Raw genomic sequence first — 60,948 nt, 5'->3', positions numbered from 1 at the left:
GACATGACCCCTCCCTGCAGCCATGCAAGTCAGGGGAAGGATCTGGGTGTCCTTAGTCTTTACATGCCATTCTCCCTGCTTCTCTGCTGTTGAGTTTTCTGTGAGCTGTTCTCTTGTCATGTGCAACCACTGCTTTTCATATACATTTTCTCTTGCCTCGTCTTAAAGAGTTATGCTGACAGATTTTACCTGAAACAACTTTCCATATAACCTCTTGAAATTTTTAAATGGAAACAGAGCACACATTCCTACTTTACACAGCACGGTTGCAGTAATGATTCAGGACTTCCCACTGTATTTTGAGATGCTAAATCTGGAAACACATTTCCTATTTATTCCATTTGTGTTTGGGTTTTGTATTTTTTTTAATACTGTATTCCTCCTCGCTGCTGCGTTTCTCTTCGAGTGCCAGGAGTGCTGCCTTTTATATTCACACAAATTTTCTTCCCTTTTTATGAAGATTTGAATTTACCCATGTCTGTCCAGAAGGCCAGACCTCAAGTTTAAACCTCAAACTTTAAACCTCAAGTTTAAACCTTGAGGGAGGTGTAGCAAGCCCGGGTCCGGATGGCTGCGGGGTTTATTCCTGCGCATCGCACCGGCCCGGGGCTGTGTTCGCCAGCCGTCGGCACGGGGCGGGATCGCTGCGGTGCTCCGGCCGGCGGGTCCCGCTGCCCCGCTGTCTCCGGCAGCCCCCGGCCCGGCTGTCACCCGGCGGGGGCGGGCCCGGGGCGGGCTCGGCTCCCGGGATTGGCGGCCCCGGGCGGCCCCGGCCCCTCGGCGGCGGAGCGGGGCGGCCCCGCCGCTCGCACTGCCTCAGTCCCCCACCCACCCTCGCGCACACGGGCACGGCCGTCGCTCCGGGGAGGCACCATGAGCACGGGCATGCGGTACAAGAGCAAGCTGGTCAACCCAGGTGAGGCGGCGGGGACGCGCGGCCGCTCCGCCCCGCGGCTCGGCGCGTCCCTGTCGCCTCACTGTGTCTCCTTTTCTCTCCCCGCTGCCGGTCCCCGCCGCGGGCATCCCGCCCTGGCCGCGCCGCCGCGCAGAGGAGAAGCAGGTAGGTGAGGTGGGCTCCCGCCGGGCACGGCTCTCCGCGGGGATGCGGCAGCTGCCTGGGCACAGCGGCGGCTTGGCTGCATTCATCCGGGAAATAGGCTCCTTGCCTGCCGCATCCCCCCGGGTTTTGGCTTGGGTTTCTTTTTTGTCGCTGCCTTTGGGTGTGTCGAGCGGGTTCGGATGGAGAAAGGCAGCGCAGGGGCTGGCAGAGGCGTTTGGGTATTGGGAGCACGTCTCCCATCCCTCTCCCCTCCGCAGCACAGATGCGCAGACACAGCCCCGGTCCTGCCGCTCCTTGGTGCTGCAGCCGATCGGCACCTCGCAGGCGGCCAGGATTTGGGTGTTAGGGAACATCTGTTTTGCTTTGCAAAGCTAATAGCTATCTGGAGACATGCCTTTGAGTCCTGGAGCGAGAGGAGGGGTGATGCAATCAGATGACATCGACAGGTTTTTTGTTGTCTATTTGGTATTTATAGTGATTTAGGATGTTTGAAAGGAAGAGGAATCCTTCTCTGCAGAGCTTGAATGCTTAGGTAAGGGGTTATCAGGGTCCTGTGTGTCCCTCAGCACCATCATCGTGATACAGGCAATGTCTGCTATAATTGGAAGAGCCTTTCTGTCTCACAAGGCTGGGGATGGAGGTCATGGCTAACACAGTAGAGCAGTGCATGGGAAGAATCTCACCCATTCACAGCCTGACTTATGCTTGCCTTTGTGTCCAGTCTTTCTCTGAGTCTCCAATTCTGTATGAAGCAAACACCTTGCCTGCTAAGACCCTGGTACTGCACAGCCTTTTTGAGGCACAGAAGAGCAAACTAGCATTGTAGCATCTTGGGTATTCACCTGGCCATGGCAAGAGATGGTGTTTCCCTATATAATGCAGACTTGGCACTGTGCATTTTTGTGAGCTGCTGATTGCAGTGATGAGAAGAACAAAGTAAATCCAAGGGTAATAGGATAATGAGATCACCAGACACATTTTTCCCAAGCCACTTGAAGTTTTGCTAGTATTTTGCAGTTATTTGTGAGTATTGCTGTTAACTCATTTTTTTATTTCTGGATGAAAGCAATCCAGAATGTGTTCTGACATCATGGAACATTTCATGTAAGCTGTGAAATGGGGAGAAGCCTTGTGACCCCCCCAGAAACATGCTGTTCTTCAGTTAATTTGTTTTTAAATTAAGAGGGAAGCAGGTTATGTATAAGGCTCCTTTCTGCACATTCCCCAGGGGAAGAAGCGAGGTAGAGATCAGAGCAGTCTGTTGTAGATACTATCATAACTCCTGAAGGCCCTTGTCACGCTGCATAGGCAAGAGTGGGCTGGAGTCTGTAGCCCAAAGAGCCTGTGTGTGCAGGAGAGTGCAGTTCCTGCTGGGGCAGGAGAGGTCTTTCCCCCAGTGTGGAGGGGGTGGTGTGTGTGTATCTGTCCATCTTGCACTGAGTGTAGAGTGGGTCTTGCATGACAGAGCACAGTTCATTAGGGATTTGGACCAGCCCTGTTACTTGTCGATGGAAAGGGGAAACCAAGCTGTGAACACAAAGCTATCTTAAAATTAAAGTGAACATGCAAAAGCATAAGTGATTTTTATTTAGCATTTTTTAAGAGCAGGAGTTTTCTTCTTGTGCTGCTTTTTCCCAATCTTCTTGCATCTGACAGCAGATAACAATTTAAAGGATTTGCTAAATGTGGTTCTTGTCTGAATTTTTCAAAAATTATTATAAAAAACTATTTTTAATGAATATTTGGGAAATGAAGTGGGCTTCTGAGAGGGCAGTACAATAGATTGCATGTAAGTGGGGTTACCTTTGGTAAAGTCTTAATAATATTCATGACTTACTGAGTCCATAGAATAGAACAATTTGGTGTCAGAGAATGTGTCTTCATTCTCCCTCACAGCATGGTCAGGGCTGATGCATTGTCTGGGTTCAGAGTACTCTGATTTGCAGGTTGGGCTCCTAATTGCCACCATTCATCAGGAAAAAATAACGGTAGATTCTCACTGTCTCTGATTTCCAAGGAATGATCTCTTAATTATTGAAGTCAGTGGAGGTTTGCTGCTGGTCTCTGTGTGCAGATCATCCAGCATTCTCAGGGGAAGGGCTGTGGTTTAAGAGCCTGAGCTGGTGTGAAGCTCTATGGCAGGTTGCCTGGTGTCATCAAGCTCCTCAGTTTTGTTATACTTTAGTTCAGCACCTCTTGAAGAGGGATGATTTTTCTCCTAACAATTTATTTAGCACTGGATCACTAAGAGGGATTCTCGTGGTGAAGCTGGGTAGGAAATGAAGCAATGACTAATGTCCCATGTGCAGAAGAGTAGGCCATGTGCAGGGAAACCCAGCAATTTGTCAAGAGTATTGACCTGAGAACCAAACAGGGCAAGTGCAGCGGATGGATGCTTTGCCAAAGCCTGAGGTGTTGCTGTGGGAGTACTAAAGGTGAAACCTCCCAAGTACCTGGTTAAACTGGAGTCTCCTGGCACACTCTTGCACATCGTGCCTCCTAGTTTGTGTTGTTGGCGTGTGTGTGTTTGGGGTGTTACCTCGCCATGTCTCTGAAGCTGGCTCCTGCTCATTCAGGCTCATGTCTCTAATGTTCTTTGAAGTCATTGTTTCTTTTTAAATCAGGAGGATGGGAACCTCTCCTTCCCTAGTTGATCTCTCCCCACCCCATCAACTTGCAAAGTTGTTTGGGTGTGGGAGCAGAGACTATCTGGTGGATCCAGTTCTTTCAGTGCATTTGAAATTACAGGGCTGTGCCTTTTGCATTCAGCTTGATCCTTTTTTTCTACTTGAACATATTTTGAAGTGGTCTGCTTGTCAGTAAAAATATGCATGGGGGGCTGTGTATAGAGAAGATGCTGTGCAAAAGGTAGTTTGATTGGAGGAGTGGTTTCAGTGGAGTCATTGCAAAGCATGGGGAACTGAATTAATTGCCTTTGTGTTTCAGTTTTTGAGAATGTGGTTTTATATGTCAAAAACTTATATGCAGACTCCTCTGGCTTTTTCTTATTAAAAAAAGGAGCAGAGATTTCTAGCATTCCTGGAACAGTAGATATTGCAACAGCAGACATGTCTTGTGTCTAAAATAGCAACTGTGCCAACACAGAGCACCATTTTTAAGGTCAACTTTCAACCCCAACCTTGCCTACCAGAGAAACACTGGCTGGTGGAAATCCCCCAGTTCTCTGTTCATGTGTGCTGAACTGCCTTCTCCTTTTCTCTACTGTGCTTCTGGCGAAATAAGCCCCGGTGGGCTTACAGGAAAGTGTATCCTCTGAAATGTGACACTGCACAGTGCTGAGGCACCTGAGATAGTTGTAGATACTGCCCTTGGCACACTGAGGACAACTCCAGTGCGGGCAGCTGCTGATGACCAAGAGCAGATTAAGAGGAGGGAAAAGTGGTGATTCTTTGTGCCTTGAGCTGGTTGAACACGACCTAATGTGACCCTCAATTTCTGTGTAGATACCTATGTGGGGGAAATAGATTAGCTGAGTTTTGTGAAATGTGTGATGAGAAGTATCATCTGGATGGTAGCTTCTCTTGTACAGTAACTGTACAACAAAGACGACAAGCAGAGCTTAGTCTTTACGGAATCTCCCCAAAGTCTCTGCTGGAGGAGCTTGGAGGATTTGTACCTGCACTGTACCTGTGTGGCATTGCCATCTTTCACTTTAGTGTTTTCCCATACAATAGCAGTTCTTATAGTCTTGTGACTAGGGGAAAGTTATTGCTTGTTCAGAAAAGTATGGAACCTGGAAGGAGAACAGACTACCACTGATTTTTAATCTTCTCAGAATTAAACCAATTATTTTATAATTGTGATTCTTTGAGTCATTGGAGGCAGTGGTATGGATCTGTGTTCCTGCACTGTATCAATTCAGGGTGGTTGTGGTGAGGTGGTTTTTTTTTTCCCTCAGAGAAAGCAAAATTATGTTTGCAGCTGTCTAATGGGATATTTCACCACAGCTGGATAGTCTCACTGTGTCATAGCTCACCCTGGGTGAGGCTGTTTCTCTTTGACTCCCCACATTAATGTCTCTTCCAACCCCTGTGTTTTCCAACCCTGGTCATGCATCCTGGCTACCAAATGCGCCTGCCAGAAAGGGAGTAGCAAATTAGTCACAGAATCTGGAGGTAAATACTGGAAGCACTCTTAAAGCAGCACATCCCGGCTTGTTTTTCTGATGTCCCAGTGTATCTTGGCCAGACATAGCACAGGAGTTGAAGCTTTTACTTCTCTGTGAAAAGCCTTGTGTGTTTCATTAATTTTTTTTGGCCCAATGTAAAAGACAGTATTGGTCCCTTGCCCTCCAAGCTGGGCAGAGGCTCAGTGCTCAGAGCAGTGTGTCAGGACTGGGGTGGGACTGCAGCAGGTCAGGAGGTTCGGCCCTGCCTGTCCTTCTGCTGTGCATCTGTCTAAACAGCCTGACTGCAGGAGGCCCTGTGTCACAGATGGGCTGTTCTGGGCCGGGCTGGGAAGTTCATCCTGGGCACTTGGACTTTTTTTTTCCCCCATTCTTTGTCTGCTTGGCTACTTGGAAAACGACTGTGAAAAGAGGTCAGCACATGGACTTTGTGGTGAAACAGAACCACTGGAGAGCTGGGCACAGATTCTGTCTCCTCCTGCTGCTGCTGTCTGCCTTCAATTATTTATGCTCCAAATGGATGAAACAGTTGTGAGTGCAGGGCAGGGGAGAGGTTCAGCCCTCTCAATGCAAGTACCAATCTGCAGTTTATGGAAAGGAGAAGTAAGTGCTTCCTGCACAGGATTTTTGTCACTTCAATTTCCCTGCCCAGATACTTGAGTGCAACTCCAAAGTTCTGCTGCACTTGTGTGAGTTGTGCAGGGCTGTTCCAGTCACATTAACTAAATGCGTAAATTTGGCAGATGCTAGGGCCTGATCCTTGCTGAGGTTAAGGAAATAGGAACAACCTTCATTTAACCCCAGGAAATGCTTGTGACACTTGTTCAGCTGCAGACTGCTGGGGCTTTGCAAAAGACAGCTTGCAATTACAGAGGGGAGAATGTTGGTGCCGTTTGAACAAAGGAGAAACACAGTCCCTGGGGTGCTTTCAGTCTCCAAAGTCAAGGAGTCTCTTACAACCACTTATGTTCTCAGAAATGTTACTGGATTCATGCTGATGCTGTTCTTCATTTGATGGTTCTAGCAATAAATGTAAGGGGCTTGTGTTTGGACAGTTCCTTGGAAAAGCTGAGGAAAAGCAAGTCAAGAGAGAGAAACAACTGGTGGAGCTCAGGGTCTTCTAGAACCCATATTGCCCAGTTTTAGTCTAAGTTGCTGTTCATTAAATACCCATAAAATGGGCATCTTGGAAATCCAGGGGAGATTCCACCTCATCCAGCTGGTTGGTCGCTGTGCCAGGCCAGGCTGGGTACCTGCTGTGTATCTCTAGAGCTTTGCCAAATTAGTTTTAACTGTTCAGTCCAAGGGGTTTCCCTAGCTGTCTTGGGACACTCCACTGCCCACAGTGGTGGTTCCTATAAGCATGCTGCAGTTACTGTTCATATGTGCTGAAACCAAGCCTGGGGAGCTCGGCTCTATCCTTAATACTTCAGGTACTTCTTGCTAAGATACCTCTTAGCTAAGATTAGAGGATTCCTTTCTCATTCCCAGTTCAAATTTCTCTTCCAGTTCAAATGGCCTCTCTGTTACTTTTCTTCTTGGATAGCAGAACATGAACTGGAGGACGCATTCTTTGCTTACCTGTAGGGCTTTCTTGCCTGACCAACACTAAGGCTTTGTCCCCTTCTTGCCCAAGGCAAAGGTTTCCCTGTGACAGTGAAACCACACAGGATAATGCTCTACTCGTGAAAGAGACGTGTGGCACCTCTAATACCTGTGTGATTTCAGATGTTTGTGAAGTGTATGCAAGTTGTTTCATAGCATACTGGAATAATTCCCATAAGGGCTGTCTTTTGTGTGTGCGCATGCCTGCAGTGTGGTTAGCCTTGAAGCACAGGAAAAAATGTTTGTCTGCTGTTACACATTCCTTTTCTCCCAGAGATTTGTCCCTGGAGCTGTGAAGAGGTTTGCAGTCATCTTGTTCCCACAAAAGTGTTCAGGAGCTGGATTTGTGTGTGGTGCTGGGATCAGATGCCAGAACATATGCTCCTCATCAGTATGTATATGCGCTGCTGTTCATCCATGACTTGGTTTTCAGAAACACTGTTCAGCATGAGCAGTGGAAGGCAGCAGTGCATGCTGAGAAGAAAGATTTGGATGTATAAAGCTGACTGTAAGGGCTGGGGTGCAGGAGATGGAACAGATCTGTAAGAGCTAGTTTTGTTTTAGGACTGAATGGGGTGATATTCTTCATTCCTTCTCTTTTGTATTTCCAGTGTATTAATTGAAATCTGTTATGATTTGCTAACATTAATCTCTAGACTGCTGTCCCTTCCCTCAGTCGTCATTCCCTGCCCACAAGGCTGGTACCCCAGCAGCATCACGGCAGCCAAGTGCCTGGGTGGTTGCGAGGAGAGTGTGCTGAAAAGGTGCAGAGACTGTTTTGCTAATGGGCAAAGCTTGGCTAAGTGTTGGCCAAGAGCTGAAGAGGAAGTGAAACCCTGCACAAGCATCTGCAAGGGTGTAACGCCAAGAGGGGGAGGAGAATTGTTTTGTTTCTGGCTTGAGTACAACTGTCCACTCCTGAAGTCAAAAGAAATAAGAGAAGTTGAGGCTGAAGCTGAGCTCTGGAAGAGGGACATAGCTGTGCTGTGCAGGGCAGGGCAGGGCAGCACAGGGATGCTCAGGTGGCAGAAACCTCTCTGAACACAGCTGTGCAGCCCTCGGGCTGCCCCGGGCTGGTGCCATGCCTTGGCAGCTGGGCTGAGGGAGGCTCAGGGTTAACGCTGGGCAGTGCAGCACTGGAGGATCTTAGGCTGTGGTTCATGCAAGCCTGGGGCTCTGTGGGGTGTGAGCCAGTGTAGTTTGAAGTCAGTCAGAGGTGGGAAGCCCTTACTAGATCAACTCCAGTTGTTCACTCAGCTCTTAAATCTGGGCTGTTTCTCTGCGCAGTGGCCATGGCTGACAGCAGTAACAGCTGTGCTCACCCTGCCCTGACTCCTGCTGGGGCCAGAGGGCAGCGAGTGCCTGACCCTGCCTGTGCTGCAGGACCACTCTGTGCCAAGGAGAGGGAGACCTGAGCTTTGTGCAGCTCAGCCCTTTGCTCTTCCGGGGATCTTTGGGAGTGCCCTGTTTGTCTTGGAGCTTGTTAGCCAGTGTGTCCAGGGTGTGTGTAGGAGCTGGGAAGGCCCGTCTCTGCCTGACCCCACCCGAGGCAGTTGGTGCCGTTCTCCCAGAATGACTCCTGGCAGGGAAACTGGGAGCTGGGAGCGCAGACTGAGCAAATAAACTACAGGATCATGAGTGCTAGCTGCTGGAGACTGGCCATGAGAAGTGAGCCCGTCCCACTGACCTCTGGACATTCTCAGTGCAGGAGCAAGGGAGGGGAAAGAGATGCACTCAGCTTGTGGGAAAAAGAGGCTCCAAGGGCTTAACATCTTCCTTGTGCCTTCTGTGAGGCAAAGCCCATGGCAGTACAGATGTGGCTCCAGTGATTACATTTCATTTTACCTCGCAGACCCCGCTGCATGGAGCTGTGTGAACACACACATGAAAGCACAAGCCAGGCCTTTTACTGCTATAGTTTGTATTGCAATTATTTTTAAGATTACTTCCCAGGCAAGTCACTTTGCTTTCAGCTTTTTGTAATGTCTCCTGGCTATTTCCTCAGTGTGGGAACTATTTTAATCCTTCCTGACGCACTGAGCTCATTCTTGCTGTGAAACATACACACATGTAGTCTCTTTAGATCCTTCAGTCTTACATCCACTTTTATTTTCAAATAAATTACATATTGCATTAATTATATATTCAGGTGAAATGTGAGTCACAAAGGCATCTGCTGTCTGCCTGCCCTACACACATGGTCCCCTTGGCTGTGCTTTCTGTTTGGTTTAAAGCTCTCCTGAGTCTCTGCAAGTGATATGAACTCCTGGAAATGTGGGTAGGCAGTATTGGAAATGCCTGTCTGGACCAATAGTAATTTCCCTCTGCCCAAGGCCTCCTGTAAAAAATGTCAGTGAGATTTATGGCATTTAAGATCCTGTAGATTTTCAGAGGTTCCTGCTGCTTAATGAGTCTGATGCCAGCTGGGGTGAGACAGTAATAGAAGTATCAGAGCCTTCAGGAGCTGGTATTTGCCCTGTTTTGTAGGCAGTGTGCTGAAGCAAGGCAGCAGGAGTTAATTCAAGAGATGCAGCTGGTCTGCAGCAAAGCCTTGCTGTGACTGCACAGAGCCAAGATGAGCAGGAATGTGTCATTAGGACAGTGAGAGATGCTGTCAGGGATGATCTCTTGTCTCCCGGCAGTTGTTCTTGCAGTCCTGACTCTCAGAGGCTCATAGCTGGAGCAGTGCCCTGGAGCCCTGAGCTGGAGCAAGCAGAAAAGAAACTGCTCATGTCTGCTCCCAAGGTTTATACCTGTGCTGTTTGGCTGCTTACTTTAAAGAGCTCTGCCCCTCCTTGAAAGGAGCCCTTGGCAGAGTGTGTATTTATGAGGGCAGTGAGTATTGGGGAAGACAGTCATTTAGCAGAACTTGGTGCTTTTACTGAGCAATTAATCTAGGCACATGCTTGGGAAGCACTCCAGGTTCACTGAGCAGCTGGACCCTCTGGATCAGCTCTAGTCTGCCAGCAGCCCTGGGGCTAACACTTCACAGGCTCAGCACAGGCTTACAGAGGTCAGTAAGTTAGAGGCCTGTTTGCTGTGTACACCCCAGTAGTGCCACATGGACCTGCTTGGGACTACTGACCATCAGTGTGCAGCAGGAGCATGTCCTCTTGTCACCTGGGTAAGCCTCATCTGCCCTGCCCACCATCTCAGCTCACACCATGTTCACAGCATTGGACCTCACAGCAGTTTGAGTAAGCCAGAAGCACCTGGATGGAGCCCAGCGTTCCTGTTGCTCAGTGCCTGCTCTGTTCAGCAGGCCAGTCCCCGAACAGAGAGGCTGCATGCCATCTCAGAGCTGTGGGATGGCATTATTTGCAGCAGCTCTCATTAATGGCAGTGAAAGCCTTTCTGTTTGAGGTGGTAGCACTGGTCCTCAGCAGCTGCTCAGATGTCCCAGCCAGTGCCAGGCGTTTTGCTGCCTCATTTGAATGCCCAGTGTCATCTGAACATCTCCCTGCTCCTCCCATGGTCGCACTGTCATGGGCAGGTGTCAGGCAATAGCAGAATTGTTCTCTTGGTAAACAAGTGATGGTGTTATTGGAGCTGCCCCTCATGTGGCAGCAGTGCAGTGTGTGCTGGGGTTGCTAATGAGAGATGTCATGGGGCTTGTTAGTCTGAAAGCTCAATGAGCCATCTTCTGGTTCTTTGCAAAGTGTGTGGATGCTTCTTCCCCTCAGCTGCTCCTGTGCTGCATCTTGCACTAGGGTGTGTTTGGTACTGAAGTGTGTCCCTGTGAGGTAGAGCTCACAGCACATATTGGGCATTTTGGAGGACTCAGATCCATTTATCCTGACACGAATGACAGTGGATGTTCAGGAAATGTGTGGATGAGACCACTGCTCTCATTTCCTCAGACACCCTCCGTATGCTCGAGGACTAAGCTTATTTGTGGCTCCAGTGAATCCATGTATATTGGGTACCTAGAGCTTGTCCCTTAGCTAATTAGGGATTTTCCTTCATGACAAATAACTATTTTTCTTTATTATTTTTCACAAAAATAAAATAATTAGGTCATCCACCCACCTCTTGGCTGGCATCCTGCAGTAATAGGCCAGCATGTGTTTTCTTCAGAAGAGGAAGCAGGTCTTGCTTTGTATTTGCAAAGCAATGGTTTATAAAAATGAGCCTGAAAAACCTGTGAGGAGCAGTGGGATGAGAATCCACACAGAGAATAAATCTGAGAAAATAAATCCCAGAAAATACATCCCAAGAGATCATTATTTGCCTGGCAAGTCTGAGCCCAGGCTGGGAGCCCAAGAGAACCCCTCCTCATTTTGCAGGTGACATTGGTTCCAGGCTTTGCTTGAAGATATTTATCTCTGGATTCTTAAAACATAAAGGTTTGACTCCATGCTGTGCTGCAAGTCCCAAGAGCTATTCATGGGTATCTAATCTGATTTTGCACCCAGTTCTCCTGAAAGGGCTGCAAGTGACAAATTACTCTTGGCCTGTTGTGGCTGTCACTTGAGCTGACATTGCATGGGGGTGCTGGCTCTCTGCTAACCCATCAACCAAGCAAAGCACTCCCCATCCTGCCTCACTCCTCTGCCTTACTTATGTGGCTGTTTCCATTTCCTTTGAGTTGCCTGGTAGGAAAACACAGTCTAGCAAATGCAATTTTTTCCAGTCCATTGCTTCCAAGTTCTTTCTAATGTTGCATGTTGCTGCCCCTTGTGTGTCCAACAGCCACAGCATTTACAGTCAAATGACTTTCTGTCTTCCCTACTATCTTCTTTATCTGGTTTCATTCTGGCTTCTAGAAATCCATTGTAGTCATCTCCAAGGTGACATCTTTGTGAACTCTGCTATTCCAGTGCCTGTTATGTTAGCATCTCTCATCTTACATCTCATGTACTTTACCATTTTTGTTATTTTTCAGGTGAGCCCAGAAAGAAATTAATGAAATCAGCAATACCACAGAAAAATTCTCAGGAGAGAGGATTCCACAATTATCTGTTCTTTATGATCAGGACTGTATTATTAAATTGCTGATAACAGTTTTGCTACAGGGCAAGTAGCGAGTATATTGATCACTCTGACCGGATAATCTTTATAGTGGAAATCCTGTTCAAATTGGGTTGCCTGGCCTGGCTGCAGTATTTTATACAGAATTATCAGTGGTGAGATTTGCCAAGATTGCGGAGTTGGGTTGTAAACCCCCATGCCTTTTTTTTTTTTTAAAATCATAAGAGCAACTCTGATCTTCTTTTTCCTAGTACAAAACTCCGTGGAGCCTTGTGACACGATGGCAGAGTTATTGAGTGTTTGCATGGCAATGGTGTGTGGAGCCTCTCTTGGGCCACAGCCCTGCAGTTTCCCACTGTGTCAGCCCAGAACTGTGGGCTCTTCCTGCCACAAATGAAGTGATCCTGCTTGCAGTGCCTCTGAAATTGTCGGTACATTTTGGATTAACCAAGGAACTGACACATTCCTCTGGTCTGGGTTGGTGGTGTAGAGATGAAAGGCAATATGCTGAAACATGAGCTTTTCCACAAAGGCCGTTGTACAATGTAGTTATTTAAAAGGCAATTTTTTTTAGACAATTTGCAATAATAGGAACCAAGGGCCAGCCTTCTTTTAATACAGATGAAAGTGCCCAACTCTTTTGAAACTGAGAGGAGCTAGATACCTCCTGTATTTTTATAAATTTGGCTCTGGTGAGCAGCCTTGTCACTGCTCTCCCCCCACCATCCCTCTCTGATCTAAGTTGCTGTGTAGCAAGAGCTCTCACCATCTCCCAGGAGGAGGCTGCTGCTGCTTCGGCATTTACACACCTGGTGCCAGGCTTACATTTGCCTTTCATGTGCTGTGGTCCATGGATTAGGTCCAGGAAAAGGGTTGCCGATGGAAAATAACTGAAAATACTGCAAGAGGTATGTTCCAGGCTGCTCTGAATGGCCCTTTCATCTTTGCCTCAAAAAAATCAGTGAGAGTTGTAGCTCTGTAAAAGGATCATGGCTGTGCTCAGGAGTGATAGACCCATTTAACATTTTAGTTTCAGTATTGGAACTGAAACTTTTACAATGCTGCTTCTATTTTTAGAGATTTGTTCAGCAGAGATGCTCCATTGCACATTAATGCTCTTAACCTCATCTCACCTTCTTTTGAAAATTGTCCTCTTTATTTTCCTTCAGACTTCTCCTTAAGCTCCTCCTGTGCCTCTCTGGCAGGAGCTGGCCAGCGGGTAGTCCCTGTTTATCACAGTGGCTGTGCTGCTTTCTGACTGCTCTGTGTGCCTGGCAGTTGTCTTGTGTGCTCAGCACAAGCCCTCTGCAGCTGGGATCACCTCTGTGTGCTCCAGCTCGGCACCCTGACGTAGGACTGTGCTCCCTGGGAGTGTAGAGCTGACTGCAGTCCACCCTCTGGATGACAAATCCAGGGCTGAGGAGCGAAGCAGTGCATTGCCCTGAGGCCTTGTGCTCCCATGTGCCTGAATCTACTTCACCCAGACTCTTCACAGCATGGAAAACTCACACAGGCTTTGCTCTTGCAGATCTTTTCTTATCTTTTGCAGTGTTGATATCTGAGGCCGTTCTTGCCTAGTTGAATTCCTCCCAGGCTCTGCTCTTTCTGGATGTGCCAGTGACAGCAAGGGTGGCAAGGCAAAGAATTTGAGAGAAGTGCAACAAAGCAGCTGCTTGCTGTAGCAAGAACATCTGTACTGGCTGGGCTCCCTGCAGTTTGGGAGTGGGTGCTTTCACCTTTAAAGTCCAACTCTAAGGCCCTTGAATAAACAGTGAAATAGGATCTGCTCTCAGGGGAACAGTTTATACAGTTAAATTTAAGTATTACTGGAAGAGTAAAACCGTTACTTCTGACTTTGCCAGGGCATCAGTGTCATTATGTCTGTGGAGTTCCTTTGCACAGAGAGATCAGGGTTTGCTTGGGAAGAGAGATTTTTCTTGAATTAGGTTACTTTATGCTGCTCTTAATATAGCAATGTTTTCACAGAATCTCTTCCATATCCTCAGGTCTTTCTGCCCCGAATATTCAACAGTCCCTCAGTGGATCTTTCCAGCCTATGGTTTCGGAGCACACCACACATGGGTGTGGGTTTGTATGTTTACCTGTGTCTTGTTTGTGAGTTACTCAAATACAGTGCAGTCTGATTCTTATTAGGCTGTCCTGCATGAAGACTTAGCTTTCGATCTGAATGGCTTTTATCTGCATTTTGAACACTTTAAAAATAAAAAAAAACAAACCAAAAAACCCCCAACATCTAGGAAAACTGGGATGATGTTGTTAGTGCATGCATCCTGTTAGCATCCTGTTAGTGCATGCACTCAAGGAACAGTTGGGTATTGGAAAAGAGTGAAGCTTAGAGCAAGCAGGAGTTTCCTGTATACAGTGCTGGTGGGACTTTTTGGGGGGACAAACAATGTGGCTTGGAGCTCTCCAGGGTGTCTGGGTGCAGGGTGAAGAGCATGACCCTTCTTCAGGGCTTTCCAGCAGTGGATTCTGAAAAGCTTGGCAGGAAGCACTGGCCCAGCCAGGGCAGATGTGGGTGTTTGCAGTGAAGTTCTTTGTGCTTAGAGGTAGCAGAACTGAAGCCCAGGATATAACAGCTTTGTCTAGAGGCATTTCTGTCTGGAGGCGATGATTTTTAGGGATACGCAGCATACTTTGATGAAGGAGTGGCTCTGCACCCCTGTGAGTCAATCACACCACAACTAAAGCTTCCCAGAGGCACTTGAGCCTCAGGATTCCCCTTAAGCCCAAATGTTCAACTTCAGACCTGTTCCTTCCACGTAGTGGTTGGTGTTTGTCAGGGCAGTGGGTGTGAAGCACGCTGTACTCCACACACTGCTGTTGGAGCTCTCCCATTGGGAGCTTGCTGGCACTGCTGTGTAGGAGATCTGTGGCCTCTCATCTCCCCAGCAAGGCAACCTGTCTGTCGGAGAGTCACTTCTCTACCAGGTCCTCACTATGTTGATGACTTCTGCTGGCATCTTACTGCGTTTAGAGGTGTGAAGCCAGAATTGGCAGAAAGTAGCTGGTGGGAATGCAGCCAGGTGGGAACAGCCTGCTGCTTCCTCTGCTGAAGCCTGATTGTGCTGCAGTGTATTTATTCCTAGTCTGTGCTGAAGAGGAGCTACCTGTACAGCCCAGGTCTGTGCCTGGTGCCAGGGGCTGAGAGAGGTTTCTTCCTCTGGTGCCCACTGCTTCTAGAAGGGCTGAAGCCCACATGAAAGAAAGGTCTTACTTTCATTGCAGTTTTGACTGGTTGTTGTCCAGGGCTGGCCTCTGGAAAGAGGCTGAGGAGCAAAGTACTCCTGGGAGATGCAGTCATGCTGTACTTCTCCTGCTGTTCAGCCCCAGGGTTGTTGTGTGATCCAAAGAAACTCTCACAGGTTTGGCAGCACACACAATCCTGAGCTCTAGTCTTCCATCTGCTTGAAGAAAGCCTAAAATTATGCAGCATGTGATCCATAGCTGCACTCGAGCATGCTCTGCCCCTTGTTCCTCTATCCACTGCATTTGCAGTAGCTCATGTCACCCCGTGGGTCATGCCCAGCATTGCTTTGCCCAGTGGCTGCTGTGGCACCAGTGAGGCCAAGGTCATGTGCAAGGGCTGCAGCTGGATTGGATTCCAAAGAGTGTATGGATCACTACAGCTATATTTGCTGACAAAATGGCCCTATCCAATGGCTGCCATTGCAGTGAGACTGGGAATTTTGGAAGAGACCCACAAAACCTGAGTACCTTTCTGTGTTGAGCAAAGTGTGGGGTGAGGGGAAAACCCCATGACTGTGTAGGAGTATGTGTGTATGACACTGATGTGTGGTGGCTGTTACTGCCTGAGGCACTGCTGGGTACTGCGGTCGGCTTAGAGCTTCCAGGAATGAGACACTGATTCATCTGTGGTCAATGTGTTTTTAAAAGAATGCCACTAAACTGTCAGTCTGGTTTCTCCTGGCCAAGTGTGACCACTGCAAGGCTCTTTTCCTTAGGGCTTCCCTGTGCTGGTGACCTGAGTTTTCATTTTCCTTTCTCAGTCTGGTTCCTCAGGCATTTGTGTTGTCTGATCCAGGTGGGAGAATCCTGCTGCCACCGTGGCCAGTGTGGCATGTGTATCATGGAGAATGGGGCTGTGCTGGAGAAACCATAGGGTTGTGGTTGTGGTGTTGGTGCTCAGAGCTGCTTTGCCAGTACAAACCATTTCCAGCACTGCCTGTGTGGGGAGATAGAGTTGGGCTGCTGCAGCTGGAGTTGGCACAAGGCAGAGCAGTGTGGCTGAGCTCATCTGACAACACCAAGCTGTGATTTCTCCCAGGTCTTCTTGGGTTTGGATTTGGGGAGTTGGGGCTTGAGTGTGGTCCTGTGTAGCTTGTGCCATACCCTGCTGTTAACTCCAAGCAGTTTCTGCCAGGTTTGTTCTTGCAGGGGAAGGAGGGAGGGTGGAGGGTTCGGATGGCAGTTGACTGGGAGGCAGAGATAAATGAAGTGCTGAGCTCTTAATGGGGAACATGCTCCATTGGTTTGGGTTTGCCTCCCCACCCATCCCACTCTTTTTAATCTGTGGCACAGTCTTGGGAGCAGTTTGAGAACGGAAGTGATTTCAGACTGGAGGTGACCTCATCCGTCTCCAGCTCTGAGGCGGAGCAGTGTTTGGAGGCCCAGCCAGAGCTTATGATGCTCTTTGAATGATGCAGGTGAGGGGCTGAGGCTGCAGGAGAGCCCTGTGTCTCCTGCCCAGTGGGGTGCTCTGGGCATGGCCAGGGGTACAGCTGTGCTAGTGGGTATGAAGTGGGTGGTGGCTGTGGGGGTTTTTATCTTTCCGTTCTCATCTTTCTACATGCTAGAGTGGGGAGAAGTAGGAAGGAGAAGTCAAAAAAGCAGAGTCCGAAAAATGCAGCTGGACACGTCACATATCAGAGCAGTTAGTTCCTGATGAAAAGTCCAGCCCTGTCCTGCAGGGTGCTGAGCTGTGCCCATCTGGAAAACATGCTCAGTGTGATCATGTATTGTGTGGAAAAGTGCAGAAGGTATGTGCATGGATGGAAGAGTCCCTGCTGGGTTCTTTGAATCTGAGGGCCTTGTGAATCAGTAGAAAAGAGGATCAGAGCCCTCCTGGAGGCTTTGCTTTTTAAGAGCTGAGATGTCAGTGAGAAATCTGGGAGATCTGAGGATCTGAAGCATGGGGTGGGAGCCAGCTGGGGTGTCAGCTTCAGGTCCAGATAGCGATGAGGAGCTCATGAAACCACAGACAGGTGCTACTTGCAGAAACTGCCAGAGAACTCTGCTTCCTGACATGGTAAAGGGCCCTTCCTCCTGCCTTGATGTCTGCTATTTTGAGTTGGCCAAGATTTTCTGTTGCACAGTTGGAGCCTAGAGTCCTTGGACTCCGCTGGTGTCCAGCAAGCCCAGCTCTATCCTGGATGCTAGAGCTGGTCTGCCAGGTGCAGCTCTGGACTTCAGTAAATGTCCATGTTTTTCAGTAAGGACAGCTTCCAAGTGCTGTTTCACAAGCTGTGTGGGGGAGTCCAGCCACTTCCTCTTAAGCTTAGTTGTCTTCTGGCTCCAGCTCAAGCTGAAGAGATGCTGGGCTGTGGCGGGCTACGGCTGGGAAAATAAAAGCAGTCTTTTCTCATGTCTCTGTGGCTGTGCGGCTGCAGAAACTCCCTGTAGCTGGGTAGGCAGATTGGAGGGGGATACATTGACTGGAAGAATTTGCTTTTCTCTTGGCCTTGTCCCAGGTGGTATCAAGACTCTTGCTTGGACATAAATTCGCCTCTCACTGCTAAACAGGGAGTTTAACCATTCGTGGGATCTAGCAAGAGACTTTCTCCAGCTCTCCTGCCCCTCTTCCCTGTTGCACTGGGAGCAGGGGCTGAAAATGGATACTGTTATGACTATGTCACAGTGAGGACAAGACTTTGCAGTCCCACTTTTCTCCTTCTTGCCTCAGAATTGTCTCCACGCCTGTGTGTGATGAAACAATCTCAAAGTGCGTGGACAAACAGGGATTTTGTATTAAAAAATGTCTCTTTTTTCCCCTCTGCTCAGCATTCTGCAGCTGTCCCCATGACACAGAAGTGCAATGACAGGTGACTAGGGCTGGCTGGGTGACACAGGAGCTCTGCCATGTCTTTGAGAAGGAGTTTGGGTCAGTGCAGCCCCAAGAGAGGTTTTGCTGCAGTCAGTGGTGAAGGATGCATGGTGCCAGCACTTGCTGCCTGGCAGGGCTCAGGACCTTGGCAGCCCCTGCATCTGCAGCCTTTGTGTGTGAGCCCCAGCAGCATCCCAGAAAGGAACCATTATCCCCAAGCCCTGCCTGTTGCCGAAGTCAGGAGGGCACAATAAAGATGTGTCCCAGCAGCAGCCTGGAGCTACTCGTGTGTCGGGAACAAATGAGGCTTTGTACCAGGCGCTGCCTCTGGTGGGAGGTTTGTCAGCTCTGGAGCTGGGATGGTAACACGGGGCTCTGTGCCCAGCCCTGCTGTGCTGCTCAGGGCCTCCCCCGATTCAGGGCAGGGTCACTGGTTTTCCCTTCTCTGGGGGAGGTCTTGGCAGCAGCTCCTGCTTGCCTGAACACAGCTTTGCCCAGTGGGCTGGGAGCTGCAGGAGGCAGGAATCCCCTGGCTCTCAGGTTCAGCAGCCCTGTGCTCTGTGGCCTGGAGCTGTGCATGTGCAGGTTGTGTGTGCCCTCTGCAATGCATTAAGTCCCCAGGAGCAGCCTCAGGGTGACTGGGACAGGACAGGCTGCAACAGACAGGATGATAATGTCACTGTCTGGAGCTTTGAGGAGAAATGTCTCCTGGGAAGATTTCAGCAGGGCAGGGCTGAGTGGGACAGCTTGACAGTATGTGATAGCAAAGCAAAGGCAGATTGGAGGAGCAAGGGAAGCTCCTGTGCTCGGGCTGTTACACCAGACACTTGAGCTACAGGAGGATACACTTTAGAAAGCTCTTTTCCAGCTATTGAGAATGGACCTGAGGTCTGGCTGCTCTTGCACCTCTGGCTGCAGCATCAGTGCCATGTTGATGTGGGGCTGGGCATGGTGGTGCCAAGTGATCCAGAACTGCCCTCTCCAGAGCAGTGTGGTTGGAGGTGAGATAATCAAAAACACATTGGGGCAGAGGACAAGATCATTTTGGGAAGGATCCCTCCATGAAGCTGTGTAGGATGCTTTAAGATTTTGGTTTTGTGGCAGCTACGTTCAGCTGGTTGCTGCTACTACAGTATCACAGGGTGTTACTGTTGCTGTGTTTTGTTCATGCTGTGTTTGTTCATTCCATCCTTTCTCACCTAAGAGCATTGTTCTCCAGGAACTCTCAGTTCTGCTGTCTCCAGTCAAGACTAGGAAGATTTTATTGTGAAGGAAAGGAGAATTTAGTACATGTTCTGCTGCTCTCTGCTGTTCTTGTGAGGCACCAGCTCATCCAAAAGGAAGGAATCTCTGAAGTGAATTGCAGGGCCCATGGGTAGGCTAAAAGGAGCATAATGTCTCTTCTGGCTCTGAAAAAATGTGTGGTCAGAAAGGAAGCAAGAAACACAGGAAAAGGGTAGTTGCCGAACACAAACTGCCAAGAATTAAGCAATCCACTTTATAGTATGAATGCTCCTGTTGAGCAAGAGGACTGTTTTCCCTCCCCAGGCAGGTGTGACTGGTAAAACGAGGTGGCAAAGTCCTCCCAAAGTTCAGCTGCCAGACAGGGCCAATACTGCCTTAGCCCTCCCTACACAGGGTGTCCCCAGTTTTTATCCCTTTCCTCCTCCAACCAGTTTTGGAAGGTGCTTAGACTCTCCCATGGTACCTGCTGCCATTTTCATCTCCATTCTTCTGTGCTTATGTGCTGCATAGGCACCACTGGCAGATTTTGCTCTTTTGTGGGGCAGCTGGGTATGTGGTTAGCCCAAGCAGTGTGTACATAAAAATGAATGCATGGAAGAGGTGTCTAGGTAAAGATTTCTTTGCACAACATGATATCTGCAGGATCCTAATACAGAAAGAGATCCCAGTAGCTGTTAATTTAGGGATCCTGGCTTATCAGTGGCAGATTCCTTTTGAGAGGGCAGGCCAAGAGATGTGTAAACAGCTTTATCAACCCCTCCTCTGCTGTGGTACCATGCAGAGCAGTCATTTGGTGTAGTTTTGCGTGGTAGCAAGCCCTCTGTCCCTTCAGAGAAGTTGCCTGTAGGTGGATATATGATGGAGCTGGTCACAAAATCAATGTGGGAGGGCTGCAGTGCCTCCCAGGTTTTCACATTGCAAAAGGGAGGTGTTAGGTCACTCTGGGAAGGGTGAATTTAGTCTCTGTCCCAACTGGCTGGCTGTTCACTCCCTGTGAGCTCCAGAAAGCAATGCCTCTGGAGTTCTTTGCTGTGTAGATAAATGAGCCAGCACATAAATGGAAACAGATGGCTCCATCTCAGTGGTTAGTGGTTGGGAATCTTTCACTGCTGCAAAACTGCTAATGAAGTTTTGGGCTGGACTGAAGCAGACGAGGCTGCTGTGCTGGTGGGATGTGCTGGCTCTCGGCACTGTGCTGGGGTGCCTCTTACTGCCCCTCTGTCACAAGAGCACCAAGATTGCTGAGCCAACCCCCCAGCCTGGCAAACTGTGCTGTGCCCTGCAACAGCCTCAGACAGGATGTTCATCTGGGTACTGCAGAGCCACCAGGAGCTGTCAGTGTCCATCAGTCTTGGTAAATGATCTCTGTGGACATCCTTACTGTGGGTTCCAGACCTTGCAATTCGCACCTGTATTATGGAAGGGCATGGGGAGCCCTCTAGTATCTCACGCATTCCCTGCTGAGACACTGAGCCAGACACTTCTCCATCCAAGGTCATTTGCTCTGCTTCACTACAAACACAGACTAACTAGTCTTATTTTTTCGATACTGGTCAACATCTCCCTGATAAGGAGAAGCAACACTCAGCAGTTACTGCCTATTACTCTTAAGCTTGGAAGAAACTTTGTTTAAATTCCCTTTGACAGCACAGTTTGATTTAGATGTTCAGTGACTTGAAGTTTTCTCCCATCATCACATAAAATGTGAATCTTCAGTCACACTGCAGGGCACAGGGAAGTGGTGAGTTGTGCAGCAAAGGTGTAACCAGGCTTGGTGTTTGCTGGAGCAAGTAGGTGATGGAGAAGGGGAGAGAAAGGTGTTGGAAAGCATTTCTTGATTCTGTTTTTGATTATTCTGACAGCTCCCCCCCAGGCACGCCTCAGTGTCTGCGATGGCAGGGTACAAGGAGCCAATGTGAACACTGCATGGCTGCACAGCCGCAGGCAAGTGGGGAACAATCCTGGTCCCCAGCTGCCTTGCTGCCCTTACCTTTTCTTCTTCATTCGTGCAGCAAACTGCCAGGCTCTGTATCTGCCTGGGCGGTTCCACAGCTGTGCTGGAGGCCCACAACACATCTTGCTGGGGACCTCCTCGGGCAGCTGGGGCTGTGATGCCCTTTGGGAACACTGTGCCTTGCTGCCGCCGTGATCTGGCATGGGCACCGGTGTGTGCCAGGCCCTGGGAAGCCCAGTCAGGCTGCAAATGGTGGAAGAGGCATTGACTGCTCAACGGCTGCAGTGTCTCAGCCTCGTGGCCTGTGAGCCTGGCACAGCTGGGTAATGCTCCATCCAGCTTTTGGTGGGCAGCCAGCAGTGGGCTGGCATGGATCACAGGGGAGAGAGCCAGCTGCAAGATCCTGGAATCTTCTGAAAGGCATTTCAAAGCCCCTTCCATGGAGCAGGCAGCAGTTTGATTTTTGCAGCCAGGTGCAGAATAGAAGCTACCTAGCCCAGGCAGTGGTGCAGAGCTGCTGGAAATCTTGATGGTTTGTATTGAAGGGCTGTGAGGTCCGTGCTCTGCATGGATTCAGGACATCATGGAGAACACAGGATGTCACAGGGTACAAGAGGACAGAATTCACAGATTGTCTCTGAAAACTTCAGCCTGTATGTCTCCTGTGAGAGGGAAGCTGGGAGAAAGTGGTGGATCCCAGCAGGATAAGTCCTTTCTGTCAGGTGGAACTCCTGTGTCTGTGCATCTCTGCAGGTCCTGGGGATGCTTGTGCAACCATCAGGGCTTCAGGTATTAGTACTGCTTCCCAGAAAGCCACTTCTTAGTGGCAGGGGAGGACAGACAATCTTGTATGCTCAGTGAAGATCTCTGTGGATACTTCATCTGGGCACACAGTCCTCCTCTTCTCTGGGAGCTCTGAGAGACAGCTCTGTGTCAAATTACCCCAATTTCATCATTGCTCCATCTCTTCCTCAGGTTTCCTGCAGGAGGGTGTTATGATCTTTTTCTGAGAGCATCTCACACCATGGCTGAGAATCAGGTACGCTTCTTTAGGCCCTGCCCAAAAGGAGTGTTTGGCATCATTGCTCATAAATGGAGGTGTGCTGCAACACCAGCACAGCTGATTGTGTATTCCTGCTGATTGCTTCCAATTAACAACATCACCACCCTCATTGAATTCACGCTGTGATTTCTGCATCACCTGGGGAGAAGAGACAGGGTGCAGGTATGGGAGGGAAGCCTGTGTTTGCCAGGCTGAAAAGGACAAATGCTACTGCAATGAAGCACTCAAATCATCAGGCAATTCATTCTGCTGTTCATATTGAACCAAGAACAACATCCTGGGGAGGAAGGGAGCAGAATTTCCCTCTGACTAATGCTGCTGGATTGTGCAGGGCTGCGGGGGAACTGCCAGCCAGAGAAACCATCAGGAGGGGAAAGGAAATGGAAAGGGAATCTAATTATCCATCTGCAAAGACAGATGCTAGTCCCGACACAGGGCCCAGCCCTGGGCAGACTGATGTGGGCAGTGACGTTGCACAGACTGTTTTTATGGCGGGGCTGGGAAATGGGCTCCAGGGGGTCCCCTCTGGGATAGCAGATGGCCTAGCACACACCACAGTGAGCCGGGGGAGACTGGAAGGCACACAGCTGCTTTCGCTGGGAACAGTGGCCCGTGCTCAGCTCCGAGGGACGGCACTTTGCAGCCAGGTACAGCTGTGATGTGTGGAGGTGGAGCATGGGCAGAGCTGTGCTAGGGCAAAGGGAGGAGGGTGAGTGCATGACTCCCTCTCAGCAGGCTCATCTTGGTCAAGTGGGCTGGGGCTGCAAGCCCAGCGGTGAGGGAGGGAAGGAAGGTGGAGGTCCTGTGCACCTCTGCCATCTCAACGTGCACAAGGACTGTGCTTCATGTTACTGACAGCAGCAAGGGAGGGTGGGAAGCTGGAGCCTGGGGTCTGAGTGCTTAATGAGAGACCTGCAGGAGACCCCCTGAGAAAGAGAAGGTGTCTCTGCCTCGTTCTGCAGAGCTTTTCGAGGTTATTGCTCACTCAGTCTGAGGCCAGTTTTCTCTCCTTGGGTGCCTCCCAGAGCTGAAGGTTGCTTAAGAGAGCTGCCTTTTCCCCTTTAATTAATGGAATTTAAAATCATTTGGTGAGCTGAGTGGGCTTATTCTCCTCTCTTGTGGGCATCAGCTACTCCTAAAGTTATGGTAATTGTAGCTGGAAGACCGAGATAGAGGTTGGGAGTTCTCCCAAGACAGTTGGCTTTCATTCTCCCAATACTGTTTTCAGGAGCCTGCTGGGAGGACAGAGGGGTTAAGAAGGATCTCTGTGCAGACCTGGAAGTATCCATGAGATGGGTGGACTAGGGATGAATCAGGAGAATTTCTGCTTGAGTGAAACATCCTTTTTGTCCACTGCCTTGCTCTCCATGGTCTGTTGTCAGTGCACTGTTTGCAGGTGTGGTGCCTCAGCCTGGACTGTCTTCCCCTGTGATGCCCTTGGATTAGCTCCTGCTGGACCAGGCATGGGTATCTCACAATGCTCAGAGGCCATGATGTCCTCTCTGGTTCAGGATTCAGCCTCTTTGGTAGACAGGCCTGATCCTGCATCCCTTACTCACGTGAGCAGTCGTCTCTATTTCAAAGGGACTACTCGGTGAGTAAGGATCGCAGGATTGGGACCACTACCTGTAACTTAAACTGCACCTTCTGTAGGATCCTGTCCCCACCTTTTCTTGTTCGTTTATGTTAACATGCACCAAGAGCTTCCAAAACTGATGTTCTTGTCATTTGAATGGAGAATCTGAGAGCTGGAAGAAGCAGTACCTTTCCATTTCAGAGGATAAATCACCATTATTTTCCATTCTTTTCCACCCAACCGCTCTCAGCCCGGCCAGCTCCTGTGCCACAGAGCAATGTGTACCTGTTTGTCTCCCAAACATTGTAGTTCCTGGCTTCCAGGGCTGGCAGGACTCTGCTCTGCCTCTCCCTGCTTTTCCCAGATGTAGCTTAGTGATGAGAGGCCGGGTATCTATTTAAGCCTAATTTGTGCTGCAGAGCTGGAGGATGAATCAGAGGGAGAGATGAGCAGCAATAGTGCCGAGACTGCCGCAGACCTTCCTACACCGCCGGGTTTCCCCTCCTGTCTTAACAGGCTAAATTTGGAAAACTCTATCCCGTGCTAAAGAATGCGTTCGCAATCGGAGGAAGCAGCGAGGGCGGCAGGTTTAACCTCCCCGTTGATTTCTGTGTAGCCCTGGCCGGGGAAGCCGCCTGGGCGCTCCCCGCTCGGACACAGCCCTTGCGCGGGCCGGCTTCTCCCTCGCGCGGAACGCGCCGGTACCGCAGCGCGCCTCCTCCGCGGAGGGGAGCGGGCAGCGACCGGGACACTGCTGGGAAAGATCCGGGCAGCGACCGGGGCACTGCTGGAAAAGATCCGGGCAGCTCCACGCCGGCCCGGTTTGTGATATCTCGCAGATTATCCTAAATGGGAGCTGGGTGTGAGAAGCGCTGTGAACTCGCTCCAGAGCAAGTCACGAGTTTAAACAAGCAGGAGGCAAATTATGGTCGTCGGTCCTTTTTAAGAGCTGGAAGTGGAGGCACGGCATGAGTCACACAGTGCTTCTTGGGAAGCACGAGGCACTTCAAGTGGAAGCAGGGAGCATAAATACCTTTGAAATGGAATTTGATAGATTTCTGGAGGGATTATGTGACAAAGCAGCAGTGATCCTTGAACGGAAATTAAAGTTTGACCTGTGGGGTAGGTAAAAGAAAATATGAGATCTGGCTGCTGTGTGGATTGTGCTTGTGGCACTGGACATACAGGGGATTAATCCTGTGCTTTGGGATTTCTGCATTTCTGGTCTGGTATCTTGCCTTTTCCTTAGCATCACAGGAAGAAGCCTGGCTAAAGCATCAAGGCTGTGATGCTCCCAGAAGCTACTTACATGGAGCCTTGCTTGCAAGTTCAAGGTTAAATTATTCATTACAGTTTAGATCAGCAAAGCTTCTTCCTTTGGATCAGGTCAGCGGCATCCTCAGGGTGAGTGTGCAGCTCTGCTGGTGATGGAGCTGCAGAGTTCAGACCCGTGAGATTCATCTGTCTGAAATCAGCACTGACATTCCTTATAGTGGGAGAGGAGGCAGCAGGAGAAGGTGGTAACTGAGCCCTAGAGGTTCCTAGCTATGACCCTGCATGGAGGATATCTGCAGTTCCTCAGCCTCCATTGCCCTGGTCCAAGCTGGGAATGGGTTTGCTGCCTGCTGCTGCTCCTGTTTGACTTGTGCGAACAGCTTCTCTGGAACTGCCCTTCCCTTCGTCCTAGAAAACAGCCAGGAAGAAAATTTCCCTTCTGTGGGGAATTCTGAAAATAGCTTAGTCTTCTTCAGAGGAAAAAACATAAATGCTGTTATTACGTGACTGTGCTGACCCTGCCAAGCCACGGCTATGCAGTTTCACCAGTCTTCCATGCAGGCCACGCTGGCTGGGTGCACCCCTGGTGGGACCCTGTTGCCTGGCTCTGTGCTGCTCAAGACTGTCTCTCTGGTCAGGCTGAAGATTTTTCCTTCCATGACATGGTCCTGGTTGTTCACCAAGGACGGAGCCTGAGCACTGCAGTCCCTAGGCCATAGCATCTCTGCCAGAAAACAGCTCCCCTGTGGGTGGGGGACTTCTCTACTGTCACAGTTTGACAAGAGCTGGTCCATGCGGTGGGAAGGACTTGGTGCGCCCCAAGCCTGTGTTGCCCTTGCTGACTGTTAGGCAGGTTGGAGCTGGGCAGAGTTATGCTCTGACACTCAAAAACCTGGATCCTGCAGCCAGTTTGATCCGTGAACTGCTGCTGCAAGAGCCTGCCTGGAGAGGAGCTTAGAAGTACCAATGGAAGAAAACACTGGTTTTGCTCTAGGTCTTGGAAGTGCCAAGATTTTCTCTGCTGAGCTCTGCTGCTCACTCCACATGAGACGTCCTGAATGCTGTTTTTCTTCTTTTAAAGATGTCGTACATTGGATTTCTTGTTGGAGGAGCTGGCCAGGATTTACACTGGACATTTCCAGGGGCTGTGTGGAAAGAGAGGAGTGTGATCAGAAAGGACAGGGGCAAAACAAGATTGGCTTGGCTGTCTTTGGGAAGTTTGGACACAGACGAGCCTGAGCTAACAGCTCTGGGTGTGTCATGCGGCACATCTGAGGGACACAAACGAGTCTGTCATTTATGGTTTGTTGACTCTGAGGAGGCAAGATGAGCATCTCTAGGAGGGACAGGAGAGGCTGAGTCTGGGACCAGTTGACTGTCCTTCAGCATTTTGGAAACCATAGCATTGGCCGCAGCCTTAAGATGATCTCTGTAGCCAAGACCTATTTTTCTGGTTTTTTTTGCTAATCTGCTCTCTGAGTTGTCAGGCATGGCCTTCTGACTGGAATTCCTCCCTGGCTGCCAGTCCTGAGAGCATGTGTGATGTGTGAGAGCTCAAGGCACTCAGGAGACAGTAGTTCCTTGTTCCTCTCTGCACTGTCAGCACAGCTCCTGAGGCCATGAACAACACTGTGGTTTTATCACAACCAAATCATTGTTGACTTCATCTGTGATCCCAGCTCAGAAGAATGTTCTGATTTGGTGCAGTGGGCTTGTGGGGACACAGTGAGTCTCCATGTGCCCTTGGAAGATGCTTGTGGTTGGTGGCCATGTGGCTTGTGGCCCTCAAACAAGGGTTTTCCAAGCCCTGAGAATTAATGGGAGTTGGAGAGGGTTTGCTTGCAGCTATTGTGGTTTATAGTGTGGAAGGAAGGGGGAAACCTCCTGTTATCTCAAGAAGGTTTGGATTCACCTTGGGTGTGCCACAAGCCATTGCTCTTGCTGCCCAGTGCAGTCAGTGCAGTGCCATCACTGCTCCTCATTCGTGTGCAAGCTGCAGACCATGGTGAGGGTGTCCTCCAGACCAGGAAAGCAAGGATTAGGTGAATCTAGGAGGAACTAGAGGTGTCATGAGCATGGCCTGACCTACCACTGGGCTGGGAGACCAATGTAGGGCTGTCATCTCCCTGGGGAATGGAGCAATGCTGCAGGGCGAGGGCAGAGCTGCCAAACAGGGACATGTTATGAGCAGTGCCAATTCCTGCCACACCTGGATCTCAGTCCAGGCCTTCTGCTTGAGTGCTCCACACAGAAACAATTGGGAACAAACCTCAGTGGGTGTAATTAAGGATGCTGCTGGTAGAGCAGGGTGGTTTGGAGAAGGGCTTTGTGCATGTGATATGACAGCTATTGTATGGCAGGAGTTTTCCTCTCTGGGAGTGATCTCCTCTATTTATTTTTATCAGCCTTTAGGACCGGCAACTTCTGACATCACCTTTCCTTAGCTTGCAGGATGGCAGCATAGGTAAAACACTGGGGTTTTTTCCCCTCTTTTTTCCTTTCTACACTCACAGCTGCTCTGTGAATTCAGGCCAGTGGATCTTGTAGTGACTCAGTGCTTTATAACAGAACCTGGTGTCAGCCAGACTTGGGCTATGTGGTAAAGGCGCTGGGCTGTGGCCCAAGGTAACCAGGGCAGGCCCTGCTGGTCTGGCACTCTGTGGAGCAACTGCTGGAGACCTGCAGATCCCAGAGAAGCAGCAGGAGCTCCGGCTAAGAGCGAGGCAGGAGTATGGCTGCAGCCTGTGTGCTTCCCATTGGTGAGCTGAAAGCTGCTCAGGAACCCGTGGGGCAAGGGACAGGTTCCTCCAGCACCACCAGTGCTGTCATCTCCTGTCACTTCATTATACATGCTGTGGTATTAACCCCCCAGTTTCTGCAATGGTGTGATTATATGAAATTATCAGCTTTTGTCTTTTTCATATAAACTCCTGTTCAGTTTCTATGGCTGCACAGAAAACCTGGAAGGCAGATGTAAAAGGTAGGTTCAGAATCCAGACTTCAAATTTGAATGACTTTTCTGGTGTGCTGGGCTGTTGTTGGGCTGGGTTCATCTGCTTAATGAACACACAGATACTTCCTTATTCTGAGATGTCTTCAGAGTTTGAATGGTTGCTGTAAGGTCCAGAATACATCTGCTATTCCAATTGAATTCAGAGATGAGGCTGCAGTAGAGCCTGGACTAGACAACAGATCAGCCTACACCACGTGGAGACAGATCCACATCAACCAGGACTAGGATCTAGGGGTTATATTTGAACCCTGCTTTTTGGGAGTTTTCTGGACCCTTGAGACCTCCACCCACACAGCCAGGAGCAGCACATTTTTGGTGAGAGCAGGTTTCCTCCAGCAAACCTTTGTCTTTGCTGCATCAGGCAGGACGTATAAAAAATCCTCCAGCTGAATAGGCCCATCTGTCACGCGGAGTCACACTCATGGCAGGGACAGCATCCGGTACGTGCGCAGCCTCTCCGCGGGACACTGGCGGGGCGAGAGACATCGCCTCTGGCCTGCGGCCGCGGTGGCCTTTGTCCTGTCCTCGCTGGCAGGCTCCTCCCGCGGCACAGGCGGAGGCAGGAAATCCCGGGCAGCTGCCTGGGAGCCTGCTCGCCTTTCCTCGCCTCTCCTCGCCTCTCCTCCTCGCCTCGCCTCGGCACCGAGGCGAGCCGAGCCAGCCCTGCGTGTGTGTGCACGCGTAGGCGGGGGGGCTGCCGCATGGATTTAGCGAAGGCTGGGAGGGAACACATGGGTTGGGGTTTTTTCCCTTGGCCCGCGGTGGCTGTCCGTCCGTCCTGCCAGCCGCGGTTATGGATTCGATCATTATTCAGGAGCGGTTAGTGGAGCGGCTGCTGTCTCCCCGGACGCAGGCACAGCGAAGCCACCCGGGCAAGCTGAAGGTACAGGGATGTATTTATAGCACTGCGCGAGCCGGGGAGCAGCGGGGACAGGAGGGGGGAGGATGGTGCCCGAGAAGACGCGCGCAGCACAAGATGAGACCTCTGAGGAGCAGAGGAGCGGAAAGACGCCGGTAAGGGAGGGACGGCGGGCAGGAGAGGAGGGAGCAGCCCCGCGGGAGCAGCGCCGAGGGGGATCTCCCGCCGGGCAGCTGGGAGATGCGCGACGGTTTTGTGCGGCGCTTTGATGCAGTGATTCCCTGTCTGAATGGCGGGTGCGTGCTTGGGGGGGCTCAGGGCAGGAGTCAGCGCTATGTGTGCCCACACGCAGTCCGATTTTCGTTAATTAACAGCGCGTTAATGCTGTGCTTTGCTGGCCGGGTTCCTTCTCTTTAGCAAATGCTGGTGGGCGAGTGGTTTTGCCGATACTCCTGTGCTCAGCCCCAGGCCCGAGGAGCAGATGTCCGTGGCAGATGCCTCGGGGACTGTTTGTGTTATGAATTTATGCAGCTTTCTGCAATGAAAAGAAGCAAAGGGTCTGCCTCTCCTCCAGGGCTGGGCTGTGCTGGTTCGTGCAGACGCGGATGTGGCGGCCGTGCCTGGCCGGAGGGGAGAGGCTGGAGGAAGGGCTGCCTGCGAGGGGGCTGGATGGCTTGTGCTGAAGGCTGCGACACCGAGAGGGTCCCTTCCCCCTGAACAAGCAGTGGTGCTAGGGACCTAGCACAGCTCCATCATTTCTGGAGCTTTCTTCAGACCTTGATAGGGACTATGCTTCAAATTTGCTGTGGTCCCATGATGTTTAATTTTAGCCCTTTTGAGTAGACCCAGCAAGGCCCCTTTTATCCCCAGGCTGAACGGTAAAGTCACGTGAGATCTGGGTTGGCTTAAAGAGCGCATCCAGCAGAGATGTGAGGAGGGAATTGGGAAGGACCAGAGTGATGCAGGCTGTATCCTCCCTTGGAAGTACAGACCCCTGCCCTCAGGACCAGGGTAGCTTCTCCTCTGTGCAACAGATCCTGAGCGTTTCTATGCTGCAAACAGGGCTTGAACCTACCGGGGCTTTGTTGCTTGGCTTGAAATCCCAGGCAGAGCAGGCTGCCAGAGAGCTCTGGCCACCTCAGCCGGGTATTAGAGGATGTGAGGATGTGACATGTTGTTGTAATGTCTGGTGAACAAGAGCCTGTGTGCCAAAGGACAGTACGGGTGTGTTTTGCTTTGTGTTTTGGCCTGGGGTGCTTTGGTTTTTGACAGGGTCCCAAAGATTGGCCACAGCTCTTGGTGGCCTCTGCTGTGGTGCATGGGTGTCCCCAGGCACGTGGTATTGGGATGCCAGGGGGAACAAAGACAGCAGCATGGAGCAGGCGGAGGGAGAGGGGCTCCTTGTGCCAGAGTGCTGCTGCCTCAGCTGGCTGAGGCCCTTTCCCGACAGCTGGAGCTGGCAGGGGAAGCACAGTGCAGGAACCAGCTGTCCTGCCTTTTGTCAGCTTGATGGGACCTGGCTTGCAAGGGTCAAGAGCACGGGGAGTGGGCTGTGATGCATTTAGGAACTCCCTCAGTCCAAGCCTCTTACCTAATGAGTGGATTTCAGCTTTTCAAAACCTAGAAAGCTCCCTGCCCCCTTCAGTAGCCCTTCCAGGCTGTTACACCCCCTTGGGTGTTCTCCATCCTGTGCACAGCTGCTCTGCAGATAGTGCCTGGAGATGGTGAGTGGTGTAGAGCTTTGAACACACACATGGCTCAGGAGGCTACGTGGGCTCCTTAAGTGCCATGTTGACATTGCCGTGCTGGCAGAGGTGGTGACACGTGCCTGTCACAGAACCCGAATATGGCTGGGATAGGAGCACACTCTGAGTGTGTCAAAGCAAAGGTGAAGAACAATGAGTCAAGCCTAGAGCAGAGACTATGCTGCTGTTCCTGAGAGAGGGCTGTTCTAAGAAGGGGATCTCTCCTCACAACTCCCCTTGCATCTCTTGCCTTCACCCTTGACAGGGCTCTGCAGTGTGTCCATGGCTGGTCAGAGAGAGACATGGCTGGGAACAGGGTTTTTCCCCTCACTGGTCTGGCTGCCTCCCATAGCGAGGGAAGCCCTCCTGTAGGTGTTGCACTCAGCACTGACCTTCCTTTCTGCAAGAGAAATGACTGCATGAGTCATGGGTAAAGGGCAGTGTCCTGCACCAGCTGGGATTTGCTCATTTTGAATATCTTGATTCCACGGAGCTATGGGGAGGCAACCAGAGGTACAGCAAATCCACGCTTTCTTGGCTGGGCTGAGCAGAAACATGAGATCAGGTTCAGCCAGTTACACCTGGCAGAAGTAAGTGGAGTTGCACCAGAGCGCAGCTCCCCAGTGTCTCCATTGTCAGCCCTTAGTCACCTAGGTTAAAAACCAAACAAAAAAGGAGAAACACACCCCACGCCTCAGATATGGTTTCATTAGCATATTACTAGTACTATTTCACAGGTCAGGTCACTGGAGAGAGCAGGTGATCATTGTCTTTCCAAAGTCTGGTAAAGATCGGGGCAGGAGAAGCACAAAAGGGAAATATGTTGTGTATTTATGGTGCTTACTGGGAAACACTGAACCTTTTACTGTGAGCTGTTGGCTGTTACATGTCCACTTTGGCTGTGCTCATGGATGTGTTTTACCAGGAAGCGAAGCAGCTGGGAGACAGCCCTGGTACTGAGGGACGGGCTGGAAGCAATCTTTTCTTCCTTGCTTTTGTGACCTTGCCATGATCACGTTTCTCACTGTGCTTTGCACACCTTGTTTGCTCTTTACTGAGCCCTTTGGGTGCCAGTTTGTGGTGTCCCCCAGGCAGGCATTGCTTTGCCACGTGCAGTTTGTCAGAGCTGCCATCACTTATCACCTGGGGGTCTCGCTGCTGCTTGCTGCACTGCTGCTCTGGATGTCACTGCCTTTTAGATCAGTCATTACAAGTGCCAGTGGAGCACTTCAGTCACTCTCTAATTCTCCCCATTTCTCTGATTTCATTTTCTCTGTCCCTTCCTGCCTTTCTGGCCTGTGAGGTGGTGAAACAACATTGCTTCAGCTATGGGAGGTGAGGGAGATCAGAACCCACAATCACTCAGGGCTAAAATGACCAAGTTTCAGACCCAAACCAGACCTTAATTTCCAGAAGGCAGTGACAGTGCTAAAGGACAGAGTCCTTGGGCCATGATGACCATCAGCCACATCTTTTCCATGTGAGTGGGCAGCTCCAGAGCAGTCATAAATTGGTAGGAGGAGACTCTGTGTCTTCCCTGCTCAGTGTCCCCACTGGAACTTTGCAGTCTGTCTGACTGAGGATGCCCAGGGATTCTCACACAGGTGGACATGTAGCTGTAGAGAGTTGCTTGGGAGCAGTGTTGCCTACTTGCAGTGTGGAAATAGGTGCAAATCAGCCTTGCCCTAAGCTCGGCACGCTGGATCATACTTCGTGTTTCTTTGAGTGTGTGGCCCAGGAATGGAGATAGTCAAACTTATAACAGAGGTCTTGCCTGCTGTGTCTGGAGAATGGCTGAGGACAGTCGTGTGCTTGAAGGCATCCATGAAGTAGGAGCTTGGGCCAGTTTTGAGGAACCACTGACTCCATGGATTTGTCTGTGGTGTGAATCCCAGTGGGATGATTATTTTCAGTGATGTTGAAAAGTGGAATCTATCATGTCTCTAGCTCAGGCATTTGTGAATGGCTTAGTGTGCTTGTACAGAGCATGTGCCATGCTTGTGGCGTGGCTGTGGGTTCTGTGCTGTGAGAGTGCTCAGTGACAAGGGGCTGTGTCTGGGGCTGGTTGGGTGGTAGGAAACGCTTCAGTAACACTAAATGTGATACCCTCACCAAAATCATCTGAGCTCTGTTATCAGTATTTCCACATCTTCCACTTCCCGTTCTCCTTGAACTTCAGTCTCTTCAGAAATAACACAAGAGATTACTCAGGATTTCCTCTTATTCAGCCAGGAGTGGCTGTGACACAGCAAGAAATAATCCCCTCTCAGGTCAAGCAGAAGCTGAGCCACTGTGCCTTCCTCTAGACATGGCTCAGGACAGTGCAAGCCCCGGGGTGTTAATTACAGAGCTCTCTGTCGTGTAGCACACGTGCCTCTGGAGGGAGGGATGTAGAAATGACCTGGGGAGAGGTGAGCTGGTGACACTGCTGTGAAGGGAACCCTGCGACTGTGCAGAAGAAGCAAAGAGTTAGGAAGGTTGTCTGTCAGCAGCAGCCCTGGATGTGCTCTCTGGTGGGAATGGTGGGATGTGCCCTCTGTGCCCTCTGTGCTGGGAAGCTGCTGGAGAGCAGCTGAGCAGGGCTGTGGCTGGGAGATGTCCCTCTGTGCCCACCTGTGGGAAGGGCCAAGTCCCTGAGCCCAGAGGAGGTGTGTGCCTTGCTGCCTGCCAGGGCAGGGACCTGCCTCTCCTCCAACTCTTGGCTTTGCCTCAGGGGCTTTTTGTGTCCAACTCGCTGTCACTGTGTGAGGCTGAAGCAGAAGGGGTGGCACACCCTGACCTGCTGCCTTCCACCTCTGCCCTGTAGGACCATGAGAAGCAGTACGTGGGCTTTGCCACTCTGCCGAACCAGGTCCACCGGAAATCCGTGAAGAAGGGTTTCGACTTCACCCTGATGGTTGCAGGTGAGACTGTCCGTGGATGGAGGTGGCTGGGTCACATGGTGGGTACGTGGAGGGGACCAGCTCTCCTTGCTTCCCTTAGGTATTCCCACAGCACCTGGATCCTCCCCTCACTCCGTTCTGGTCCTTGTCTCAGGCCTTGCTTTGCTCCCCAGCCTGTGGCAGTTCTCCCACGAGGAACAGGCCCCTCCTGACCCCCTATAACCCACTCCTTCTCCTCTGGCAGTGACTGCTCTGGGTGGTAAAGGCAGGGCCAGGCAGGGACTGAGGGAAAGGAAGGAGAGGGAGAATGGGAAGAACACATTTGTACAAGGATTGAGACATTTTGCAGCAAAAATCTTCCCAATGCTGGAAGAACGTAATGCCAATAAACAGCTCCTGACAGCTCGTCTCTCTCACTTCCTCTGGCTCAGGATTCAAAGCCTTGTTCAGAGTTTTATTTGTAAGTCAATTAGTGGGTCATGTTGCTTGCTTTTTCCTCCTCCCCTTTGCACTCTGTCAATTAGGAGAGTCGGGTCTGGGCAAATCCACGCTGGTGAATAGCCTGTTCCTGACAGACCTCTACAAAGATAGAAAGCTCCTCAATGCAGAGGGTAAGTTGGGGACAAAGTGGGATGAATGGGACAGTCCTAAGAACTAGTACATTGGTTCCTTGCTGCAGCAGCTGCTACAAGCTTGGCTGGATCCCAGCCCTCTTGTTTGTGGCTCTGTTCTCCTTTGTGTCTGCAAAGGCTCTAGTATTGAGCAAAAAGGGTTTGGCTGTAGGGCTCTTCTGTCCTATGAAGGGAAGATGAGGCTGCAGAGCAGCACTATCCCTTTGGGACGAGATATTGAGATTTTTCTTTTGTTCTTGAATGCTGGAGTGCGGTAGGGATTCCCCTTCCCCAGTGACTGGACAATCTGTTCAGAACTGCCGGGCTACAGGCACTTCAGAGGTTTGTGTATCTTCTTGGAGCCTGTCTGCCTGCTGCTGGCCTCTTGCAGTACTACTCCCTTGAGTCTCCTTAGAGGATGATCTGGGGTTTTTGAAACCCGTGTTACTCCCTGTGCTCAATGATAAGGGGGAGCTGGCTTGTCATGGCTGTAAGTGGGGAGTCCCAGTGTTACTGCCTGGCTTTAACTCATGTGTTCCTGTTCAAAGAGAGGATCAACCAGACAGTGGAGATTGTCAAGCACACGGTGGACATTGAGGAGAAGGGTGTCAAGCTGAAGCTGACCATAGTGGACACACCAGGCTTTGGTGATGCTGTTAACAACACTGAGTGGTGAGCAGTGCACTGATGCCTTCCTTTTAGTCCTTGACCTCACAGTCACTAGGAGACAATACTGATGATTTTCTTTTGATTGAATTGCCCTTCCCAGCTGGAAGCCCATCACTGACTACATTGACCAGCAGTTTGAACAGTATTTCCGTGATGAGAGTGGCCTGAACCGGAAGAACATCCAGGACAACCGAGTGCATTGCTGCCTCTACTTCATCTCTCCCTTCGGGCACGGGTGGGTGCCCACCCCACTCCAGGCCTGGGGGGTGACTCAGTCCAAAGGGAAGGTGCTTGTGCCCCAGGATTGCCCTGTAGCAGCTCATACACTGCCAGGGTTGTTGGCACAGGAGAGGAGCTGTCAGGATGCTCTCCCTCTGCTAAGCATCACAGCGCTCCCTTCCCCTCACTGGCAGGACAGACTGCCTGTGAACAGGCAGAACAGATCTCCCTCAGGCCTTACAGCCTGATTTGAAATCAGGAGAAATAATGCCACGCAGACTTATATGTTCCTGTCTAGCTAAGCCTGACTGATGCATAGGAAAGGGAGTTTTAAGCTACCTCCTGTCCCTGCCGCTTGCTGGCTTGTGTGTCAGCCTAGCCTGGAGCAGCTGAAGGGACCATGTTGGCTGCCTGTGGTACAGGACAGCTGGAGGTAGACCCCAGGCTGTGGCCTGAGCAGTATTTGGCCTGCAAGGGGGCAAATACCTAGCCTGTGTCTGCATGAGACACTCAGCAACTAAAATTGGAGATGGCTTTCCTGAAAGTACAGCCCTAGCTGAGGGCTGTCCCAGCACTGCTGCAGGCTCTTGCGGCATTGCTGTCCTTTTCCCTTTGTGCTGGGAGGGTGAGAGAGGCTGGAGAGGGAGCTTCCCAGTATATCTTTGCTAACAGTGTCCCTCATCCCTGCTGCAGGCTGAGGCCTGTGGATGTTGAGTTCATGAAGGCTCTGCATGAGAAGGTCAACATTGTGCCCCTGATTGCCAAAGCCGACTGCCTGATACCCTCTGAGATCCGGAAGCTAAAAGAGAGGGTGAGATGCTCTTTCTCTACAGAGTTATATACCTAATGTGGTGGCAGGGATGGGCTGAGGAGGGAGGGGAGATGTATATATGTAATTATGTGTCTGTGTAGCATGTTTTGTGTACATATATATATATATACACACAGTATGTGCACATATAGCTGCAGCAGTGCTCTGCTGTGAGAAGGGATGTTAGCAGAGAGGTTGGCTCCAGAAGACACATCACATCCTTTTGCCATCTGTAGGCTATAGCAAACCATGGTAGCACAAACAGAGTAAACCCAGCATTTCTGTATTGTTCAGTTTTACATCTTTTTGGTTTTGTCTTGCATGGACACAGATCCGGGAAGAGATCGACAAATTTGGCATTAAAGTGTACCAGTTTCCTGAGTGTGACTCCGATGAAGATGAAGAGTTCAAGCAGCAAGACAGAGAGCTGAAGGTAAGGAGCCTGCTCAGCAGGGTCTGGAAAGTCAGGCTAATGGGTATGTGGGTCAGTCCAGAAGGAGCCAGAGCTGCCCTGCATGTGCTGAAGGCCTGTGCTACTGCTGCCCAGGGAACAGCCTTGGCTCATGTGGTAGATGGCCTGGAGAAAGTGCTGGTGTCCTTGCTGGTGCCATGAAGTCAAGTGTGGCAAGAAGACATGGCACTTCTGCTCTCCCTCCAGGCAGTGTCGGTCTTTCCTCCATCTGTCCCAGCCTGTATGTTTAAGATGAAAGCTGGGTTGTACAGCAGTTCTGAGCACCTCTTTCTGGGTGATGCCATCAGCAAGGAGGAGAGATTTTTGGGTGATTAGGCACCACAGTGCCTAGACACACTAGTTGCATTGGGGAACACAACATGATCATACAGGCATGTCTGGAGGTCCCAGCAGCCCAGTCCTGACCCCCTCCCAAGCCTGTGTGTGCATGCAAGTACAGCCTTATTTCTCCTGTCAGAGGGGGACAGTGGGCTTTGACTCCCTTCTGAGCAGAGAGGAGCACAGCCTGTACATTCCTGCTTTTGGCCTACATTGTCACACTTGCTTGGTGTCCCAGCCTCTTTGCTCTGCCATCCTTGTAGAGCTTCCCCTTAATGAAGGGATGCAGGTACCAGCAGAAACACAGCTTCCCTCAGGACAGCTGAAGTAAGGTTGGGACCTAGGCTGCCTGTACATCCCAGTGCCTTAGGCTTTGCTCTGCAACTGGTTTGTGGTGCCCTGCTCTGTGGCATGTGTGGATGTCCCTGTGCCTTTCCTACCAGCACCTTCCTCCTGCTGTTGCACTCTGCCTGAGCTTGGCCTCTGGAGAAGGGATATGTGAGCAGCCCGGGGCTGAGCTGGGCTCAGCGGTGCCTCTCGTTCCAGGAGAGCGCTCCCTTTGCCGTCATTGGCAGTAACACTGTGGTGGAGGCGAAAGGCCAGCGGGTCCGTGGACGGCTCTACCCCTGGGGCATTGTGGAAGGTAAGCATGGAGCCTGGGAGCACTGCGAGGAGGGGCAGCCAGGGATGGGGCAAGGACAGACAGGCATTTCCAACAGGGATGGCAGGGGACAGCCGGGACTGTCTGTGCCACCTTTGGCATATGGCAAGGGACAAGGGTAGAGATAGAGGCACTGGGACTGGCTCAGGAAGTCTGTTATTGGGGATATATCAGTGACCCTCCCATGGCAGACTGAAGAAGAGAGGTTCCAGTGTGAAGGGAAGAATGCCTGAGCTTTAACATGCACTAGGATGTGGCTTCTTATGAAGGAGGGGAGGCTGGGCATTGCCTGTTTAGTTTCTGGGGAGAAGCTGTTGCCCTCAGCCAAACAATCATAAACCCCACTGCACTCCCTCCTCTGCTGCTGCTCCTGTAAGTGCTGGAATTGATGGGCTGGAGGCTGTGCTGATGCACAGTGTTTGTCTCCAATTTTCTGCCTTTCTAAAGGGAGAATTTCATAAAGCCCTTAGGCAGAATAACTCTGGAATGGCTCTTGCTGCTGTTGCTGATCCCCCCATGCTGGTTTGTTGCTTTAAGACCTTGCAGCTTTAGATCCCAAAAGCTTATGTTTGCACTCATGGGCTGGCTGCTTGGGCTGCCCAGCTGTTGGCTCTGCTCCCTCAATGAGTCCAGAGGGGGCTGTGCCTGTTGGGATGCTGGCATTTGGCAGTAGGATCAACTTTGTGAACCCCTGTGCCTGATGCAGCTGGTTTTCCCCAGCCCTGCAGAGAGGCAAATGGAGATCACCCCAACAGGCACAGTGCTTCCCGCAGTGCTGTCTGGAGCCAGGCTCCCCATGGCAACAGCAGCTCTTTCAGCTCTCCATTGCCTGCTCTTAGCTTTGCCCCTCAGGGGCTGATTTTGTCTACAGGGGCCTTTTGGTAAGTCCTAAATTCTGATGAGACAAACAATTTACTTCCAGCACCAGCTGTGCTCACTGTGGTTATAACAGTGACATCCCATGTACATGGGATCCACTCTCAGGGCTCTGCTGTATGTGCTTAATTAATCCTTTTACCCAGAAAAAGTCCTGGGAGCACAGTGCCTTCAGCAGTCTGGCCACAGTGTTGAGAAGTGCAGAGCACCATTGAGGCCTGCAGCAGGGCAGTGGTGGGGGAGGATGAGGAAGGAGCCCTGGGGTGGGGTTTTAGTCCAGTCTGTGTACCCAGGAGCTGAGAAGGGCCTCCCTGGAGAGGCCTGGTGAGGTGTGATATCCAAGCACTCTTCCATTGTTGCTTCCACAGTGGAAAACCAGGCACACTGTGACTTTGTGAAGCTGCGGAACATGCTGATCCGGACACACATGCACGACCTGAAGGACGTCACCTGCGATGTCCACTATGAGAACTATCGAGCTCAGTGCATTCAGCAAATGACCAGGTGGGTCCCCACCTCTCGTGGAAGGAATGTCTCACCCTCTGTGGAGCTGGGTTGCTCTCACAACAGCTCATTGGTCAGGAGGCTGTAGGTTTGCTGGGGACTTGCTGGGCTGCAACCTCAGGAATGGCACTGGAAACTAAAATAGCAAATCCAAGCATGTTTCCCACAGCCTGAACCCATGATGAGAATGCTTCTGAGAATGCACATTCCGGTCTTAGGATTCCCCATGCAGATATAGGGAAATAGGCCTGGAGATCCTTTTGAAGAGCTGTTTCTGGCAGTGGATGAAATACATCCAGCCTAATAAAGCAGGATAAACCATCTATCTGGTGATAGCTGGGTACATTGCCGAAGAGGAATGCATTCTGTGGTCTGCAGTTATGTCCAGATGACAGCATGACCCTTGGGATGCTGCTGCCTCTCAGACAACAGAGCCCAGGCAATTAGTAAGACAACAAATCTCCAAAGGTTTCTGTGCATTGTTCTCTTTGCACTTGATTCTCCATGGTTTTAGTCAGAATGATCAGAAAACAGAGAGAACACTCGCAGGCCTTTCATTTGAGACACCTATTTTTCCTTCTCCCTTCCATGAGTGATATACTGGTGAAAAAATTTGGGTTTAAGCAGGTCTTGGCTCCTCTGTTGTGAGCCACCCCCTTCACTTCCTGCCAGCCCTGGCTGGGTAGCTCTGTGCTGCCACGTTGCAGAGCAGAACGGCTGTGCTTCAGCAAGGAGCAGCCCTGCATGTGTGCTGACATGCAGGTTGGCACATTCTCTGACACACAGTGTATCCCAGTACTTTTGCATAGCAGACAAGCCTGTTTCTTTCAGCAGCAAGTAGATAGAGTCCCAAAATAACTGTTAAATGCTAGAGCTGGGTGGGCAGCATCACAGCTGCTATTTAGGTAGGCTGTGTGTCTATTAAAAGAAGAGCATGCTGAAAAAGAAGTTGCTAAGCTTAGAGAAAGCTTCAGTTTGGGACCGTTTCTCATGCCATGATTAGTTCCTTGCCAGTGAGCAGGTCTCACAAAACCAGAACAGGGCCATTTCTAGAGTAATTTTGGTAGGAGGTCCCAAGCTCCAGGGCTGGAATTGTCTCAATAATGAGCCAATGGTGACTCCAAGTGGTGAATGCCTGCAAGTGGCATCTTGAAGTTCCAATTTCAGCCCAGACTTCTTTGGCTACTGCCATTCCCTCCTCGTCCTGAGAGCTCCTGTCTTTTGGAAGAAAATCACCTCCTTCCTGTGTTCCCTACCTGCAGTCATGGGCACCCTAGCCCTCAATCAGTGCTGCTGTGCTATGCCTGTCTCATGCCTCCCACCTCCTGAACAGGAGGTCTCATTCTCCATCTGAGTGCATGCCACACCTCTGGGTGGATTACCCCACAGCCCTTCCACCTCTCTGGGTGCATGATGCTGCATTGTTCGGTGGGTCTGTCATGGGGAGTGGCAGTCATTGTGTGGTGACACCAAAGCCAGCCAGCCTGAACCACAACTGACTGCTCTTCCCTCCTTTTTCCATCTCTCTAGCAAGCTGACTCAGGACAACAGGATAGAAAGCCCAATTCCTATCCTGCCTCTCCCAACACCAGATACTGAGACAGAGAAGCTGATCAAGATGAAGGATGAGGAGGTGAGTAAGCTTTCTGCCTGTGCCTCCTGGATGCTGGAGCTGGAATCCAAGGAGTTTCTCCAGGGTTGCCCCACAGAGGCTCTCTTGAGGCTTCCCACTCCTGCGTCCCACCATCGTGGGCTCCTGGGGTGGAGAGCAGGGTGTGGAAGCTGTGGCTTCCTCAGTCCAGGAAACATAGATCCATTCCACCCCAGACACAGGTGCCTCTGTGCCCTGGCAGGAGTTAAATACTCCCTGAGGTGTCCCTTTGTCAGCTCCAAGGGGCTGCCCCAGTGTGGATCCACAGGTCCCTTCCTGACTCTCTCTTCTTTGTCTCCTGCAGTTACGGCGGATGCAAGAGATGCTGCAGAAGATGCAGCAGCAGATGCAGGATCAGTGAGAGGCAGGTACCCAGAGGGCAGAGGGAATCCCCCAGTGACCATCTGAGACCTGGCAAGAGCTGTGAACGTGTAGAAAAGGTTTCCTGTTGTATAGACACTTGTGGGCAAGAGCTGCACCCGCACCCTCTAATTTATTAGCAGCAGTGCTGGCTTTTCAACCAGCTGGATTGTGGAGGAGGCTGTTCACTTAACAGTTTACTGATGTGTATTTCTTTTTTAATAATTATTCTTTAATTTCTTTTTTTTCTTTTTTTTTTCTTTTTTTTTTTTTAAGAAACTAGCCTGGGAAGTCTCTAAGGCATCCTAAAAAAAAAAAAGAAAACAAAAAGATCTCCCTTACCCCTTTCCTGTGTACTAATCTCTTGTTTGGGAATGCTCTGGTATTTAAAGTCCTGGTTTCTCTGGTGTACAAACTTAAAGAGTATCTGTGTCAATGCACGTAAGTGTTTACTCCCAACTGAGGTGCTGTGTCCTTGTCCTTGTTCCCCTTGTCTGGGGCCAGCACAAACATTGTAAAGGCAGCCATATCCTCCTGTGAGTTTGACCTGTGCTGCTTGGGCTTCTCAGCCTGGGGACAGTGCTGGCCCAGAGAGCTGAGGCTGGGGGTTTCTCTGTGCACTGACCTGCTCAGGAGTCCTGATGATTGCCTGGTATCCTTTCCAGGTTTTTATGGGTTTTTTGTTTAGTTGGTTGGTTTTGTTCTTCCTGTCAAGAAAACTCCAGGATATTTGCACTGAGCAGCAAGAGACTGAGTGTCTCGAGGTTGGTTAGAAGAAAACTTCTCTCAGTTATGTCTTTCTGGCAGAGAGGTGGAGTTGCTGACTATTGCCTGCAAGGAGGTGATGGGAGTGAGCATCTTCCCTGCCATGGTTTCCTCCTGCAGCAGGCTGGAGGCATTGGTAGAGGAACCCCAAGGCCCTGCAGTAGCTGGGTGAGGGTGTTTCATGGTTTAGCTCTGGTCATCAGCTGCAATGTGTCTTCAGTGTCTGCTCTGAAAAGCACTGTGATGTCCAGAGTGCTTGGCCAAGGATGCTTTGGAAGGGGGAGAAACCCCAGGGCTGAAATCCAACCCCAACTGCAGACCTGTTCCCTACCCCCAAGCTTTGCAGTCCCATGAGCACTTTGCTGGCTCCAAGCTTTTCCTGGGGGAAAAGTGCAGTTGTTGTAGGCCTGTACCTGAGATCTGCAGGCAGCTTGTGTGGGCAGGTGTTGGGGCAGCCTGGCAGGTGCAGAACTGTCACTGCATGGGGCTGAGCACAACCCAGCGGGCTTGGCTCTTGCTCCCCTGCCCTCCTCCCGGGCACTCAGCCCTTTTCCCCCTCCTTGTTCCTAGGCTCTTCCTGTCCTAGTGCTGGGAAGGCTGGTGGGTCTGCTGGGCAGAGATAAAAGCACTCTTTGGGCAGCAGCTCCTGTCCTGTTCTTGCTTCCTGCAGTATTTTTAACTTGAGTCCAGCCAGAGCAGAGCCCTGGAGTGTGATGTGCCTGGCAGGGCAGGGCTCGCCAGCAACACTGCCATGCTTGCAGGAGTCAGGGCTGTTGGAGGGAGAGACACTTGGCTCTTCCCTCTGACTCCAGGGAGTGCTGCCATGGGCTGGGCCCTTCTGCTCCTTGGCTGATTCCTCTGTCCCCTTTCCCCTTTTGTATCTGCTCCTCCATCTCTGGCTCTCCCCAGTAGATCTCCCTGGGTAGGAAGCACAGTGTTGGCCAGGAATAGCCAGGCCCTAGCTTCTGTTATTTGTCTGATTCCTCTGAGGGGCTTTAGATTCCTGGTCAGGGTTTGTCCAGGTGGTGAGTAGGTTGGCTGGTTCCAGTTATTCACTGTACAGAGCCTCTGCTTAGCCAGAGCATGGGCTGTAGGGGCAGGGGAGAGATCCTGGCACCATGTGGAAGGACAAAGTGAGGATGGAAGCTCTTTGACAGAACTGTGCAAGCTGGGCAAGAGCAGTATCCAACAATGTTTAGGTTTTTTCTTCCATGCTCCCCTTTTTTAGGCTCATAAATGGCAGTGCCTTCCTTGGAGAGCAGAAAGATTCAGCTTGGCTTCAACAACATGAAGGACCAAGGCACCTGAGAGGATATATAACCTTTCTTTGCATGATGTGCTTACTTGAGCAGTGGAGTAGCCTGAAACAGGAGTTTCCTCTAGGTTTTCTGAAAAGATGGATAGCTTGAGTTCTCAGCTTTGTCTGTGCTTGTGTAACAGGAAACATCTTGAATACCTGCCCCCTCTTTTCTTACACTAATCTTGTTGGTGAGGAGGATGTTCTGTTGCAAATGAGCCCTGTCCACCTGGAGATTTTCCTCCTCCAAACAGATTCATTCCTAGAAGATAAAGGAGACCTTTTTCCTTTAGCATAGGCACAGAGCAGTTGACAACTTTCATGCTAGGTTGTGCACAGAGGTGCTGTGTGCTGGTGAGAGCACAGGGTACACTGGCAGGCAGGGCTGCTGAGGGTGGCTCTGCCCATCCCTCCATGTGAGGAAGTCTCCATCAGCTCAGTGCACGTGGCTCCTACACCAAGTCAAGAGTCACAAGCCTGTCCTCTACAGAGAGCTGAAGCCTTTGGCTGGAAAAGATGGTTCAGGTTGCATTTAGGAAAAAACACACAGGAGTGAGGCACCAGAGATGGCTTCTAAAAGAGGGGTTGGTGGTACCACTGAAATCATCTCTCTGTGTAGGAGGTTCCCTGCCCAGAGTGCCAGAGTTTGGGGACTGTTTGGAAAGGGATTAGAGACTGATTTTGGGAGACACCAGGGATTCAGATTCTGGCCTGGAAGGTGGCATCTGTTTATTTAAGGAGTGTGTTGTCCTGTGACATCAGTTCTCAGAGTAAGTGGAGAAGAGACTCCTGAACACATGGAGCTTGGCCATGTGGCTCTGGCAGTGAGAAGTGTGGATAGGAAAGTAATTTAACACCTCCCCTCACGCAACCCTCCACGGCCTCACATGCGATCCCTGCACCCCCCAGCACATTCCCATGCCTCTGCCAAGCTTTGCCCTGCTGAGTGAGTGGCTGCAGGGATGGTGTCCCACCCCACAGCTATCCCAGGCTGCAGCTGGGGCTGTCGATACATCTTGGCCCCTGTGCCTGACAGGATGGATCCATGGCATGAACTCCTTGTGTGCCGCTGCTGTGCTGGTCCTGCCTGTGCAGTCCTTGCTGCCTCCTTGCATGCCTCCCCTCCAAGGAGGGGATCCCACTCCTCGTGCTCTGCAATGGCATTCCCTGCTCTTCCTCACAAACTCTGCTGTGCTTTAATGCTGGCTTGCTCCTGCCATGCACCTTCCTCACCCCCTGCTCCATTCCTAGGCTCTTTGTTTCCTGTCCATCTGTTGGGTTATTATAATTATATTTTTTTGTAAATTTCTGTTTGAACATTTTGTCATTGTGAACAAAGAAAATGAAACCTTTTAAAACATATCCATTTTATTAAATGATTATTGTTATTATTATTAATGTTTACTACCTGAATTGATCAGTGAAATAAATACATTCAAAAACCCAACCTCTTTCTGTTTAATTTTCAGCTTCCTTGAGCAGCATTGGTGATACATTATGGGCAGGAGAGAACAAAACTGACCCTCTTTCTCCTTTTATCTAATTCTGTCAGAGCAGGCTCTAGTCAGGGCTTCATGCATGGAATTTCTGGCCTGTTCATTCCAGAAGCTAGCAAGATGATCTTGAAGCTTCTTCTATCTTCAGGCTTCCCCTAGGAGTGGTTTTTAAATCAACAATGGGCAGCTGGGCAAGATCTAGTCCCAGGAAATCCAGTTTGTAAGTAGCCAGAGCAGCACTGCCAAGTCTGCTGCATGCAGAGCCACTATGGGTCTGGCTCTAGATCAGCTCCATGCCACACCTGGCCTGAACACCTGCCTGTGAATAAACATAGCACCAAATGCATAAGATGAGGTAAGTTTGCTGAACAAACTTACCCTGTGGTAGTCGAGCTGCTTCCAAGTGGATAGCAGGCCCTGCAGGGAAAGCTGGGTTAGTTGGTTGGCCTAGGATCTCTTTCCCACTCTGCCTGGCCAGTGAAACAACTGGAATGATCTGCTCCAATTATGTAGAAATTTAAAATTTAATTGTTATCTTTAGAGCCCGTGGTTAGGGCCACATTCTGCCATTGTTGGCTGAGCACATTCAGGGCATTCTTCCTTTTTGCTCTCTAGAATGTCCACAGGATGAGGTAACAGAGAGTTGGGTTCAATGGGGCAACAGTTTCACAACTTATTTCTTGTGGCCTTAGGCTAAGGAGTGTAGTGTATGCCTGGTCAGGCTGATGACAGAGAAATGTCTGTGAAGATGTGATGGCCTTGAGAAGACATGATTCTACCTGAATGTAGTTCTGACCCTTGGATTTACCTGTTCAAGTATATGTATAATGCAGCTTCTGAATAAAGCAGGTCTTTCTCAGTAATACACACTGCACTTGCCAAGAGCTGTGGGCTCACTTGGCTGCCCAAAGAGCAGTTCCTCAGAGCACTGTCTTTCCCAGTCTGTTTGCCTTCCTGTAAATCCAACTAGTTTGTTTTGATGTAGACAGTGAAATGCCAAGAGTTATGTTTGCCCCCTATAATGATAATGAGAGGATGCAAGTGTCTGAAGAATCTTCCTCTGGAAAAATAGATGGTCTGGAAGTCCATTTGCATCAGCAGATCTTTCACAAAAAAGTAGGAGTAGATTTGTGTTGCTGCTTCAAGGGAAACCTGAGGGTCAGCACCCAGAAAGTGCTAGGTGTCACCACACTGCCAAGTTTTCCTCATGAGATGGGAAACCAAAGGCTGCAGTGCTCAGGGATTATGAAGGTGATGTTACTGGTTCATACCAGTCGCAAGTGTATTTTGAGTACTATGTAATTGAGACTTTGTGATATTTCTTTTGGGCTGAGGCTGTGGGCCCAGAATCACAGTTATCAGTACTGGCAGCATCTCTGCCAGCAAACGTCTTCTTGTGAGCAGTGTCAGCTCCTATTTCTTGGAAGGCTTGCTCAATGAAGCCTCAGCTTCTGGTGACATGCAGCAGACTTGCAGGAAGGCCTCATGTGGGAGGTGTCCCTGGGATGAGCATGACCCTTATCTTGCCAGCCAGCTGCAAGGATATTATCCGGGAACACAGCTATGCACAAGCTCTTGCACTGGCTGGACTGCCTTGAGACCTTCCTCTTGTGTTGTAAAGCCAGCAAGAAAGCAAGGATTGAACTACTCTGGTAAGTTAACAATGGTACCTTCTGCTCTTTATTTTGTGTTTAATTTATTGACAGCACAGAAAATTGCTGCCTTGTTGCAGGTATGTGTAGTTGTTCTGTAGAAGTTACAGCAGCTCGTGTTCAGCAGTGGCATGAGACTCTAACATAAAGACAACTTGCTGACCCATGTCTCCCAGCACAGTCACAGCCCCAGAATGGGATTATTCACCTGCTGCAGCAGTGTCTAGCATGAAAAACTCCACTGACCTCCACCCTCGGTGGTCAGCACCCTCTCTGCAGCCAAAGATTGTTTATCACTTCTTTTCAGGACTGCAAAGGCTGTTTTTTACTCATGGTAACAGTAAACTTATTTCTGAATCTCCTCTTGTAGTTTGCATGAACAATGTTTTCCTTACAGATGTAATTCAGATCTATGATAAGGCACGAGCATTTTGCATTTTCATATTCTAGTTTTTGATTCCTTGACAGAAATTTTCATGGCTACCCTGGTAATTCACCTCTAGTAATGCTGAAAACACAAGCAGCTTTGTACACTTCTGAGGACTAAAAATGTATTTGATGGCTGCAGCTAAGCCTTCAGTAGCCATGTATTCATATCCCTCCTCAAATCCAGGGTTGGAAGACCATGAAAATTCCTTCTCCTATAATGAGAGACCAAGAATTTGCTGTCTTTTAACTCTGTTCTTTTCAGAGCTCTCATGTCTCCTGTGAAGGACACCAAATTCACCCAACTTTAGAAACTCATCCTCAGAACAAAACAACAGAAGATCTGGGCTGTAGTGTCAGCCCTAGAGTGCGTGGTGCCTGCTTGTCTGGTCTCTGCCTCAAACAGTCTCACCAGGGAAGTGTTTGCAGGTGAAAATGAATAGTGGAGTTCTCTTGTCCCTCCTTGGCTTCCTCCCACTTGTGACACCCACATGCCCTGTGCCATGCAAGTGCACTGCCACCATTACTGACTGCTCCTCGAAGGACCTGACTGTAGAAAACCTGCCTGTTGCTTTCCGTCCTTCAGCTGAAATGATCCACCTCAGTCACAACAAGCTCACCTCTATTCCCAATGGGCTCTTTGACAACCTGAGGAGCCTCCAGGTAGTTTACCTGCAGGGCAACCCTTGGGAATGCTCCTGTGACATCCTCTACCTGCGCTCGTGGCTCCAGTGGCAGCAGAACCGGAGTCTGTACAGGGATGTGAGATGCAGCTCCCCAGCGTACCTGCAGGGCAGGATCATTGCCTACCTGACAGAAGATGAGATTGTCTCCACATGCCAGCAATGGTACTGCAGCCTGGCTCTCTTCTCTCAGATCTCTCTCTTCATCCTCCTTTTTCTCCAGGGTATCTTGGTTATCTTCATCATTGTCTACCTGCAGAAATTTCGGAGAATGACCGCTGAAGCCCGGAGCACCACCCGAGAGCTACAGCAGCAGGTAGACCCTTGGGTATCTTCTTCAATAAACCCCTATGACAATGATTAACATCACAAGACAGAAGACTCTCCTCCCTTTGGGGGATGCTGTGCCAAGGTCCTTGTGCCAAAGTTTGTGATATCCAGAGGGGACAATTCAGTGCAGCATCTGATCCTGACTGCAGTATGAAGCAGGACTTGAACTGATCAGATGTTTGCTGTGTTCCTAAAGAATCAGTCTTGTGTTTTTTTCAATGCTTTAAATTCTTTAGCATTATCTTGACTGCTTTGCTGAGCTGGAAATGGTTCTGGTTTGGTAGACTAAGGAAATTGTAAACTACAGTAACCAGAACTGACTTAAACAGCTCATAAGCTCATGGGGGCTCCATTGCTCCATCCCTCCTCTCTGACAGTATTCCAGCCACAATTCCCAGGATACTTCTGGTTGTGCTGGGTCAGGTGAGGACAGAGCAAACAGTTCTCAAGTACTGAGCTAGGACAAGGGAGAAATATAGTTTCCTTCTGCTACCACACACTTCATTAAGAACTTTGCACATGTGATTTAGCCTTCTCCTGCCTTGGTTTCCCACCAGTAAAAAGGAAAGAAAATACCTTCTTGCTTGATGCATCTTTTTCTATGTTCCTCTGAGGGAGGGAATGTTTAGAAGCCCATTCATTTTACCTTATCTGTATTCCTTTTAATCTACTTGTAGTTTTAATACTGACTTCAGGTGAGTGAGACTGGGGCCATGAATGTTTATGAGAAATTCATCCTGAAGCCAAGAGTTGTTTGACTGTGCCTGTATGGCACCTGACACAAGAGATCTGGTCTTCAGAGATTCAAACTGCAAACCCTACTGATGCGGCTACTGCTGTTTATGGTGTCCTTCACTTATTTTTGAAATGAAGCAAAATTGAAATAAAATAATGATGCCTGATGATGTAAATGGCTTATTTTTCTATTCTACACTGGGTGTCTTGCATGATGTTGTGCTCTCTGGAGTTCCTCACACTCAGGCTTTATGCCAAGCAAAACAAACCCTGAGGGCAGGTGGAGAAGTTACCGGAGTGCACTGTAGGTTTAAACTTTGGCAGCTGCTGGCTTCCACCATGGGCCAGGAGAATCAAGGAGTTTCTTCTAGTGCCATGCTCGTTGTTTTGTGATGCACCTGGAAAGGAGAGGGTGTTTGGTGGGGCCAGCAGGGCTGTGGGGTGACTAGCAGGTGAATGACCTGTGCCCTCAGCTACCAAACCCAAGTCACAGGGGGGTCCTTTCCCCACTCAGGTCACACACGAATGGAGCTCGGCTGCGAGAAGAGCCTTTTGCCTGGGGGCTGCGGGCAGTGGTGGGGATGGGGCAGCTGGGGGACAGGGGAGGGACAGGCTGGGGGAAGGTGATAGGGCATGGGACAGGCGAGGACAGTGGCGGGACCCGGGGTAGTGACGTAGCGCCGCCAGGCGGCGCTGTCCCGCGGCCGCCGTGCGCCCCCTAGCGGCCCGCTGTCCCTGCCTCCCGCTGAGGGCGCCCGTGAGGGAAGGAGCCGAGGGAGCCGAAGGAAGGAGCCGGTCCGGGCGCTCCGGGACCGCGTGAGGGGAAAAAGGGAGTCCTGAAGCTTCTCCGCCTCAGGCCGCTTCACCTGGGCTCAGCTCAGCTCAGCTCAGGGGGCCGCGCTAGCCCCAAATGCACCAGGTGTTTCAGAGAAAAGCCCCAGGGCGGCGCTGCGGACGGAGCTGAGGCGGGAAAATGGAGCCCTGAGGGTTCCCTCACGGCAGCGCGCGGGGGGAGTCGATGGCTGGGAAGCACATTCCCTATGCTGCGAGTGCCGGGGCCAGCCTGACCCAGGTGAGTGTCATCGGGCTCTGCCTCAGGACAGAGCCATTTTTCCTTGTGCCATTCCCTTGTGCTGTCCCGTGTCCCTCCAGCACTAGCTCCTGTGGCATTGGCCGGACTGGATGTGGCAGTGTGGCACCCAAGGAAAAGGGGGTCCAACTCAGATTTGTTTTTTCTTGTGGGGTGCTGGACTTTACCCAGTGCACCTCTTGCACCAGCATCCCCTGCAGCATCACCACGACCATGACCTCCAAGGAGGGACACAGGTCCACCAAGGAGCCTCCTCTGTGGAGAGGTCCAAATTGGTGCTCCATGAAGCCCCCAGTGCTCTCAAATCTGACTTTTAAGTACTGTTGTGCTTTTTTTTACCCCTGAGGAGCTAACTTTCCACAGGAATAGTAAGCCCATTTTCTGGCTTGTTCCTCCCCACTGTCCTTTCTCCAGAATTAAGATGCAGCTGTGGAAGTAGCCCAAGCAACTGTCATCCCTTCACTCCTCCCTTCTCATGCCTATTGGTCAATTTTACTGTTATTTTAGTATTCTATGCCTGTTGAAGTCCTTTTCCTTTACTGATACATGCAAGAGATGTAAAAGGCCCTTTGCTTGCCCACGACTTTGCAAAGTGTGCTGGTGTGACAGATTGAATCCCCGGGTTTGCCTGCGGATTTTTAGCTGAATTTACCTGGGTTGGAGGATGTTTCTGGTGCACGTGGGCAGTACTGACAGTGCCACAGGCACAGGCTCAGTTGCTGGGAGAAGCTGAATTGGGAGCAGGCATGATCCCAGCCCTGAGACTGCTTAGTCTATTAACACTGCTGTGGAGTGCTGGAAAACCTTCAGGGCTCAGTGTGCCCAGAGAGACAGAACCACTGCTGACTTTGGTTTTGCTTCCCCGGGCAGGCAGGAGGGCTCCTGACTCTGTGTCATTACGTCTTGGCACATGAAAGGTAAAAAGCTGGTTTGCTTTTCATTATTTGCACCTGTGGAGACTGTGACCATCCGTGGCACTGTGATAATGAATTGCACTGAGTGCAGAGTGATTTGTGGGCCGTGGCAGCATGTCTAATCCATAAATCTAGAGACTGCATATCTTGCCTGCTCCTGGCTCAGCAATCTGCATGTCACAGATGCTTTCTTGCTCCATTAGCCAGTGGAGGATCTACTGGGATGTTGTTGAAGGGAGAACTGGCTTTCTTTCTGAAGGGAGGCTCTGTCCAAGAATGCACAGATGCTTTGAAGGGGAAGTAGCGGTGAAATATGGCAAAGATAAACGCAAGCTATTAAGCTGCTTTGCAAATAATTTTCTAGTATCAAGGCCAATCCAAACCCATGGCATGCATGGTTGGACTGCGAGGCCTGCTGGACAGGCTGCTGCATTGCCAAAGGTTCAGATGCTTCCAAGCAGCTCCTTTCTCTGAAAGTTACCCGGTCTGGGAGATCAGACCAAGGTGTTTGCAGCCTCCATGATGCAAACCTGAGGTGTCTAAAAAGCAAGTCAGCACTTCCTAATTGAAGGAACAAATGGTTGGTAGAGGACACTGGGGAAGGCTTCCAAGTGCCTTGTTTCTCAGTTACCTTCATAGTGACTTCTGCATGTTTTGTAGAGTAAAAGAAGGCTTGGAAGCAAAGCAAGCTGATTTTGGAGCCTAGAGAATTTTAACCCATAATCCCATAGAGAACACATTTTTCAGTCCCTGTATGGTGATAATGGTCCATGTGACTCTTGGGAACTTGCCCCTGTTCTTTTACTTACACTTTTATAGGTTCTGCACCCTCAGGAATGCGATGAAAATATCACATCTGTACACAAAGGCAGCAGTTTGTTATCACCCACTGCAGGGCTTGGTCGCTGGGACAAGCCAATTCCATGCAGCACTTGGAGATTAGGTAGTGCTTGGAGATAGTATGGAGGAAAGTGCTGGAGAAGCATGGCACTTTGCACTCTCATGTAGTCACAGCTGGGTGCTCTGCATGTGCCCAAGTGAGAACTTTCAGTGGATGCCTTGGTGGCAGCCTGATCTGGGATTTGTTGCATTGTTTGCACATTGTTAGAGACATTCTTCATAGTTATGAATATGAGGCTACCTGGCCTTCTTCAAAGCCCTCATTTCCCTTCAGGGTTGAAGCATGAAGAGCATCCCAGAGAGAGTGCCAAGAAAAGCAGTGTTGATTCCACAGCATGGGGAATCTTACCTGTCCTAGGGTACATGGGAAAACAAATATTTCAGAAATGTTTAGAAGTGGCTTTTACTTTTTTTGTGTGTATATTTGCGTATGAAAACAGAGGCTCCCTCAGGTTCATAGGCCTGATTTTGGAGGGCTTTAATGGAGAGCACAGTTTAATTTAACAGGTTTTTGCAAAAGATTAGTTACCTTGGGGAAGTGCTTGAAAGCAGCAGGTTGCAGTGTTAAGTTTTGTTCTGAAGATAGTATGTATGTGAATACTGTATGTCTAGGTAAAGTTACATGCTCCCTGAAAAGACAGGGACAGAGCATTACTGGAGGACATAGAAGATTTAAGTGGGTTTAGCAAAAAAAACCCCTCAAATTACCCTTTTAAATGTACAAGTAATTTTTTTTCCTGTTTCTTTATATATCTCATGGTCTGCTTCTGCTCTGAAATGTTTGTGACTATTGAGAACAGAATATGGTGGGAGGCATTTCTTTGTATTTCCACAGAGGAAGATTAATCTGAGAATTAGCAAACCAAAATGCTGGGAATGCCCTCTGTGCATACCGAATGCTTCAGGCGGTGTAGCTCATCTGCCATCCTCATCTGTCACAGCTAATAATCACTTCTAACCTGCCCTGTCACAGCTGTTTGGTGCCACATCACTGCCTTTCCTTTTGCATGGGAGCAGCTGTGCTCACTGAAGGAAAGTCTGTCTCCAGAGCCTCCACAGTACTGACATGTCACCCAGCCTCGCTCAGGAGAGGGCAGCAAATCGCTTTTAATCACCTGTTTGCTCTGGCTGGTAACATACACATGAGATTTAGGCCTGAGAGAGGATAAAGGCAAATGTGATGTATGTCTGCCCAGAGGCTGACAGTGATGCTCCTTAGTTGCCCAAGCAAGCAGACATGGCTTCTTGAACAGTAACTATTAGCTAAAAAGCTCCTTTTCTTGTTGCTGCAAAGCAGCAGAATGAAACAGGGAGGGGTAGGAAAGTGGGCATTGTGGCTGTGATGGAAATGTTGGTTCTCTGTGGGTATTTAGCCTGATGAGCTTTGGAGGGTGGAAATCCATCCTTTGGCAGGTGGTAGAAAAAGCCCTCGCCCATCGTCACTGAGAGCAGTGGGTTTCCACTGACATGCCTCTTGGAGATGGGAGGGTGTCTGGAGGATGGGTGGGAGGTTAAGTGCTCTGAGAATCCCCCAGGACTCTGTAGGATAGAGGGCTCAAAGTTATGTGGATTCACTATGTGCGTCTGTGGGATAGAAAATGCAGAGGCTGAACAGGCAGCTGTGTAAGCAACCAGGGAATTGAAATGCCCCTGCACTGGGAGGAGCTGTGGAGAGCTGAAATCTGGATTGAAGGACTGTGAAACACTGACATCTCCTGTTAGTACTCCTAGCCCTTGACTTGGTTGTCTCTCACAGGATATGATAAGGGCTATGCCTGTGTTAGGGGAGCTTTTTCACCAGGAGCTTTTACCTCCTGCACTCTCAAGCTCACCAAGAGATGATGTGGGTGCCCACACTTGCTCTGCATCTCCATTACCTGATCTTTCAACACAGTGTTAGCAAGCTGGTTTTTTCCCAGGATGAGACTTTAATTCCCTCCCATTGATCAGGGCCAAAGAAGAGAGCTCAAATGGATTTTATTCCAGAAACAATGGCCCCCTTATGTGCTGTGTCGTGATCTCTGTGAATGAACCTGCTGGTGAAATGAAGTCTTTACCCCAGGCTGTTTTGTACCTCTCACAGGTGAATCTTCTTATTAGGTCAGCTGCCTGCATTCCTACAGGGGGAGAGAAGGGAAATAAAACATGAAATCTTTGTTCTGTGGGGACAAGGGACAAAATGACAGTCAGTGGGACTTGAGCTTTATGTTTAGTTTCCATAAATCCCCATGTACTGCAGGGAATTTGTCCACATTGAAACCTATAAAATGCAGTGCAGTTTCCCTGTGCAGCTGTCGAGTTTTTCTGCCTTAAAATGCTTCTCTCTGGGTCCAGCCCAAAGCCTTCTTCCTGGGCTCACTGCTTATTTCAAACCAAACTGATGTTGTCTTTCTTGCCTCATCCTCAGCTCTGCTGTGAGCTGCTGCCTATTCTGCTGGTACCTGCTCTTCCACACCGTTCCCACTGCTGTCAGCATTTCCCAAGTTGTACATAAAACACAGCTTGCTGCCTTCCCATGTTTGTTTCTCTGATGGCCAAGCTGCACCAAAACCACCAAACTTATTAATTTGATTATCCAGTGCAGGAGGCTTTGACAGCAAGACCTTGGTGTTCTTACACCTCTTTTACATTACTTCTTCTCCTGTCATCCCATCTTGCCATCATCCATCAAGAACAGCATTTTAATGATCCCTTTGCCTCTTTTTTCCTGAGACTTCAAAGAGCACAAGAAGCAGCATTGTAATTTCTGTGCTGCCTACCTCTAAATGAAGGGAAACTCCCTCCAAATGCTGCATGTGAATTTCAGTGTATAAATTCCCATGTAGTTTCCTAGGCTGTACTGCTTCCTGTTTCTGTGTTGAGAGAAATAAAGAGACATGCTTACATCAGGTAAAGATGGAGAGAGAGGGAATTGTATTGTCTGTAATTTGAAAATGTATCATGAGATGCATTTTCCTGTGTGTATATCTGAAAAGAAGCTCCCCAGTAAGTGCAGAACTCTTCGGTGGTGTTCATGCTCTGGGAGAAGTCAGCTGTGGGTAAATTGTTCTGTGTTGCAATAATCCAGTGCCCTACTTTGTGTTCCAAATGTGCAGGGAGCAAATAATTTGGAGGTGCAACTGCTGGAAACGTGTGAAACCTGAAGGCAGTGGAGTGAAATCCTGTCCCTGCTTTGTTGTGCCATTGACTTCAGTAAAGCCAGGGTTCACTGAAGGAGCCTTTGGAGCATGTGCTGGGCCATGCACACAAACTGGCAAGAGGAATCTCTTAAAGAAGATCCAATGCAGGGAGGGCCAGATGTTGGGCAAGAGCACTGGATTATGCGTGTCTTGGTAGTGTAACATTAGTTTTGTACAGTAAGGCAATATTTCTAAAACCACAGAAAGCATCTGAGTCCTGTCAAAATGAAAGAAAATTGGGATGAAGGTTGGGCACTGTATTCCCTAAACTTGTTCCAGTGATTAATTAGCTGTGAAAAAATTAGCATGTAATTTCAATCCCCGTTTGTCTGTGAGTTTCCAGCATTCCTAACTTGCCTTGCCTTTATCTGTAGATGTCTGCAGAGCCCCATGTACTAGGCACTCTACGTTCCCAGGGATGGGAAATTGTGAAATCCATGTGGGATGGGAAATTATCTCGGATGTTTCCCATCTTAGAGGGAAAAAAAATCTATCTTGGAAGCGATTCAGCTGAAACCCAGAGCATACAACTGGTGCATTCATCTTCATGCTCACCCGCCTGCCAACTAGCAATACACTTGACTTTCTAAATGAAAAATGGAGCTTCAGTAATTATTAACTGGAAAAAAGACATCTTAACAATTACATTGATTTATATATTTTTTAATCTGTGTCTTAAAAATAGATGCATATACCAACTGTTCCTTGGTTGTGCCACGTTGGGGTTTCATATTAAAAAAATAGTTCAGGGAATGGTTTCCACCAGCTTTGTATCTTGCACCATGAGGAGGCTCTGTCTGCTGAAGTGTCTTTCATTGGTTGTGGTGAGAGTGAACAGAAAGAGGAGGATGGATGGGGTAAATGGCCTTTGTTACTACAACTACCAGTGACCTCATGGGCTAGTGGGCTGCTGCTGGGGGCAGGTGGCTTATGCCATGGGGCACTGTCTTCTTTGGAGCAGTTCTTCAGAATCCCTGGGCCACGAGTGAATTCCCATGATCCTCATATGGAATGAAATGGGCTGCTCTCCACCTGGCAGTTTCCCCTTGGCTTCCCAGAGCAAGGAAGATCTGACCTGAGCTCTACAAAGATGAAGAAGTCCCTGGCAGGTTTGGAAGCATTCATTACTGACTTAATTTGCTGCTGTGAGCTGCCTGGAAAAGGTTTCCTCACTCGGCTGAGGAAGAACCTCACTGCGGAGTTGAATGTCAGTGCTACTGATGCTCAAAGCAAGCTGATAGCAAACACCTCTCAGGATGAAGTCTGTGCACACAACCAGGAAAAGACTAGGAGTGAGCAGAAAAAGGACTAGACCTGATGGGCACTTTCCTGGCAACAAGAGCTTGATCTGGGCTGATTACTGAGTATTTACAAATGCTGAATCAGTTGTTGCCTACTGAGCTGACCTAGTTGTCTCCTCAGCAATTCTTACATATGGAAAATGAGTGGCAAGAATAACAGAGAGGCTCAGAGAGGAATGCTAGGATTCTCTTGCCTGTCTTGGTGCTTGCTTTCTCTCCTCCTGCCCTGCCCTCCTACCTTTATGGCTAATCCAGCCCTAGTTCAGAGCACAGGAAAGGAAGGCTCTTCTACTGGAGTCACTATACCCAAGGCAGTGTATGCCAAGTTGTATACAAAATAAAACATAAAATATATTTAAGCTGCTGCACTTGCAAAGGAGAAGAAAGCAGTAGAATTTGTGGGCTGCCATGAGTACTTTATAGCAAAGCAGCTTTTGCAGGACTTTTGTGAGCAGAAGAAAAAAGCTGAAGTCTATTTTATTGAGTAGAGTTATCAAGAAGCTTAATCTAGAAAGTTGATCTCAGTAGTATGCTAAGTTTGAACATCTGCAAGTGCTTTGAAATTTGTGAGTGAAAAATGCTGGGCAGGAGAGGATATGTCTGGTTCAAAGAAGGGGCAACAGTATACCTCCTGCCTACAGCTTGGCTATGCAGAAACTTCTCAAAAATTATTTCTTTGCTTTTGAAATACATTTGACTGCACTAAGTAGCATGGTGTTCTTAAAATGTTTTCTTTGGCTTGTCCAATACCTCCTGGCCTGTGTTCCTTCTCTTTTTCTTCCCTACTCTTTGCAAACAATTCTATTTGAACCTTATTTTCCTTTGTTTAGGTTTAATATTTCCCTCAAATATTTAAGGCTGTGATACTCATCTTGACTAGCATGCCAAGGAATCACAGAAATTCTGTGTTAATTTCTCACCCTCCTTTTGCTACACAGTGGCTTCCCTGGGCAGATATGTAAGCTCCCCACTTGCTCCTTATTCCATTATAACACAGCATAAAGGATTTGGTCTCTTATCTTTTGGATTATGGGACACTTTAAAATAGCTCCAGGCACTGTTCATGCTTTTCCCTACCTTGTGATGAACCTGCTGTTTTAGGAAGTGTGAGGAACATAATTAGTAAAATAATAAAAGCTGTCTCATAGATTCTTCTCATCAATGGATCTTGGAGGGCTTTGCCAAGCTGGATACCAGTTGTTACACCTATTGCAAAGATGGAGAAACTGAAGCAGGGAAACAGAGCCTGCTCTCCCAGAACTCATCAGCAGCAAAGCTGGGACTGAACACCCCCGCATCTCACACCACCTGCCTGGGAAGTGAAGGAAGGATGCACAGCCCAAGGTGTATCTTTTGCATGTAGCTCTTCCTTGCTTCCTTCTCAATAACTGGCACACTGGAGAACAGGGACCATATTCTCCTGTTCTTCATGGTTAAGTTAATTGCCACCTTCCCTCCAGGTTTCAGTCAGAGGATGGAAGAGTTGGTGTTACAGGTTGACACTAGGCTCTTGGGAGCAGTGTCTGTCTCCAGACCCTAGGCTTACATAGGCAGCTGCTCCCACCTCAGAGAAGTCTTGTAAAACGCTGCCATGAGTCTTCTCAAAATACTCAGATCCTAGGTGCTAGCGGAATAACAGGGAACAAGGGTATTTTTTGATGTGTGGTGCAGCTGGGAGCTGCTACACTGGGAAGAGATCTCTCTGACTTTGCTCTTGTTGACCATGAAATGTATCCTGCAGTCTGGCAATGTGCAAAACTAGCACTAGTTTTGTGCAAAACTAGTGCAAAACTAGCAATGGGAACAGAGGTCTCCTGTCTTGAACACACTTCACTCAAGCGTGCACAGAGATATGGGACAGTGTCCTCTTTCAGTGTACAAGGGAAGCCAAATCCTGCTTTCATCAGGTCTGCATGGCCTCAGAGTAACTTCATTTCTTTGTTATGCCGCAGTGATGCACTTGGCTTCCGTACTTGTGAACCCCAACACCCACTGAGGAATGTGTCTCTAAACCCCATCAGGCTCTCAGCCATTTCTTCTGGAGGCTGAGGTACAAAGACACGTGTGATGCCCAGAGAAGGGAGCGCAGAGTGCATGCCTGCCTCATATGATAATGCATCTCCACCTACGCCTGGTGTGGCTGTGTTTTTCTAGCTCTTTTGTGGTTTTGGTGTTCTCCCCTTGCACCCCCAAGACCCTGCTCTGGCTATAGCAGTTGGTTAAATCTTTCTTGTGTTCCTCCCGCAGGACCCAGGCACAAGCCCAGCCAAGCTTTTCATACACGTCTGCAGATGGACCTTTGCCCCTATGGTTTGCCTGGCCCTCTCTTCACCCGTGGCCATGCACTCCAGTGCATGAAGTGGACATTTTCCAGCCCTGAGCTGCCAGAGTTAATTAACCCTCTGCTAAGGCCAGGCCAGTCTTTCTGGGAAACTGGATCCATTGGGCTGTGCATTCCACAAGTCTCTCTTTGCCTGGCGTCTTGTGTATCTGTACAGGAAAAATCTGTTTCTTCCTCCATAAAACTTGTGTTTTGGGATTGGAGGGGGCAGAAGCCTGAGGAAGAAAGAAGGGATCAAGTTCCCTGAGTTTTCTTGCTGTCATCAGCTGCCAAGAGCTCACCATGGGAGAAAACCAACCCAAAGCTGCTGGAGATGCCTTGGTTTTTCCTGGGCAGAGAATGCATGCATACAGTTTTCTACATCTCCTCTTCCTTGTGGCAAAGCTGCTTTTGTATAAGGCAGCTGCTACAGTTTCCCATGAACTGCTTGGCATGACTGTTTGTGATGTTGCTGTCCAGCTTAGTCCTTGCCCTCCCTTTTCCAAGAGGCTTGTCCCACTTTCAGAGGAAAGCACAAGGTTTTCCTCTGGGATTTGTTAAATTTATGTGGTTCTATTGGCCAAGTCCCTAAAGAATCATGTTCTTAATGCCATCACCCTTTGGGGTCATGGGGCCCAATTCCCTTTTGTGCCTTGAGGTTTCAGAGGTCCTTGAGGTATCACCCTCGAACAGCCTGAGAAGACAGAAGTCAAGGACGGATGGACTCTCACTGAGACATGCAGAGCTTCAGTGGCTGAGTTCTTGGGGCAAACTGTAGAGTTGAGTGTTGAATTCTACCCTGGCTGATCTCTATCTTAAAACAAAGTACCCCTTTTGCGCTGTGCCCAGTGCATCTTTGTGTTTTCAGGCTGTACCACCTCTGTCACTGTGCTTCGTCTCATGATGAGTTAGTGCTCGTGCTGGATGGAACAAACAGGGGGTTGTTCAGTCTCCCAAACACACATGCCTGACTCCCATCCATATCGTGCTGTTAAGGTCATTTATCCCCTCCCCAAAAGGCCCTGCAGAATGCTGGCCAGACCTGTTCCCGTTAACCGTGCCTGTCTTTCCTTGTAAGAAAAAGGAGTGCAATTGTGCAGTCTTCCAAAAATAATAATTAAAAAGTATAAGCTTGCATGAAAGCGCGTTATGCTCTGGAGAAAGAAAGATAGGAACCTTTTTGACTGGTGCTGAGGGCAGGATACAGAGAGTTGTTTGCTTAATGTGAAAAAAGCCAGAATTTACCTGCATGGTCCACTCCTGTTTGGATAGAGGCTGCAAATCCCCTCTCTCCCATCTAGTTCTGTGAGTGAGTTGCAGTAAATCAGGACAAGCTGAGAGGTTTTTTTTGTTGGGTGGTTGGTTGGTTGGTGTTTTTTTTTTTTTTTGAAAGGGCCTTGGTTGTCCAGCTATTTTTCTCCCTTGGTGCTGCTTCACGCCACTTCTGACTTTGATTAATAGGTCTCTGAATAAAATGTTAATCTAACTAGGGGTCCTTGGCCCAGCCCCCCGGCTCTCCATGCAGTGCTCCAGAAATATCAGAGAAAACACACAGAGGTTTTGTCTCCCTGCAGAGCACTTGTAGCTTTTGATTAATGGGTGGAAGGGCCCAGCTTCAGGTTTGTGGCATCTCTCCCGACTGCAGAAAAATAAGCAAAAAGTCACTGAACATGACACAGAGAAGGCAAGTCCCAGGAGCTGCAATGAAGAGAAAGAAAGGAGAGAGAGCAGCTTATAATTTAAGATGTACCCTGCTCCAAGCCTTGGTACTTGTGACTCTGAGTTCAGACTCTCATCTCCATTTTAATCTTTCTTTACAATGAGCTCAGACCACATTGCTGAATTCAGCAGTTTCCAAGCACTGGGATGTCTTGAGTTCTTGTATTTGCATCATGAACTACTCTGCATGTTGCCCTGGGCTGACACTTCACATGCATATGTTAAGAGTGGCTAAGATGGCTTAATAAAAAAATGAGACCTTACACTTCAAACAAGACACGTGTTTCCCCTCTTCCCCTTCGAACTCTTGCCCATTCTCTGAACCAGACTTCTTTTGGAGCTTCTGAAATGATCAGAAACATGTGTTTCATTCCTGTCTTCTGGCCAATACTGAACTCGGAAAGACTCTTCTTGTATCACTTTCATGTGGAAGCCAGACCTGCTGGAAATCCGCTTGTTCCCTCAAGGTGGGTCATTTGGTGGAACTACATGTGCAAGGGGTTGTCTACATGGGGCAATTAGGCTTGAGTGGGTCAGGAAGTCAAACTGAGCTTCTTCATTAGTCGTAAATAAGAGTAATAATTGAAGGAGCTAATAAAAAAAAACTATTCCTCAGGCAAGCCCTAAGAAATGGTGTGGGATGTGCATAAGGTGTGAAGGACACGTGTATACCACCTTACAGCTCCCTTCCCTTGCAACGCCTCTATGGAGCCCTCAGTGCTCTCCAATGTTTCTCTATTTTATGGTGGGGTGACAGGAGCAAACTTGTATCACTTAGTTGCCAGCCATAGAGCTGGGAGATGAGCTGTAAGCAGGTGGGGGTTCTTGTCTGAGTAGTCAGGGAAAAGGTTAACACTGTTCAAAATACTCCTTGAGTATTTTGAGCCTGGATTTTTTGGTCAGAAAGTGTGAAGAGCCTTAATTTGTGCAATTACAATTCTCCCTTGTGCTAAGGAAAAGTGCTGCATCCTCCCCTACTGGAGAAATCTTTCAGTTAAGAAAAATCAAACTTGATACCAATAGATTTATGTTTTCTTCACCTGGAAGGAATCTGTGAAGCAGTGTGGCCTTTCCTGGCACTGGTGTGGAGTAGCAACAATCACTGTATGGTCTTTCTTCTCCTCTTGGCATCTCCCCAGAGGCCTTCTCGGTCCTTGACGTGCCTGTCATCCAACTCACTCAACAACTGACATGCCTGGAGGATGCGGCCACCCCTGCTGACAACAGCTTTGTTTCTCAAGTGATGGATGGCTTTGTGGCCCAAGCCCTGCCATTGTCCCCTGCCTGTGGCCTTGCTACAGTGATTCTTATCTTGGTCCTGGGTCCACTCCCTGCAGGGAAGGTGAGCAGTTGCCAGTGTTGCACCTTCTCCCTAGGTGCCTCTCCAGGACCGGGCGGGGGGAAGGATAACGGGCATATTCTCCACATTGAGTGAAGCCAAACTGTGCTGTTTACCTGGGCCTGTGTGGCATTCAGCTCTTATCATCAGGGGAAGGCAGATAGAGGGAT

The 60,948-nt window shown here is 49.5% G+C and overlaps 2 protein-coding genes across 5 annotated transcripts; both read left to right on the top strand.

Annotated features, from left to right (window-relative positions):
• The first annotated feature begins 799 nt into the window (after nt 1-799).
• Nucleotides 800-44,141, top strand: SEPTIN5 (septin 5). 4 transcript variants are annotated; one of them, XM_085075831.1, is made up of 12 exons: nt 800-916; nt 1,050-1,060; nt 33,405-33,501; nt 34,005-34,091; nt 34,640-34,763; nt 34,861-34,995; nt 35,673-35,790; nt 36,122-36,223; nt 37,127-37,223; nt 38,486-38,621; nt 40,152-40,254; nt 40,577-44,141. In XM_085075831.1, the coding sequence occupies exons 1-12, from the start codon at nt 874-876 to the stop codon at nt 40,631-40,633; spliced, it is 1,110 nt and encodes a 369-aa protein (XP_084931957.1). In that variant the 5' UTR covers nt 800-873; the 3' UTR covers nt 40,634-44,141. The 4 variants fall into 4 exon arrangements, with proteins under 4 accessions (XP_084931957.1, XP_084931958.1, XP_084931955.1 ...); XM_085075832.1 differs by lacking the exons at nt 800-916; nt 1,050-1,060 and adding an exon at nt 22,043-22,106; XM_085075829.1 differs by lacking the exons at nt 800-916; nt 1,050-1,060 and adding an exon at nt 28,553-28,877.
• Nucleotides 44,142-44,773: 632 nt separating this feature from the next.
• GP1BB (glycoprotein Ib platelet subunit beta) lies at nt 44,774-48,192 on the top strand. Its single transcript, XM_085075828.1, has 2 exons — nt 44,774-45,842; nt 46,534-48,192. Exon 2 carries the CDS (start codon nt 46,704-46,706, stop codon nt 47,313-47,315), a length of 612 nt encoding a protein of 203 aa, XP_084931954.1. The 5' UTR covers nt 44,774-45,842; nt 46,534-46,703; the 3' UTR covers nt 47,316-48,192.
• Nucleotides 48,193-60,948: the final 12,756 nt, after the last annotated feature.

Source organism: Lichenostomus cassidix, chromosome 15 (genome assembly GCF_008360975.1).
Source record: "Lichenostomus cassidix isolate B80296 chromosome 15, HeHo_3.0, whole genome shotgun sequence".
Classification (NCBI taxonomy): Eukaryota; Metazoa; Chordata; class Aves; order Passeriformes; family Meliphagidae; genus Lichenostomus; species Lichenostomus cassidix.
This window is presented reverse-complemented; position numbering and strand designations above follow the sequence as displayed.

Coding starts and splice junctions, on each gene's coding strand:
- SEPTIN5 (XM_085075829.1), top strand. CDS start 28,788: ATGGATTCGATCATTATTCAGGAGCGGTTAGTGGAGCGGCTGCTGTCT. Junction 34,092..34,639: donor AAAGCTCCTCAATGCAGAGG/GTAAGTTGGGGA, acceptor TCCTGTTCAAAG/AGAGGATCAACCAGACAGTG. Junction 35,791..36,121: donor TCCGGAAGCTAAAAGAGAGG/GTGAGATGCTCT, acceptor GCATGGACACAG/ATCCGGGAAGAGATCGACAA.
- GP1BB (XM_085075828.1), top strand. CDS start 46,704: ATGAATAGTGGAGTTCTCTTGTCCCTCCTTGGCTTCCTCCCACTTGTG.